This window comes from Gastrolobium bilobum, unplaced genomic scaffold (assembly GCF_033153095.1).
Source record: "Gastrolobium bilobum isolate Gb01-03AN ecotype WA unplaced genomic scaffold, APGP_CSIRO_Gbil_v1 utg13820, whole genome shotgun sequence".
In the NCBI taxonomy this organism is placed as follows: domain Eukaryota; kingdom Viridiplantae; phylum Streptophyta; class Magnoliopsida; order Fabales; family Fabaceae; genus Gastrolobium; species Gastrolobium bilobum.
In genome coordinates this window covers 132,545-196,671 of record NW_026897426.1, presented here as the reverse complement: position 1 = coordinate 196,671, position 64,127 = coordinate 132,545, and the positions used below count along the sequence as shown (strand labels likewise).

The following is a 64,127-nucleotide window of genomic DNA, read 5'->3' as shown; positions in this document are numbered from 1 at the left end:
TTTTCCCGTATGTATATGATGACACAAAAAAGTTTTAAAGAAGAATTTTGATTTGGATTGTGATAGAAAATAGTCAAAATACACTATGAACTCTTTTATATTATTATGATTTTAGCTTTGTTAAGTTAAAATAATGGCTAAAATTTTCATACTAAGTTATGACGAGAGATATTGAACTTATATGAAATCCTTTTTTAATTATATTTTTAGTGGGATGAATATCTCATTAAATATATATTTTTATATGCCGAGGATATAGCGAAGAGTAGGGGTGCTAAACGAATCAGGAGCCTTTCAAGGACTTTTGACTCGGCTCGTGAAAGTTTGAGCTTACATGTCTAAAATTGGTTGTTGGCACCAGGCTTGAATTTGTAAAAGCTCGTTTAATAAAAGGCCCCAGGCTCCAATTCAAAAGATCGGCCTTAGAGTCTCTCAGGCTGGCCTAATATATTATTATTATTATTATTATTTTATTTTTTATACTACTTGTAATAGCCCATTTTTTCTCCTCAATCCATTTCACTCCATTTTATTGGTTAAACAAACTTTTTGAATGATTTTATTCTATATTATGTTGTTTGGATATACATTGAATTTATGAATATTTATGAAATTGCTAGTGTTGTTGATTGTATATTCTGTTTGAATAAATTTTTGTTGTTTTATTTTTTTTAAACAGGCTAAACCAGACTTTTATTTTTTGTAAATAAGACAGGCCATATGCCGATAATTATATTTATAACAGATAACAGGCTTGGCCAAACTGACACATTTAAACACAGACTTAGCCTTTTAAGATCAAAACTCGGCTCGAGTCAGCCCGTTAATACACCCAGCGAAGAGTAGATGCTCTCTTAGGCATGAATATTATTTTCAATAAAACCTATATACCTATATTTATATTTAATTATAAAATTCTATACTAAAACATTATTATATTTCCATAGTAATATTTATATCTTGTAATGATTACTTAAATATTTTATGTGAATCTTTCTTACCCAATCATAAACAAGGAAGACTAATGCAAGAGCATTTCAAGACTATAGAAAATAATTTATATACCAAAATTACCCTTGCCCGTGATGTCAATTCATAAGAATGGAAGGAATTATAAGTGTCCAACGAGATCCTGTCACAATCTTGAATAAGATGGAACATGTTTTAGCGGCATGTTTGGATGAGTTTTTTTTTTTCTTCAAAAGTTGTTTTTTTTTCAAAAAAAAAAAAAGTGCTTTTTCATTTTTAGTTCATTTGGATGTCTGCTTTTAAAAAAAGGAGAAGTCACAAAAAAGTCAAAAACTTACTTTTTTCAGAAATTAAAAATTTTAACTTATAAGAAAAGCAGAAGTCAAAAGCTAAATATTTTTTTTCAAAAACTAAATATTTTTATAAAAATATAAATAACTTTAACTTTTGTAAAAAATACTTTTAAAATAAGAAAGTAATAAAATGTACTTTTTCTAAAAGCTGAAACCAACTATCTCTGATGAAGCCAAACTATGAAAAATTTCATTGGACATGGCAGTGAAGATGATGGTGCTAAGTATCTAGGCATTCATTAGAAAAATAAAATAAAAAATTGGAACATTTCTCTCTCTCTATATTCTGGTCACGAGGTGTGCCTAAAACTTGTATTTGACATTTCCCCCCCTTTTATATGGTGAATTAAATCTTTTATAAATATCTAATTTTATTTCACTAATTATTAATTTATTATAATGACATTGCGTTCAGAATATAAAATAAATTAAACATTTACGTTGTTTATTTATATTTTAATTTTTTTAAAAATGTACAATGAAATATTAAGTAATTTTAAAATTTATTACTAGTACTTTTTTTTTTGGAAAGTCTCTTACCCACGTATATTAGTAAAGGAAAAAAAATATGGCCTATTTAAATTCTGTTCTAAAAAATGGTTTGTTGATTTTCAAAATAAAAAACTTATTTAATAGTGTTTGTTTTGTAAAAATAGTTCTAAAAATTATAATTACTTTTTAATTTTTAGAATCAAATTTAGAGAACATATTTAAATTGTTTTTATCTTGTATTTTGACTTTTAACTTAAAAAAATACACAAATTCCATTAACTATTTTGTAAAATAATTTTAAGAATAGAAAAATCAAAACACAATCAAACATACCAATCTCTAGTTTTAGAATAACATATTTTAATTACATTAGAAGTGAAAGAATATAATTAAGGGAGAAAAAAGAGTTAAAATTGGAAGATTAAAAATATCAAAGATCAACATCACACTTATGAGTTCAGTCAAGTTCAATGGTTTAACATCAGTGTCTCTTTAAAGTTAATTAGATATTGTTGTTTAAAGTATGTATACATGTCTCTTTCTCAGTCATGTAAAAATAAAAAATAAAAAATAGCAAACAGAAAATGTGATTAGATGGGAAAGTAACGAAATCACGTGCATAGTGTTTGTTAGAGCTACCGCACTAACAAACAGTCAAACAATAACAGAATGTATTACACAACCTGGCAGCAGCATACTATACACGACTTGACTATACTAATTTGAATCTTCTCCGGTCGAGTTCGTTTTTTTTTTTTTAAATAAAGAGGGGCTAAGCCCTAGAAACAGAAAGAAATTACAGATCAGAAACTAACAAGCTAGACATATTTCTAGCATCAGCAACTATAAGTTCCATCAACTGAGGATGAGGATCTTTAAAAATCTTGAAATGAAGATTATTAGTCTGCCCAGCTTTAGCTAACCAATGAACACATTTGTTGTTTTCTCTCTTGGTATGAACAAGATGAATAGTCCAATCTGCTTTTAACCATAATCTCGATCTGCTAGTGACTTGAGAGTCTCTAGGATCTTCATGCTGCTCCAATAACATCTGGATGGCTTGGCTAGAATCACATTCTAGCTCTATTCTTTTTAATCCTGTACCCCAAAGCAGTTCTAAACCTTTCAGTAATCCCCATAATTCTGCATCAAGAGGATTGCAGGAACCTAAATTACAATAGAAACTTCCCAAAAAAGATCTATTGTGATCTCTTAATATACCACCACAACTAGCTTTTTTTTCGGTGCATCTTAACCAAGTTTGGTTTTCGATGCATCTTAACCAAATTTGGTTTTTTTTTTTCAGATTCAAAAAATAAAATATTCATTTTCGTAATTTTAATCCATTTTCTCATCAATATATTATTTTTAATCAAACATAGACTCAAGAAATTTAATCTAATTTTTTCGATAAAATTTTAGCCTATCAAATACTTTTTTAACTTTCCTACCAAACTCAATTTCTCACCATATATTTAATAATTGTATTTCTCTGGTAAAATTTTTTTATCCTTTACAAAACCCCACCTTAAGATAAAAATGTTACTTTTTGCCATATTTAATAAATGATGCATCAAGTACTCGGTAAGACGAGAGTACTAAAAATATTTTCCTCTCGGTCAATCTTTTTATTCTACATTTCTACACTTAATAATTTTTTTTAGATAAACATTAATTTTAATTAATCCAATAATATTAATAATTATCAAAGTAATTAAGTTTATTAAATTTATATTGTTTAAAAATTATTTAATACTTAATTAAAAATTTTAGTTGGACATATAATATGTTTTTGAAATATAAATAAATATTAACTATAAAAGACATGAATTTCAATTTATTTTAAATTTAATACGCATATTATTAAGATAATATCACATAATTTGATAATTATGCTTGTTAAATTTAAATTCTATTAAAAGTTATTAAATGAAATAAGCATTTAAGACTAACTCATTAAGTAAGTAAATCACCTGCATGTATGCATATTTATTGAGGTATATTTAATTTAGAATATTTATAAGCTAAATTATATATTTTAATACTCTTAATCCAAGTTTCTCTTTTTCACTAAAGCATATAACTTTTATTATTAATTACATCTACAAACTATCAATATACCTACATAAAATAACTATGTTATATGTTGAAAATAAAAATATAATTGAAAAGGTTTACATTTCAAACAAGGTTTACTATAGTCTATACTTCTGATACATAAACGGCAATAAATTCCTTAAAATTATTTAAATTTTATTTGAGCCCATTTGCATGGTAACAAGAAAAAAGGAAAAATGTTTGATGAGTTAGTAAACTAAATAATCTATAAAATACATAGGAGCTAGTTATAAATTAGTCCAAGAATTATATATTTAAAATGAAAAACTATTACATGTAATTAGTAAGAAATTAAAAGGGGGTATCTTCTTGCACCCTCTAAATCTGTTGTCAACCATCTTAAATTTCATAAGCCATCGTATATATTAATCATTTCTTTTCACGATTTGTTAGTAGTATTTTTATTTTGAGTGTTAGAGCTTATTGTGTGGAATACAGCTAGTATTCTTTTTTATTTGTTCATATTTAAATCAGTTTAATTAATTCGATTCTAACAACGGATTCATATTAGGGCAACTCTTCCAACTTCATTTTCTTCATTCTTAATATTTAAAATTGACATCTCTGGTTAAGAGAAAGGCGTATAATATTCTTAGTTTAGTGAAAGAATACCAAGACATTGAGTATTTTGATTTTTTGGGGAGTAATTTTAAAATGTTGGTTAACTGAAATATTTAAAAAGGTGATGACGAGTTTATCTTTTGAAAGTTTGTGCATTAGATGATTCATGCTGTGACTTTAGAAATATTGGTGATTATGATTTTAAATTTGATTTTTCTATATGTATAAATTATAAATATGTATAAGCGTGAATGAGTCCTGGTAAGTTAGTATCACAAATTGGGAAATGATTCCACGCAATCAAGCATGCGTATAGGTAGTTTTCCGATCATAAAGTATGATATTATTAAAGCGAGAAAATTTTGTGAGAGAAAAAAAAAAATTATATTAATTTAGAAGCCTAATATGATATGGTGGGTGTATACATATTGCCAGATTAGAAGAATTCTTTATTTTTATTTTTATTTTTTTTACAGGAGGAATAATAAAAATGAGGGATGACGAACTTATACTATATTATTTTTCTTTAAATATGAATATAGTTTAAAATAAATATTTATATGAACATGAACGCATCGGTAGCTTCATAAACAGGATATTTTACTGACAATTAAATAAGAATTCGGGGAAGTTTATCCAAAAAAAAAAACAGAATTTGGGGAAGACTTCACTAGCCACTAGGTAAAAAGCGACACGGTGGAAAACGTGAAAGCAGCTTTTGATGTGAATTTCTAACCAAATTCTAATTAATCATCATAGGACTAATGATTTATGTACTGAAGAGGCCATGAATTTCCCATAAGTTAGCTCCAAATCAATTCACACTTTTTTTTTTTTTTGAACTGAGATGTGTTCCTCGTTGAGCATGCATAATATTTATTGGTGTATGATTCAATGTCTGAACAACCACATCGATAAAAGTCATTCTACCTAATCATTTGAGAAAATTCCAGAAGAAGGTTAAGGATTTTAACCTATCTATATAAAGAGAAGAAAACCCCTGTAAAAGGGTTATCCTAGCTTTGTATATTCTGAAGAGAAGTTTAAGTGGAACCTTTTAAAGAAGAACTAGTAACAACTATTGTTGGTGAAGCTTAATTGAAAACCTCTAGTGTGGGTAGGAAAACTTGACTCTTTGTAATCCTAATATCTCATAGTAAAAAAAAAAAATTGGACTAGGTCCCATGTTTTTACTCCTCTACCTTAAGGGAGTTTTTCCATATTAAAATCTACTATGTTTTTCTTTCCATCATTTTAATTTTGCACTTTTCTAGTTTCTGTGATTAATCCGACCTCATGACTTCAGATCGACCTCCAAGTGTCGCGCTGTGAGCTCAACTTGACTTTTTTGACCGCTTCCGTGTTGATTGAGGGACCCCCAACATTTGATTGGGAAATTTTATTTTTAATTTCTTTTCTCCTTATAAACAGAAGTATAGCCAAATATATTTTTGCAAAAGCTCTTATTATAAGAATAGCTTTTTGTTATAATGAATAAAATAAGTAAAAGCTAAAAGCTCACAAGAGAATTTTTTTTTTAAGATATATATTACCTTTTTAGAGTTCTCATTTATTTTTCAATTTCATCCTTATTCTAAATTTGTATTTACCAATCTTACTATTTACCCTAATAATTCATCTTCATATCAAATTATTTCATCTTTCCTCCTTCAAAACTCCCTAAACAACTTTATATAATCACCAAATAACTGTTACCTTTATTTTCTAAGCTTTTTTTTTATTTTAACTTAAAAGTAACTTTTAGCATATAAAAATGTGACAAACGTGCTCTTAGAAAATAATTCACACACCCTTTACATATATATGATGAAGCAATGCTTTAGCATCAAATCAAAACCATGTTCAAATTATTTTTTGAGTAAAAATTTGTATTTATGGCAACGACAAATGGAATTGTTAGTAAATAAATATAACAGTAATATCTTGGATAATGACAACAATAATGTCTTGTGATGTTATCCAGTGGCTAAAAAATAATGACAAGCTAAGATGGTTTAGCAAATGAGAATAAAATAAATGAATTCAAAGATATAAATAAAAATAGTGTGGAAGAGGATAACGCCAAGGAAACTCTACGGTATGACTAAAGTATTACCAGAAGAGAAATATCAAGAATTGGTAAACTGTATATTGAATGAATGAAGAATAATGCAATAGCTACTTTATATATATATATATATATATATATATATATATATATATATATATATATATGATGGCAGGATCTTTTGACACCGGTGTCAAATTTTAAGTTTGACACCTCATCTGAGAGCCGTTAGATAAAAAAAGATCAACGACTCTGATTTATAAGCATGTGACACCATTGATCTTTTTTGATCTAACGGCTCTCAGATGAGGTGTCAAACTTTAAATTTGACACCGGTGTCAAAGGATCCTACCTATATATATATATATATATATATATATATATGTGGGTTTAGTGAGTGTACAATAACTGGATATAAAATTTGGTCCAGTGTACTGGACGGTTCAGTGACTGAATTTTTATTTTTCCACATACATATATATATATATATATATATATATATATATATATATATATATATATATATATATATATATATATATATATATATATATCTCAGTTGATACAAGAGAGAAATAAGGAAAACTAAGCTAAAACTAACTAACAGAAAATAAACGAGTTAACTTATCAACAACCAACTCAACAATGATACAATTGAATAACTGAATAACTATTAGTTAGCTAGCTGGTGACGTGGTAGTGGTGACCACCCCCTCAAGTTGGAAGGTGAATGTCCATGAGGCCCAACTTGGAGATGATGAAATGAAAGGGAGTTGGATGTAATGCCTTGGTGAAGACATCAGCAAGTTGTGCAGTGGTGGAGATGGGTAAAAGATAGATCAATCCAGCTTGTATCTTTTATCGTATGATATGACAATCAAGTTCAATATGTTTATTCTTTTCATTAAATGTCAACATGAATTAGTTCAAAAATATGAGTGGATTTAGTGATACTTGAAACATAAGGGAGTTTTTTTTGCTTTGCATAATGGCAGATATCACAAGGAGTTACATAAGATTGAGGAATGAAAGGAAAATTACATGACATATGTTTCAAAGTAGACTGTGATATATGGCCTAAGCGTAAATGCCATAGGATGGAAATATTGGAAGCAGTGGAGTTGTATGCAGCTTTGGCGGGTTGGAAAGCAATGTCAACCACGAACAATCCATCCTCCTCCTTAGCTATACCAATCATTTTCCTGGTATTCTAATGAAACACTTTGAGTCAAAAAATGTTATGGAACAATATAAAGTATGTAAAAGTTTACTAACAGATATTAAATTCACTTGAAAGTCAGGTGTAAATAACACATCATGAAGAACAAATGTATCTGTTAAGTAAATGATGCCAGATTGCTTGGCAAAATTTTTAGAACCATTAGGCAGTGTAATAGGGGTAGGTTTTATTGAGTGTAGGCTATGATGTTCGATTAACTCTGTTCTTGTTGCTTTTTGCAGCTAACAGGAAGGGCTACAATTGCTATTTCAGCTACTGAAGCCCAATTCGGACAGAAAGATGGTCGAAACCTGAGTCCAAGATGAACGTGTTTTGCTGGAAATTTATTTTTACGTTTGAACTTAAGTTATAATTTTGAACCCAATGTACATGAGGCCCAAAGCCAATATTTCTGTTTTGTTTCCTTTTATTTTGGGTTGGATTTGTAGAGCCCGAAGCCCAGCTTGATTAGGGGTTAAAATGGCGAGAGTAGGGACCTTGTGGATCATCTCTTTCGTTTGAATTTGAATTTTACAGTTTTGAAATTAAGAGAATTTTTGTCTTTTCTCTCTCCTCTTTTCTTTAATCAACCCAAGGGTTGAGGATTCCATGGTTGAATCCTGAGGGCCTGCGCCTCATTTTGAACCAAATTTGTTTCTCTTTCCAACTCGGTTTGACATTGCGCGATTGTGGGTGTTCAATCTGAGATATGCGATTGTGTTCTTAGGAAAGAGATTAACCATTGAATTTAATGGTTAGGTTGATTAACCCAATGAACTCAAGTCGAACGGGTTGATACTCCGCGATAGCGTGAGTAGACGCGCTGTATTGGACCAAACGCTAAGCGATCGCTTAGAGATGGTTCTCAATTGGAAATAAGGATTCTGATTCAATTGAGATCAATCACGATTTGGTAATTACTTGTCCAATGATGGATATCTTTGGAATCCTAATTCTTGGGTTGATTGCTTTTAATTTGATTATTTTATTTTTCATTTCCGTTTAAATTTACAATCATATTCAAACCCCCTATTTTAGTTTTCGTTTTTCTTTAATTTTCGTTTCTCCTTATTTTCTCTTTTTATTTAGTTTCCATTTTTATTTGGTTTCCGTTTTCATTTGGTTTCCATTTTAATTTTAATTTTTTTTATTTTATAATTGAGCAATTGAGTTCATTGCAAACTCTTTGAGAGACGACTCAGGTTGACGCTTTACTACAAAATTTTAATAAACGTGATTTAATTAATTTGTGCGAGTTCGACAGCTCGTGTCAAGGAGAAAGATCAAGAATTGGTAAATGTATAAGAATAGTACAAGAGAGTAATAACGAAAACTAAACTAAAACTAACTAACAGAAAATAAAGGAGTTAACTTATCAGTAACTAACTCAACAGTGATTCAACTGAATAACTATTAGTTAAATAATTGGTGACGTGGCAGTGGTGATTAAAGAAGGGTTATGTTTATCTCATTTTACATGAGATAAACAGTTTTTCTACACACACCAAAAAGGATCGGGTTCCACCATTCTTTTTTCTCTCTCCTCTTATCTGTGGATTCTACTTATAATTTTATTTATACAACATGAGATAATTATTTTCCTACAACTTAAGAAAAATATTTCCCTATAAACAATAATAACACCTGAAAGAGTTAATTTCGGGTAAGGTGCAATGTAGGATGACACTGAGAGGGTGTTTGGTTCAAGTTTTTGGAAAGGATTACCGGTAATCCTTCTTTGGTAAATGTAATTACCACGTTTGGTAGAAGGAATAAATTACGATTCCCGGATATCCAAGGATTACCGGTAATTTGATTTATAAAGAAAAGTCACTATTCAGATTACCAAAAATAATATGGTAATTCGGAATACCAATCAGAATACCAAGTAAAGGGAAAGCACAACAATAAATTTTGAGACAAAAATACCCCAATACACATAAAAATCTAGACCCAATCTATCAATTACAAAAGTAAAAATAGTTTGGGGTTATTTTTGTAAAATAACCTCATATTCCAAGTCATATTTCGTTCTAAACCAAATATGGAATCAGTAATTTTTACCCAGTATTCCCAGTAATATTTTGGCGAACCAAACACATCTTTCGTAAGATTCCAAGTAAACTCAATTTCTACTGAATTCCCATTAATCATGATTCCCGGTCACCAAAAAATTTCTCCTGTACCAAACACACCCTGAAGGTCCACATCTCTCTTTTAACTTTTATTCTATACTTTTTTGTAACTATCTTGGCGCTGCTATCCATCTTTTCTCATGTGGGTCATTTTATTGATAAGGTGTCGGAATTTATATGTATATAATACTTTCTTATCTTTTTGTTAACTTAAATTTTCATTCTGTCACATCTGGTCACACTAAGTTTTTTTAAAGGGTTTTATTAATCTTATGTTAAAAAAGATAAGTTATCTCATGTTATAGAGATAAACTTATGGGCTTCATCACTTGAAAAATAAAAAGAAAAGAAAAAGATGATATAGTTATCGAAGAGTATGTAGGAGAGAAATTTATCACATGTAGCATAAGAGTAATTTTTCCCTTTTTTAAATCTAAACATTTGTCAAATATATTTGATAGTTTATTTTGTATCTAACATTTTTTTTCCCGTTATTCTTAATTTTTAATAGATATAATCATGGACATACCTTCCCCCTCTTCTCTCTCTATATAACAGTTGTCATTATAATTAAATATTTTATGAAAGTTAACATATAATTATAATTAATAGTAAACAAAGGTGTGAGAGATGGACAAAGCCCCTAATTCTCTAAACCTGACTAATCTAATTTTGGATTTAAGTGTTGAGATATATAGTCCCACATTGGTTGTATGTGCAACTAATGTAAAGTTTATAAGGCCTTGGGTACTCCCACCCTTTGAGCTAGCTTTTGGGGTGGTGTATCCCAAGGTTCTTTACATGGTATCAGAGTCTCGCCGCCCTCCACTTTCTCTTGTGGACTCTCTTAGCACAGGTAGGCTGGGCCTGTTGCATCTTCCACGCTTCAAGCCTAAAGGGCTCTCGTGTGAGGGGGCGTGTTGAGATATATAGTCTCACATTGGTTGTATGTGCAACTAATGTATCTTCCACGCTTCAAGCCTAAAGGGCTCTCGTGTGAGGGGGCGTGTTGAGATATATAGTCTCACATTGGTTGTATGTGCAACTAATGTGGAGTTTATAAGGCCTTGAACACTCTCACCCTTTGAGCTAGTTTTTGGAATGGTGTATCCCAAGATTCTTTACATTAAGTCTTTCTATCTTTTTTAGGAATTATGGCTTTCAGAATTTGAATCCATAATTTTTTGGACATATCAAATTCTAAGATCTAACTAGACCCCGGACCAACAGGCAACAACTATTGTGTATGTTTGAACTTTTAATTGTTATTTTGTTACAGATGTGTTCCCAAAATCGTATTCAATTGAGTATTCAGTTGAATCACGCATTGAATTGAATATTTAATGCATTGGTCCTACCTTAACATCCTCATGGAAGGATATCTCAAAAAGAGTAACGCTATTTCTACCTACTAACACATATCATTTTATATTATTAAGATTATGTCATCTCATGTAAAATATCAAGTGATATTATACTAACATAATGTACAATAAGTATTTTTCATTATAAAAATTTGGACGTTGCATGTTGATTCGTTACCATTGTGTATTTTACACTTATCAATAAATTTCTCTTTTTTAATCAATACTTAAACTCATAATTTTTACATATTAATAAACTAATTATTTAATAAATTTTTGGGTTACAAAGGAGCTTTAGGACCTAGTGCGGGGAGGATTAATATAATAAAGTGGAGATGATAGGAATGAGTGATTGAATAAGAATATTTCAGAGGTGTGTCAGTGAGTGACTGATGAATAATGAGTTGAAAAGTAATAGAAGAGAGAGATTTAAAGGTATTACAAGCGCCACAATTTTAATTACTTGAGAATGAGATTAATCAAACTTAGGACTATGTAGCCTTCAAAGGGATTTGTTGCCACCCCTACTATAAGGCTCATGGGCCAATTTCTAAGCATGCTTTGTTTTTTCTTTACCCTTAGAAAAGTTGGCTATTGGCATTGCTTATCAAAACCAATTGTCTTATTTGTTAAAATTTAAGCATTCATGAATACCATTCGCACATTGTTTTTGATCTGTTTTTTCTCTGATAAAACAGGTCACATTCTTACGTTAGTTTTGGTTGATTCTGCTCCTCCATTGGCCCAAAAGAAGATTGGTCCATTTTACATTGCCGTCATCTCTGCAAAAAAATAGATCAGACTAAACACCTGAAAACAAAAACAGAACTCCCACAGTTCAGAACAAAATGAGACCAAACAAGGTGTTATTTGAGACCAGCCAACTCTGACTTCTCAACATTCAAATTCATGTATTTATCACATTTGACCATTGAACTCTCTCAATGGGTGAAGAAATCACGCTATTTCATTTCAATACTAAGTAATATAAAATATGTAACATATGACTATTTATTTTCATTTTATTGTGTTAATTTTAACCATGATTCCATCCCTAAAGATTGAAGATTGATGAAAGGAAGGAAACCATTTGCACCCAAAAATAAACTTCACAATTGTATTTGTTGAGTTGGTTCACCCTACACTAGTGTGGGAGTGTACGTAGGATGGTAGACACGTTGAAGGCTGCACATGGGGAGAGCAATGCATAGTGAGCAAAGAGGGGGGACAGGATATAAGAAGAGCTGATCCTTGTTGTAATTGCAACTGATATAATAGAGTATTTCTTTAAAATACAGTGTTTCTGTTGCATTTGTGTTTGCTGGGTCTCATTTACTCTTGCAGGATTCTGGTGCCAACAGATAATATTTGCACATTTTGTATTCACACATTCTCATATTATTTATTGAATAACACATTAGTCTTATTAATAACTTTTTTTCGACAGTCCAGATAATCCAGCTTAAAAAATGTAAAAAGTTGTATGCGAGAGAAGTTTTCGTAAATATTATACAACAAGTGTTGTTACTCATTTAAAAAACAGGAAATTTATATTTATTACAATCTATTATATACTACTTATCCTACGTACGGAAATTTTTATGGTACCACCCTTGCACCAAAAGGTTGCTCCCTACGTACACTCCCACCCTTCGTAACAATCTCTTGCGCAGTACATACCACTCTTGCACCAAAGTTTGCTCCCTACGTACACTCCCACCCTTCGTAACAATCTCTTGCGCAGTACATACCACCCTCACCAAAAGTTTGCTCCCTACGTACACTCCCACCCTTCGTAACAATCTCTTGCGCCGTACATACCACCCTTGCACCAAAGTTTGCTCCCTACGTACACTCCCACCCTTCGTAACAATTTTTTGCGCAGTACATACCACCCTCACCAAAAGTTTGCTCCCTACGTACACTCCCACCCTTCATAACAATTTCTTGCGCAGTACATACCACCCTCACCAAAAGTTTGCTCCCTACGTACACTCCCACCCTTCGTAACAATCTCTTGCGCAGTACATACCACCCTCACCAAAAGTTTGCTCCCTACGTACACTCCCACCCTTCGTAACAATCTCTTGCGCAGTACATACCACCCTTGCACCAAAGTTTGCTCCCTACGTACACTCCCACCCTTCGTAACAATCTCTTGCGCAATACATACCACCCTCACCAAAAGTTTGCTCCCTACGTACACTCCCACCCTTCGTAACAATCTCTTGCGCCGTACATACCACCCTTGCACCAAAGTTTGCTCCCTACGTACACTCCCACCCTTTGTAACAATCTCTTGCGCAGTACATACCACCCTCACCAAAAGTTTGCTCCCTACGTACACTCCCACCCTTCGTAACAATCTCTTGCGCAGTACATACCACCCTTGCACCAAAGTTTGCTCCCTACGTACACTCCCACCCTTCGTAACAATCTCTTGCGCAGTACATACCACCCTCACCAAAAGTTTGCTCCCTACGTACACTCCCACCCTTCGTAACAATCTCTTGCGCAGTACATACCACCCTTGCACCAAAGTTTGCTCCCTACGTACACTCCCACCCTTCGTAACAATCTCTTGCGCAGTACATACCACCCTCACCAAAAGTTTGCTCCCTACGTACACTCCCACCCTTCGTAACAATCTCTTGCGCAGTACATACCACCCTTGCACCAAAGTTTGCTCCCTACGCACCAAAGTTTGCTCCCACTCCCACCCTTCGTAACAATCTCTTGCGCAGTACATACCACCCTCACCAAAAGTTTGCTCCCTACGTACACTCCCACCCTTCGTAACAATCTCTTGCGCAGTACATACCACCCTTGCACCAAAGTTTGCTCCCTACGTACACTCCCACCCTTCGTAACAATCTCTTGCGCAGTACATACCACCCTCACCAAAAGTTTGCTCCCTACCACTTTCGTAACAATCTCTTTGTTTGCTCCCTACGCAACAATCTCTTGTACATACCACCCTCACCAAAAGTTTGCTCCCTACGTACACTCTCACCCTTCGTAACAATCTCTTGCGCAGTACATACCACCCTCACCAAAAGTTTGCTCCCTACGTACACTCCCACCCTTCGTAACAATCTCTTGCGCAGTACATACCACCCTTGCACCATAGTTTGCTCCCTACGTACACTCCCACCCTTCGTAACAATCTCTTCTGCAATCTACAGAAGGTGCCGCATCATATATCCATCCTCTTAAAAACAAATAACGAATAAGATTGTTATGAATACATAGCCGTGTAAGCAATTTAATCAGTAATTCATTAATACATGTTCAACAATGATCATTCAAGAACATGATACGGGATCTTTAGAATTCATGATTTCATACTCTTCATAGCATCACAGTCATGGTAATTGAAATAAAATTCATGATATTTGAAATTAAAATAACTCTTCAAGATTTGGCTACTTTGGTGACTAACAAATCTACCATAATTAATTTCAAAACTTTGATATTTCATAAACAATAATAGGATTAAATTTTCACATTTAATTTTAATCCAATCACATCACAAAATCATTCAATTTAAAACTGTGAATATTACATAATCATTCAATTTTCACATTCAATATCAGAATATATATTTACATACAGTACCTTTATCCATTAAATCGAATGGCATTAAAAATTGAATGGCATTGAATTGGAACGGAAAACGACACAGAATCGAATTGAATTGAATTGAATGGCATTAAAAATATTCACATTGAATTGAATTGAAAACCGACGTAATTGTATTGCAAAACCAAATCAAAATTTTGCTTCAAAACTCGAAAACCGAGAATGGCAAATGCTTTAATTCAACCAATTTTTCAAATGAAATTCCATTCATCGCCCAAATGCATACGTTTCCGAGAATGGCAAATGACACGAAAACCATCAAATTCATATTAACGTAAAGGGACTTCATGTTTTCGTTTTCGTCCTTTTGTGAAATACAAAATCAATTCGAAATTGTTTTCTTCAGAACTCGCGACATCATAAAATGCAGTATTTGACATATGCATTTCAAATCAATATGCAAACCGTAATATGAACGCAAAATTCAAATGATGATCGTGAATTTTATTTTTCAAAAACCCTAACTTTTCATGAATCAGAAATTCATTCATAATTATTTATGGAAAAACACAAATTCTTAAACACTGGCTCTGATACCACATGTAAGCAATTTAATCAGTAATTCATTAATACATGTTCAACAATGATCATTCAAGAACATGATACAGGATCTTTAGAATTCATGATTTTCACATAAGAGCGTACCTTTCTCCATTAGTGCGGAAGAACTCTGATGAAGAACTTTGATGATGGAAGATTGTTTCTCAGAGTCTTTACCCTCTGCTTTCCTTGTATCGTCTATGACAGGGATCTGATACAACTATTATGGGCAGACCATGAAGGAGAGAATTCTGAGAGATAAAAATCCCAGAGACTCACCATTTTTCTCTTTATATAACTGAACCATGTCACCAGTTACGGAGTTTCAAATAACTCCCTGTAACTTCCCATTAATGCGAAACGTCAAAACGTCAATTACCATTAATGTAAAACGTTACCATAATGCAAAACGTCAAAACGTCAATTACCATTAATGCGAAACGTCAATTACCATAAAGCCTCTTTTATTATTTAATTAAACCGATTGACACACGTTACACATGAGACACACAGATAGTTTTACAAGCAGTACCAAGTTGAGTGTCACTCACTCACTCACTCGTCTGAGATTAAATAACGAATAAGATTGTTATGAATACATAGCAGTACCAAGTTTTCTTCTTTCTTTCTTTCTTCTTGGTTTAGATGACATGAACCACCACGACGAAGTTGTGAACGCTGGATCAAGCAGAGCCAACATTGCATTTACAGGGTAATATTCGCAAACTCAAAGTGTCACTCACTCACTCACTCGTCTGAGATTAAATAACGAATAAGATTGTTATGAATACATAGCAGTACCAAGTTTTCATTTTTCTTTCTTTCTTCTTGGTTTAGATGACATGAACCACCGCGACGAAGTTGTGAATTCTGGATCAAGCAGAGCCAACATTGACACTGCTGCATCTACAGGGTAATATTCGCAAATTCAAAGTGTCACTCACTCACTCACTCACTCGTCTATGTGATTTTTTATATTCAAAGGTTTCTTCTTTTCTTGTTGGGTCTCTTTCTTTTTAACTCTCAAAACTCTTTTCTTCTTTCTTTCTTTCTTCTTGGTAAGTATGTATATAGTCACTGTGAATTTTTCAGCTGATTAATAATAAAACATTTTTTTTTCTCTCCCTAACCCTCTCTTGTGATAGTGATTAGTAAATGCTAGTAGAATGTTAGTTCAGATATTATAAAATTGTTTTCATGGGTTATACACTGGGTATCCTCGGGTTAGCTTTTTCGATAACTGAGATTAAGTCATTACAAAATTGTTTAAATTAGATCAAACGTCAAAGAAAATTTTTCTCATTCCTTGAATCGAACCATTCTGCTAAACTGGATATATTTCTTTGCATATCACTTAAGTGTAAAATTTTAACGGATGATAGTTTGGTAAAGCAATTATAATGAGTAGACACTTATATATCTACAGGAAAAGAAGCATCTTTAGTTTTTCTGTCTTCATATTTGTTTGATAACTGATACCCTAGTAAAGTCTTTGTTCAATAACCTGATACATCCCTAATAATAAAAGGTGTTGAGTCATTAGGTGGTCAGTTAAATAGTTATGTGAATAATATTCCTTCTTTCTGTTAGGTGGTAAGTTATGGGAATAATATTCCTTTTCCTAGTTAGGGTGTATTTTGCTGAAGTGTCTATATAATGGATAGGGAATCATTGTATAGGCATCTTGGGAATTTGGGACTAAACTTGGGAGAGATTTCAGAGCCTTTCGAATTGCTCTGAGTCTATGTTACTTTCTGTATTTTTTCTTTGCTTTCATTATACCTTTTGTAAGCTTCCATAGTTGATTTAATTTTAGATCAGCTTTCATTAATACAACCGACCATATTCGACTTCTGTTTTCTTTTATCAGTTGTTGGATCCTATCATAACCACACTGCATAAATTCTCCCAACTACCCTTATTTTGGAAAAAATACCAGTGTCAAGCACGGTGGGAAATATCTGTCATCAAATTCAAAATCTAATTGAGAACTGTCCAACACTCCAAGGAAATTGCATGTGGTGCTAGTTGTAATATATGAAATAACTCAAATTTATTTTTGACATAACACTTAGAATTTCCATTTTACTGATGCCTCATTGGTTGAGAGGCTGTTGACAATTTTTTTACATGATACTTGGTTGAGAGGCTGTCCAGTACCAAGTTGAGTGTCACTCACTTGTCTATGTGATTTTGTGGGCCAGGTCCAATATCAATGCATGCACTTGTTTGAGATTAAATAAATGGTGGTTGTGATATTCACAGGTTTGAAGCATAATTCTCCTGCATGTAAGTATGTATATTCAAAGGTTTCTTGTTTTCTTGTTGGTCTCTTTCTTTTTTATTCTCAAAACTCTTTTCTTCTTTCTTTCTTTCTTCTTGGTTTAGATGACAAGCATGAACCACCACGACAAAGTTGTGAATGACTCCCAAGTCATGCTGGGTCAAGCAGAGCCAACATTGACTAGCGACTGCTGCATCTACAAGGTACCCTTTAATATTCGCAAACTCAACGAAGATGCCTATACCCCTACGGTTGTTTCTGTTGGCCCTTTACACCACCAATGTCATCCACACCTCCAAAATATGGAAAGACACAAGCTCAATCTTTGCAAATCATTTCTTCAACGAGCAAATGTAAGTTTGGATGTGCATTGATTGCCTATATAGAAGAGGTTAACCGAAATTTTGTTCTTTTTATTCTGTTACCATTAATCTTAGTAAGGAGAGACTTGTGAAGATGATCTTAATGGATTGTGGTTTCATAATTGAGCTGTTTCGGAAAACCTACAATGGTGATTGGTCAGCTGATAAGAACCTTTTTACGAATCGTAAGTTGGCCAATGATATAAAGAGAGATTTGTTTTTACTTGAGAACCAGGTTCCCTTTGTTGTTCTTGAGGACCTGTTCAATATGTCCTTTAGCTCTGGATCTAACCCTTCATTTCTTACGCTGACATTTGCCTATTTTGCCGATTTTAATATGACCAATTTGGCTTGTGGTAATGTAACCGCAAGACACTTCACAGATCTTATTAGGCTGTTTCACTTACATAGTTCTCAACCTCAACTTCAACCGGCTAGGATAGATACTGAAGAAATGGTACAGCTTCCTAGTGCAACTAAGTTGTTAGAAGCAGGGGTGAAGTTTGAACTAGACCTGAAATTTTCAGGAAGGATTCTTGAAATCCCACAGCTAGAAGTAACTGATATGACAGAGACTTTGTACCGGAATTTGTTGGCTTTAGAACAATGCCTCTGCCCTAAAGAGTCCTACATTACCGACTACATTGTTATTTTGGACTTCCTTATAAATACCAGCAGAGATGTGGATATACTGATTCAAAAGAAAACACTCATTAACTGGTTGGGGGATAATGATTCTGTGGCTAACATGTTTAACAGTCTATTTAAAAATGGTAGACTTACAGATTTCAATTCTCATTATGTTCAAATCTGCGAGAATTTGAATGCTTTTTGTGCAGATACTTGTCATGGATTGAAGGCCACTTTGAAGCATGATTATTGCAAAACTCCTTGGCAAACCATGGCTTCCATCACTGGAATCGTACTTCTTGTTCTTTCTTTAATTCAAACAATTTGTTCTATTTTACAAGTAGTTTAACAATGTAATTTCATTAGTTTTGTTGAATTTTGGATTATTTGAATCAATTCTTTCAGTTTTCTACTGTCTATTGATTGATGTTAATTTTGTCAAACATAATTGAATGGAGAACATGAATTTATACCTCGCCATCAAATGTAATTGCATCTGCCTGTTCTGTGAACCTTGATCTGTTCATCAGATTGTCATAGTAATCAAGGGTCTCCAATCCCTCAATACGCACCTCACTGTAGATTCATTCAACCTCTCTTAAAGACATAATTAATTAGCGAGATCTTTCAAACTTATCTGTTTGAGTCATAGCAAGCAACCATAGGGTCCAAAAAAGACTATTATGGCATGATGGTCTGATTATAAAAGTAAAAATGTGAAAATCTAATGGAAATTAAAAACTTCTGCAACACAAAACAATTGCAAGAAAACAACAATGATAATTTGAAAGTGAAATAAAATAAGCTGTTAATCTATATATACTCTGCTTTGCAAATATGCATGTGAGTGAAGTGAGAAGTCTCACGTTAGAGAAATTGAATGAGATTTTGAATGTTTTATAAGCTTGGAAAGAACCAACTCCATTATAAGGTTATCCTTTTGGTCATGTGGTTCTAACATGATGTGCCCCATGTGTTGATAAATTAATATTATAAATTATTTTAATTTGTCTCAGAATTTTTTAAATATTTTTGCAAATTCAAAAACTTCAAATTTATTTTCAATAATAATAGTTTAATGATTTTTTTTTATTTTTCTTTTTGTATAAAGAATTCAAATATTTACAAATGAAGATTTATCTTATGTGACATAAGAAAAATAAAATTCTAATTTTATTCTTTTTTTTTTTTTAAAAATACGACTAATTGCCGATAAAACCAAGAAAGCTCCGATAAATTCACCTACTTGAAATGAAATCTCTTGGCGGGCCCCACTAGAGTATATGTAATATGTGTATATATATATATTCTTGCTCCAATTTAATTTTTTTTCCTATTATTAAAGGAAAAAATGTAAAAAACTTTTGGTCAAAGTAAGTAAATTTCAGTATAAATAGAAAAAAAAGAAAAAGAATTAGTGGAAATCATTTATTTTTATGGGAACGTAACTGATAAATTTTTTGTAACTCCTTATTAAAAACTGAAATAAAAATTATTATTCGTGAGACAAAGAAAAAAAAAGAAAAAGATCAGAACTAATATCGCTTTAAATAATTTATTTTTTCTGATTCTCATTTTAATTAAAAAAAAAACAATAAAAAAAGGCCAGTGAGATTCAATCAGGGTTGAAGTGTTTACTGTTTAACACAGAAACAAAAGCTCAGAAAAAGAGAGAGAGAGAGAGAGTTTTGAAGGAAGCGATTGAAGAGTGAAAGTTCACAATCCATCGTGTTGGTTTGGTTGATGAGAAGCAATTGTTCCACTCAAACGCCAGCTGAATCGGCGTCGTTTTGATTTCTCAGTGACTTTCTCTGACCAGGTCAGATTCAAGTAAACAATTGTTCTTCCCTAACCCTAGGTTCCTATATTTCTTCAATTCGCTCTTTTCTATTCTCAATCTCTCTAATTCCGCTGTTGCCCACTTCTTCTTTATTGTTTTTTTTTTTTTTTTGCTTCTTTTTTTGTGATGTGAGTGACTTTGCTTTATCAATTCATTGCTCTTTTGGGTTTGTTTGATCAAATGTGTATTGAATTTATTGGGGCTATTATAAAACGTGTATTTATGATGCTGAAGCAAAGAGATGTTGCAGTTAAAGCGCTGATAAACGTGGAATTTTTTTTTTAAAGATGCGATTTTTTTCTCTTCATAGAAGGTTTCCTAGATACCCTTCGAATTTTTGGTTTAAATTAATCTAGCAGGCATCCATTATTAACACTGCCAGTCAGAGAATAGAGGAAATAATTTTGCATGAAAAAAATTATATTCTTTTTGTGGTTTAATTTAGTGTGCTTTATTGTTAGTGCAAAGATAATAGCCAGCCATTTTAAGTAAATGATGAAAATCAATGAAAGAGGATGGATTATTTCTCCGCTTAAGTTTATTTTATACATATGACTTGCAGGGATGAAGGTATACTTAGATTTATTATTAGATCTCTTGCAGTTTATGGGATCTAAAGACTTATCTTTTCAAGGCTTGGTTGTTTAACATGCTGAGATTCTGTTTGTACTGGGAAGAAGTCTTTTGATAGTAAATTTGATACGCTGTTTGGAAATCCATTGCAGCACAAGAGGATGTATAAAAAAATTGTACTTTATATTTGGACTGTACAAATTCCATTAGGAAAAGTTATGATAAAGCTTGTGTTGGAGGTTTTAATTGGCAATGACGTATTGTGGATATTTTGTTTTTTTGGCAATTGGAGATGTAATGAAGCAACTAGTGAAATTGATGTGTTGGTGAAGGTTTATTTCTAGTGAGACAGACTTCACGAAAAAAGGATTAAACAAATTACATTTTTTGTTGCCAAGGAGTCGTGGATGAATCTTACTATGTATTTTATTTGCTTAATCATGGGAAAATGCCTGGGCTAGGAGCTCTCATATTTCAAGGATTTTTTTTTTTATTTAATAAAAGAAGAAACACACTGAGATGGAGAGAAATAAAATTAGAGTTTGGAGCATAAGGAGTCCTCCTTAACATAAGAGTAAAACACAAAGCTACAAACAAAAAAAGAAAACATCAATGGGGCAAAGCTGTCCAATTTCTCAGCATCTGTTAGGTGAAAGACCTTAAAAGGGCCATGTGCTTTACACCAAATAGAATCCAACTGCCGTCGGTTTATCCTAAATCAACTATTGTCTCATATAAACCACCTGAAAATTTTAGAGATAAGGTTCCATCCAAATGCTTCAAATGGGAGCATAGATTTATTGCCTAAACAATTTAGCCCCTCTTAACTGCTACCAAACCAATGAAAGCTGATTATCAAAAAATTAGTCCAAGGACTTAGGATACACCCAAAATTCATAAAATGGTAAAACAAGGAATTCCATAGAGAAATAGCAGTGGAACAGTGTAAGAACAAGTGTGAAACCTATTCTATGCTGGCAGGGCACATAATGCACATATCAGGAGAAAGACCCTTATTTGGCCTACGAACTTGCAACATGTCATTTGAATTTATTCTGTTAAGCACAGCAGTCCAAATAAAAGACTTGAGCTAAGAGGGAGCTTTGAACTTCCAAAGGGGTGATTCAAAAAGGAAAGTAGCTCTATTCAAATGAGTTAGAATGATTTTCAAAAACACCCTAGAAGAGTCCCGGGACAATTATTTTTATGCAGGTCAAAAGACAAATAAATGGAGCCAAAGAGATCTAAAATAAACTACAATGTAGAAATTTCCGTATCATGTTACAAAGAAAGTGGACTTTTCAGGAAATAACAGAATCTTGAAATGGTATAAATTGTGGATAGGAGAGTTGTATAAGGAAGAAGGACAATAGACTTGTGGGAAAGCATATCTAAAATGCAAATCTCCTACCCAAAGGTCCTCCCAGAAGTGGACATGAGAGCCATTACCCACCTTCAAGGAATTCTGAGACTTAAAGCATAGAAAAACCATGTGAGATAAATTTCTATGGACTAAAATGTGATGCTTGGATTGTTGTGTTGGCAACCCACCCATTTTGATCCAAGCCATGCCTACCCAATTGTTGTTTTGACTTTTGTCAGCTTAGGTTTTTAAAATACATGCATGGAATCTCATTTCCTAATTATTGAGGGATAAATGATATTCTTTTTTTAAGGAAATTCTCTCTATATATACCTCAACTTCCCTATGTTGTTATCCCTAAGTTCCTCATTAATTTATTTTCTGCTTTCAAATTTGTCAGGGTGTTCATTGATGAGTTCCTAGGAATGTGAGCACTCAAATGAACCATATGGAGCATTGGATGACTAGCTTGGAATTTCCTTCCATTAGCTGATTGTGCATTCAATTAGTAGAGAAGAAAAAATTATATGTGATCCAAAAGTTAGATTGCATTTAGCTTAGAGAATGTTTCAACTTCCGATTTCTATTTCTTATTGCTTTTTACCATTTAGGTAACATGTTTGGACTTTAAACAGTTGAAATCTATTTTCTTGATTTTTATAATCTTGTTTCACCATGCAGAACAACTATGACTCTCACAACCTCATGCACATACAAAAGTCAATTCATTACAGAATATATCTCTCTCAAAATTATCTCTCACTATATAGATCTAATTCAGAACATTGTATTGAGAACCTCTTCATAAAATTGAAGCTTCCTTTGGTTTTTCCCTCCACCTTATCATCTCAGCGAAAGCTGTGTTAAAATATCTGCATCTTCATCCCAGTGAAGAAGGCACAATTATACATAAGGAAAGGGAAGACAGTGAATGAGGGAAATAATGGGGGAAGCATGGTATGGTGTTGTTCAGAGTGACATACAGCTGTTAGGAGCATTGGGTGTATATGTGTTGGATAAAAGGATGAGGAAAATTTTAAAAAATACTATTATGACTTTCATTAAAATGCAAAAAAGGCTTTATATGGTATTTTAAAATTTTAAATTTTTTTTGAGGAAACAGGAACAGTGAATAACTTACCAAACTCATTTTCTGATATGATTACTTTTTTTTCATCCTGACAAGGAAAGCAGAAAATAGGTAAATCAAACGCATCCCTAGGGTTGTATCATCGTATGATTTGGAATATGTAGATGATAGTTTTCTAATTTTTTGGGGGATTTAATTTGATGCTTATTTGAGGGATGGAATCTCTACTTACAGGTAGTGTTGACAAGTTGTTTTCAAGGTCTAAAGTATGAATGGATCCTCTATGGTCCATGGTTTTAACTCAAAAACAAAAATTGGCTAATATTTCCTCATTTTTTCTTAATTTTGAAATTTAAGTGATCATATATTTTTCTTGGAAAAAAAAAAAACTAGAATAATGACATGGACTGTTGGATGTGGGTTTTGATAAACATCATGGTAACTTGGATTTAGTTACCAGCCTCCTAGTTTAGAAGTGTTGAAAAAAAAAAAAAGAGGAACAAGATGATAGGATGCATGGAAAGGTCCAAAAAAGTAAGGAATAATGCATTCTTAAGGGATCTAAATAGTTGTACTAATATGCTACTCTCAACCTTTATTTATACTAATACTACAACTACATTAATAATCATATTTTGGTGTACAGTGTACTACAAGAAAGTACTCTCTGAATGCTTAAGACTTTCCTAAATACTTAGTACTCCATAAGAAAAAGTGAGAGGCATAGACTGGTTTATTGTTTTTTTGCATGTTGTTAACTTTCTGTATGTGTGTGTCTGTATTTATATATGTATGTAATGGGTATCATTCTTTGTGTTATTATAGCATTAATTTATGGTTTTCTCTCCTAATTCTGTTCTGTAATATTTTTTTTTAATTTGTAGGGACGATTGATTAATTTTCTTGACTAGTGAGTCTGTCTTTTGTCAACTTTGCTGCAGATATTGGAGATTGATATGATTTTTTAACCTACCTGCCTACGTACGGTGCTGAATAGATACCTCTGGTTCTTACCTCATGCTATTTTAGTTGTGTAACATGTAATGGTGCCTGTTTAGTTTTCTAGTCCAAGCTGGCTAATTAGTCTATGGGTATACTCAAAATTCAAGCTTGGCAATAGTAATTAGCATTGAATGAGGGCATTTGTAACTTAACTATCATTGGAGTTGAAAGGAAAATTTTGGTTCGGGAAAATAAAAAAAGCATCTTCGTAAAGATTTTGGATGCATTTTCTAATTTGGTTTGAGGAAAAGGTAAATGATACGAACATGGAAGAATTATAACATTGATTTGGCCTCTTCAGAAGGTGTGGATATTATGGTATAAGAAGAAAAATGGAGCATATTTCGGAAAAAAGGTTTCCTCTCAATGCAGAAGATTACAAGTTATATGAAGAAGTTGGTGAAGGTGTTAGTGCCTCGGTATACAGGGCTCTCTGCATTCCACTCAATGAGATAGTCGCCATCAAGGTTCTTGATCTAGAGAAATGCAATAATGATTTGGTATGTAGTCTAATGTCTTATACAGTATGTAATGTTTATTGTTTTCAGTTTCCTCTGCGTGTGATAATTTTTATTGCCTATTTGGTTACTATTTGTAAAATAATTGAACACTTGATTTTCTAAGGGTGTGAAAAAAATTATGCTTGTAATTAAGGGCCCTCTGGTTGAATTCGATCATTCTATTTAATCTTCACATGTATATAGATCCACTATATTGTTTTCATATTTTACTGTACCTTTCTTTTCTCTTAAATTGTGTTGCTAGCTACTTGCTACTTGAAGTCATCATTATGACATTACATTGTTTGGTGGTAAATTATCCATTTGTGTCTGTTCAATTGTTCATTCTTTAAGTCTGTTGAATTAATATGTGCAGTTGCATAGTTGACTTTATTTACTTTAATACAATGATATTTTCAATCATTTGTCCCTTGTTTGATAATAATTTGTGTGTTCATGGGTGCGAGTGTGTATTCGGTTGCTGTCATATTGGGAACATTCTTAATGATAGATGTGCAAATTGTCCAGGATGGCATTCGGAGAGAAGTACAGACCATGAGCTTGATTGATCATCCAAATGTTTTGCGGGCTTATTGCTCTTTTACTGCTGGACACAATCTTTGGGTTGTGATGCCATACATGGCCGGGGGTTCTTGCCTTCATATTATGAAATCTGGCTATCCTGAGGGTTTTGAAGAGCCTGTTATTGCTACTTTATTGCGTGAGGTTCTCAAAGCTCTTGTCTATCTTCATGCCCATGGTCACATACATAGAGATGTTAAGGTATTGTGCTACACCTTGACAAATATCTGTCCTCATGTTTTTTAAAAGATATGCACCCTTAATATTGAATATTGAGAATCTGACCGTTAGAACTCTTAATCATAAACTAAGTGGAATTGTGTGATTGAACCTGAGATTTTGAAATAACTCAGTGTTCTGCTTTTTTTGTGCTTGTAAAGCTGTATCTGAACCCATGAATTAATTTATTTTTATATGAATGACTTTTTCTGTCCTTCCTCCACATGTTTGGATTTCTGGTCTTCTCTTTTCTCCTCTTTTAAACATTTTTAACTATGCAGGCTGGGAATATTTTGCTTGATTCTAATGGTGCAGTCAAACTAGCTGATTTTGGAGTGTCAGCGTGTATGTTTGATGCTGGAGATAGGCAACGCTCAAGAAATACTTTTGTTGGAACACCTTGCTGGTATCATTTACTTTCTATTGATCCTCCTTTGTTTTACTTTTTTTAATGAAATCTGGCTACCATCATGAGCATAAAATGAGAGTAGCGGAAATGAGGATGTTAAGATGTGTGGTTATACGAGATTGGATAAGATAAGAAATGAAGATATTCGACGAAAGGTAGGAGTAATACCTGTGGCGGAAAAAATGAGAGAGCATATATTGAGGTGGTTTTGGCACATAATAAAAAGGCCGTTGGATGCTCCTATAAGAAAAAAAGTTTGTTACTAAGAGCTTGACATAAAGAGAGGTAGAGGTAGACCGAAACTTATTTGGGGGAAGGTAGTAAAACAAGGCTTAATAGAATGGGATATAGATTTGCAGATGATGTGTCTTAGGACGGAGTGAAGAAAAGCTATAAGCATGGTGGATGGTTAGATTCGTTTTTTATTCCTACCTTTTTCTCTTTATCTCACTCCCTCTCTTTCTTCTTCCTTCTTCTCTTTTATTCCACTTTTCCTTTCAATCTTTTTCTCCTACCTATTTATTTATGTGTTTTTGTTTTCCTTTTTCCCTATATCCTTTTTTATGTCTTTTATTTTAGGGAAAAATATTTGTCCTTTTAAAAGACATAGAGTTGTGTCATTTTAAGTGAGAAAGATACAAATTAATATTTTTTTATTTTAAAATTTAAATTAAAAAAAAACACCCACTTTTTCCTTCAATGATTTCCATCGCTTGTGTCTTTCTTTCATTCAAAATGACACAACTCTGTCCTTTAAAAGGACAAACATCAAACCCTTTATTTTATTTATTTATTTATATTTTTTTTTATTTCTTACCTTCTTATTCTCTTCTATCCTCCTATATATTCTTATTTGTATTTTATTTTAATTTATTTTTCCTTATAATTGTGTAATGCTTTTCTGTGTATAATATTTTATATATATATAAGTTTTTTTTTTTTTCACAATCTTTTCGTACTATTTTTTGGGTTCATCTACCACTGACCCCAACTAGTTCGGGATAAAGGTGTTGTTGATGTTGATGTTGATGTTGGCTACCATCATATGAATATGACTGTTGAAGTTGTGAATTGTGTTTATTTTCCACAGGATGGCTCCTGAAGTTATGCAGCAATTACATGGATATGATTTTAAGTGAGTGCCTTCTATTCTTCTCCTCCCCCTTATGCTTGGTTTTCTTTTTATTTTATTTTTGCTATCTTGCTCCCTGTTATCTTAGTCTTTGCTGAGCTTTTATATTTGTATTATCTTTATAAACAGAGCAGATATATGGTCATTTGGTATAACAGCACTTGAACTTGCTCATGGACATGCCCCTTTTTCCAAGTATCCACCGATGAAAGTAATTTACTTGTCTTCTAAAATAACTCGCATGTGCTTACTGATAGCACTTCTCTGCTTGTTACTGTGAGTTCAGAGTTGATTTCTTTTCCTTATTTTTCTGGATGCAGGTTTTGCTTATGACTTTGCAAAATGCCCCTCCAGGTCTTGATTATGAAAGAGACAAGAGATTTTCGAAGGTTTGTGGAGTACACTCAACACTTTGTAGTATCTGCTACTAATAAAGGTTGCTTTATATATAAATTGTTCCTCCTTCCTTCCCAGACTTTCAAAGAGTTGGTTGCAACCTGCTTAGTGAAAGACCCAAAGAAACGTCCAAGTTCAGAAAAGCTTTTAAAGCACCACTTCTTTAAACATGCACGTGCCACTGAATATCTAGCTCGCACCATTCTTGATGGCCTTGCTCCATTAGGAGATCGTTTTAGAATGCTGAAGGTTTGCTTTGCTTTGTTTTTCCAAATTCTTCTATTCTATGTAAAAATTGTTTGGGTTTTGCTATCGTTCCTCTGACTTGCTTGTTTTCTAGGCTAAAGAGGCAGATTTATTGGTGCAGAACAAGGCTCTTTACGAGGACAAGGAGCAATTATCTCAGGTAGGTTCCTTTTAAATTTTGTGTAGTAAATATGCTTGCTTCTGGCATGGTCTATGCAAGGTGGTGAATTTTATGAATACAGTCTCTCATTATGTCACATTAAATACATCTCATTGTGCCGTATCCTCTTTCCATGCTGTATCCTTACTTCCTTTTTTAGTTAGACCTTGAGGATTTAAGAATATACTATATATTTGATTGTTCAAATATTTCATGTACAGAAAGAATATATTCGTGGAATTAGTGCCTGGAATTTTAACCTGGATGATTTAAAAAGTCAAGCTGCTCTTGTAAGTATTTTAACCTTCCTACTTTGTCTTATTTATTTATTCAATTAGGTGGAAAAGTTAGGCACTGCTGGGCATTAGTATCTTTCTCCTTGTAACATTTTTTTGTGCCAACAGATTCAAGAAGATGACATGCCAAATGCAGAAGAGCCAGATATGGATAAGAAGCCAAAGGATATATCTGATGGCTTCAGGGTTCCAACAGAGGGGCTATCTGCCGTAGCAGCTAATCATTCAGATGGTGCACCCATGCTGGACAAGGAGGTACTGTTATTTTCCAAAAGTGATCGAATACTTTCTTGGAATCTTCACTTTACTTTTTGACTCTAAACCTTTTGTTAAGTATACTGGCTATGCCTTGATTTATAGCATTTACATTCCATCTTATTTCAGGATGGATTCAATAATCTTCAGGATTTGGAGAGTTCACTTGCTTCATTTCCTATTAAACCTCTTGAAGCACTTAAGTATGGTTATTTCTTCCATTTCTTGCTTTTCTACCTCTTTATTTCTATCTTAAGTGTTTGGCATTGTATTTGGGTTGTGATATCATTTATGTTTCCAGCTATGTGGAAGCTTATATTTCAAGCTGACACTGGATTGTAACTAGTTAAAAATTGGGTTATTTTATTTTATTTTATTTTGTTATTATAGTAAAGTACTTATAAAATACAAACTGGGACCTCTGTTTATCTCTTGTATCAATTCTTCATTAAATCTTTATTATGTATGTCAGTATGTGTCATTTTTTTTTTCACTTTTATGATCTATATAAAAATCCCCTTTAAAGTTTATGCAAATATTCTTTCAGATCCATTTCTTCATTCATTTATAGAAACATATTATGCTATACTATATTTTTATTTTGCATGATAAAGAATTATTTAATAGAAATTTTAGATGTGGCAAATGGGATTTTTACGCATTTGAATTATCAATTGAAAAGTTGTTTTTGGGCTACTAATTTAAATTCTTCCTTGTATTTTCTAAAATTATGTACGAGTTTAGCAATGCAGTTTCCATTAGAGAATATCTTTTAATGTGTAATTTATGCAGAGATTGTTTTGATATCTGTGAGGACGATGTCAATGATGCTAGTCCGAGAGATATGGATCATGATTATGGAAGAATTGACAATGAAAGTTCTGGGCCAAGCAGTTCGTTGCCACAAAATGCTACAAATCAGCAGAAAAAGTTTTTGAGTGGTTCCTTGCTACCTGATAATTTTCTGTCTCCCAAAAAGGTTGTTACCGATGGGGACAGGTAAGTTTTCTTGTTTATATATGTTTTTGGTAGCTTCAATTTTCTTTCCTATTTTCCTCGGGACTTGTTACTAGAACTTCTACACTGATACTTACTTTCTTGGAAATGGATTCTTTTGTTTAAAGGATTTAAGCTGGCCGAAGTAAATGTCTGAGATTTGTAACTTAGCATGCAGTGCAATATCTGTGAGATATATAAATTTTTGTTGTGCCTGTCTTTATCTTTTACTCTCTTTTTTTCCTTCTTGGTTTTGCTTTTTTTTTTTTTTTCCTTCCTTCTTGCTTTTATTCTGACCCCAGCTAGTTTGAGATAAAGGTGAAATGGATGTTGTCTTTATCACTCTTATTATGAAAATTTGTTATCCGTTGAGAGCTTAACTTTGTAGTGATCCGGGACTGCGAGAATTGGGATAACTTCTTTTATCTAATACATGTTCTCGCTGCTTTACTACTGCTGCATATTTTCCTTGCGGTAATAGTTTGCTATAATATGTTTTATGTATCTTTAAAGGGATTTTCTTCAAACAAAATATTCTTCTGAGCGGAATCATAGTGGTCCATTGTTGTATCGGCAGAAGAGAGATACCAACAACCTTCCAGTGGGTATGTTCTTTTTTCTTGTTAATGCAATTAGTATTTTGATCATCTTTATCATTTTCTTTCTCTTGTATCAACTAGATTTTTACTTGTTTTATCTGAATAAACACGTTGGGAAATGGTTCTTACACATTCTTTTAATGCTTTTTTTTTTTTTTTTTTTTATGCAGTTGATGACACATCAGAAGGAGCAGTTGTCCAGCGTAGGGGGCGGTTTAAGGTTACATCAGCCGATCCCAGTCCAATGGTATGTTTAACTATTAAATGGCAGATCTTTTTTACTTTCAACAACTCTTGTATCCTTGAACGTGCTTATTTTGTGTGCTGAATCATCACAGAGTACGGTCATATGTCTGAGCCCTGAATTCTCGTATTAATTTCTGTTTAGCTCTTGCAAGTCTCATAATGTGTAGAGTGTAGACTATTCTATTTATTAAATTTTTTACCCCCTTTTTCTTTGTTATCTTGAGACGATGTAAAAATTATGTATGCTTGAATGTTTGACTTCATGAATATTGAGGATGGAACGGTGATTTATGTTTTAGGCAATGGCTTTGTAACCATTGCCATTTCATTTACTCATTCAGGGTCCTTCAAACTGCACTTCTGGCTCAGTTGGTGGAGGTACTGGCAGTCCACCAAACCAGAACATCATGGCTGCCACAATTCTTCCATCACTGCAGTACATCTTGCAACAGAACAGCTTGCAGAGGGTATGTTTGTGTTGTATTTGTTTCTCTCTTTTTTCTTTTTTTTTTTAAATGACCAGTTTAAGGCATAATTTTTGTTTTCCTAATGGGTTTTGGCAGGAAGAAATTATTAAATTAATAAAGTATGCAGAGCAATCTTGTGGTAATGCCTCGTCTTTTTTTAGCATGCATTTTGCCCCTGAAAACTGGAAAATCCAGTTTGTTCAATCTGAATTTCTTCACTTGTTACAGGCAAGAATACAGAATCAGCAGAGGCAGGAACAGTTGATCTTGTGCAGGTAAATTACCGGCCTTACTTTATGCTTAGCAGCTTTAAAAATCTCTTATATCATGCTATGCTACAAAAAATGTTTCTCTAATCATAATTTTTCTTCAATGATGAGATGCACTGATTGTTGTAATTTGTAAATGTCTCGGATCATTCCTATGGATGTAGTAACATAATAATGTTATTGTTGCTTGATGTTAATGATATGATAATAACAAACATGTAAGCACATCCTATATCTGGTTATTGTCCTTGAGTTTGGATGCAATTTCTTACAACCATAGTTCAAGTGGCACCAAGTCCCTTTGGGGACTGCTTGATTTCTGGATTAAATTTCAGCCAGGTTGCTTTACATGAAACTTTAGGCTGCCACCGCCTTCCTTAAACCAGGTCATAGACCTCCTTTGTAACCACACAATATAAAAAGGAAAAAAATTATGTTGATTTATCATTCACTTAAGTGAGTAGACAAGTAAGAAAATAAAAAATTTACTGGCGATCAATAAAACTCAGATATGCATGCTTGACATGAGATTCTCAGAGAGAAAAAGCGGTGAAAATATTGCCTTTTTTGTGCATACCATGACTTACCTCCTTGAGAAGCTGCATCTTCGATTCCCATCCATCCCTATGTAAATGCCCCCTCTTCTTTCTTTCGCTGTATTAAAATGATAATTTTTTTGTCAAACTCATGATGGATGAGTGTTATATAATTTTTGGATTTGTAATCTATATCCTATATTACATAGGGAATGTCTAAAGAGAAAGAATAACTTTCTTTCGGTCGTTTACTTTTTTTTGTTTTTGTTTTTGGGCCTGTCTTATGTTTTTTGTATATTTAAATTTTACTTGTCCAGCAGTAAAGTTATTGCTTGACAAAGCTAAAAGGGAAAAGAACTTGATATTTCGGATTTTGGAACAATGTTGGCACTATTTGGGCTAGTTTAAATAATAAGTTGAAGCTTAGTTGCAAAACAGTCATTTAATTTAATTTAATTTTTAATTTTTAATTTTTAATTTTTTCGATGGAGGAGGGGATTAAGAAATATTTTGATTACTCATACTGGAATTTGCTACTATACTTGCTGTTTTGTTAAATGTCCTCGTATTTGTGCACCTTGCAGGTATCACCTGCGACAATGAGGGAGAGAGAGTTGCATTTTCAGGTGAATCAACTACAACAGAGGTACACAGATGTAGCTTAATTTATGATTTTTGATATGTAAGTTTAAATTCTACATACATCTTATTTTAAACTCTTATGTCAGCATTGGGAGCCTTGTTGAGGAATTGCAAAGACAAAAGATGAAAAATGTTCAGGTATGTTAATCTTGGTCTGTCTTGTCTAACCTTTTTTCGTTAGAGCAGTGATGCTTTTGCATGGTTTTCATGCTTGCTTCAGTCACAGATGAATGTAGATGGCTTTCTGAAATTTTTCTTCTTTTTGAACTTTTTCCCTGTTTTTTATTTTGCAGTTAGAGAAACAGTTGAGCTGTATGGTTAACAAAGTTGATAAATGATGAACGTTATCATGGTTTGACTGATATTGAACAACACCCGGCTTCAGTGATAACTCTCGATGATGGTTTGCCACATACTTGAGGGATGGGGGCACGACTCAGTTGTATTACAATGTGTGAACTTTTGTTTTCTGCTGACACCAATTTTTGAGACTCTATTCCTTGAGTCACCTGTAAAATGTAATTTATTGACGATATAATGAGATCATGTAATTAAAACACCTCTCTGTATGTCTCTCCACCCACCAAAATATTACTCTTAAGATTATAGCATATAACTACTTAGCTCACCAATGTAGCAATCTGTGCCTCTTTCAATAAATTCATATCACTGGGTGTGCATGGAGCGGTTCGGTTCGGTTATTGTCAAAAATCAAACCAAACCAGTTTTAAACGGTTTGGATTTTAAACTAAATCAATTTTTTAAAAAAAAAATCGGTTTTTAATTTGTTCAAATTGGTTTAAAATCGGTTTTAAAACCCGTTTGTGAATTATAACCGGTTTTAATTCAAAACCCGTTTGTGAATTATAACCGGTTTTAATTCAAAACCAGTTTTAAATCGAAATCGTTTATGAACCATAAACTGGTTATCAAGTTCAAAACCGGTTTTTTAACAAATTCAAAATCAATTTTTGATGGATTGTGCTGTTTTTATAAGTAGTAGTTTGTTTCTCCCGGTTATAGGTAGTTAACCAACTATTTCTTGCAAGAATCTTTATTGTTTTGGAACTCTCAGACGAAATGATTTTTATAGAAATTGTTTAAGTTTTTAAGAAAAAAATTTCCGTCAAAATTTTCTGCAAATTTTTTTGACGAAAAATATTTCCATCAAAATTTGTAACTACAACATATCTGTAAAAAAGTTTGACGGAAAATTTTTTTTGTCGAATTTTTTTACGGAATATAAATTTCGTCAAAATATTTAACAAAAAAACATATTCATCGAAATTTTTGACGAAAAAATATTTCTATCAAAATATTTAACGAAACACGTTTCCTTAAAAAACTTTTGACGAAAAAAAGTTTCATCAAAATATTTTACAAAATTCAAATTCCGTCGAAAGTTTTCGACCGAAATATTTTCGTTAAACTTTTTGACAAAAAAATTTTCGACGAAATTTTTAACGAAACACATTTTCATCCAAAATTTTCGACGAAAAATATTTCTGTCAAGTTTTTTGATAAAAAATATTTCCATAAAAATTTTCAATGAGCACATTTCTATGAAAAATTTTCGTAAAAATTGTATGACGAACAATATTTCGATAAAAATTTTTGACAAATGTTTTTCTTCAAAATGTTTTATAAAAATATTTTTCGTCAAAAAATTTGAGGGAAATGATTGGAGGGAGGGAATTTAGATTTCGTAAAGAACTTTGACAAAAAAAACTCCCGTCGAAATTTTTTATAGAAATATTTTCCATCAAAAAAATTTTCTGAAATATTTTTCGTCAAATTTTTTTATGTAAATGTGTTTGATTGAAAATTTTGTTGGAAATATTTTTCGTCGAAAATTTGGACGAAAATATTTTCCGTAAAAAAATTTGATGAAATTATTTTCTGTCAATTTTTTTTATGAAAATGTGTTTCGTCAATTTTTTTTACAGAATTATTTTCCGTTGAAAAGTTTGACAGAATTGTTTTTGTCGAAAGTTTCTACGGAATTTAGATTCTATCCAGAATTTTGACATATAGATCTGACTAGATGAAATGGAAGCAGTGTATAAATTGTAACTTTAAGTAGTTAGGATGTAACATATATGTACTATTTTGATGTAACGTAGTTTAGGAAGTAGACTTTGATGTAAAATATTTAGAATGTAAAATATATGTACTTGACCAGGAATCATGTATCAGGTAACTAAGTAAAGTGTGTTGTATCAATGAATATTAAAAAGTTTACACTACTCTATATTTTATTTATTTATTATTTATACATAATGTGATATTCCTTAGAATAATTAAAATAGGGGATGTTACATTTTATGGTATCAGAGCAGCGGTTCAGGTAAATAAAAGACATAAACTATTCTAGTTGCTTGGTTTTTTTTTTTGTCATAGATCATGCATATTTTGAGTTATTTTAATGAGCCTGATCAACTCACTATCATAAAACAATATATGTAGATCTATGGCAGATACAAGACAAACATCTTCAACTTCTGAACCAGAAGTTAACCCAGTAACTGATGCATTTACTCGGGTGGTCGAAGCTCTTAGAGAACAGACTTTAACTAATCAGCAAATTATTCAGGAGTTGAGGGAGGACCGTGCAACCAGAAATTACACCCATAATTTTGAAAGTGAAAGTGGACCTAGAACTGTAAATACTCAGGGAGGACCTAATACTGATTATAAAGGACTTAATGAATTTCGTAAGCATAAGCCTTCCACTTTTCGTGGAGATTATAATCCTGAGGCAGCTATGGAAAGGGTCAAAGAACTTGAGAAAATATTCCTAGTAATGGATTGTCCTAATACTCATTGTGTAAACTTTGCCACATACTTGTTGATTGGAGAAGCAGAGCATTGGTGGACAAATACCAAAAGATATTTCCAAAGGCAAGGAACAAAGATTACTTGGACAATCTTTAAAGATGCCTTTTTGGAAAAATACTTTCCTCAAAGTGTAAGAAGCAGAAAAGAAATAGAATTCCTTGAACTGAAACAAGGAAACATGACTGTTGGAGAATATGTGACAAAATTTGAGGAATTATCCAGATATTCTAATTACATACAAAATCAACCTAATGAGGAATGACTGACAACTAAATTTGAATCTGGATTAAAACCTGAACTAAAAAGTATGATAGTAGGACATCAAATTAGGAACTTTGCATCATTAATAAACAGGTGCAGAGATATTGAAGCAAGCATGAAGGAGGCCGAGGAAGCAAGGGAGAAAGATAGAACTTCAAATCGGAGAAAGAATGATGATGACAACAAAGGAAGATTTCCACGAGCACAAAACTCAGGAAATAATTTTGCTAGCGATGGAGGGAGAAAAAATGCGGGTCGGATGAATTCTCAAATTCAGGTATGTCCGAGATGTAAGAAGAATCATGCTGGAGAATGCTTAGCAGGAAAAGGAGTATGCTTTAAATGTGGAAAGCCTGGACATATGTTGAAGCAATGCCCGCAGAATCGAAGTCATAATTCATCTAACCAACCTACAGCAAGAGGAAGAGTTTTCACTCTTAATGGTCAGGAAGCAGCTCAATCTTCAGATTTGGTTCAAGGTACGGGCCTAATACAAGATTCTCTTATGACTATATTGTTCGATTCTGGAGCTACTCATTCTTTCATCTCTCTATCTTCTGTTTAAAAGTTAAAATTACCAATTTTTATTTTACCTTCTCATCTTGAAATCCTTCTTCCTACTGGAGACAGAATAACCACATCTCAAATTTGTAGAAATTGTCCTCTTCAAATTGAAGGAAGATTGTTCGAAATAGATTTAGTTTGTTTGCCTATGACTGACATAGATGTTATTCTTGGTATGAATTGGTTATCTGCCAATTGTGTGGTTATTGATTGTCAGAATAAAAAGATAATTTTCACAAAAGAGTCAGAGTTCCTCAATGAGTCTTTATTTTCGTCAACTTCTCAACTTAGGAAAAGTCCAGTAGAGGGAGCACAAGGATATGTTCTCTTTAATATTTCAGAAGAAAAGGTTAAACCTGATACAACTAATATTCCTGTTGTCTCTGAATACTTAGAGGTTTTTCCGGACGATATTCCAGGTTTACCCCCAAACAGAGAAATTGAATTCTCTATTGATTTGATACTTGGAGTAAGGCCAATTTCTATTGCACCCTATAGGATGTCACCCATAGAGCTAGTTGAATTAAAGAAACAAATAGAAGAACTTTTATCAAAGCAGTTCATTAGGCCAAGTGTGTCACCTTGGGGAGCACCAGTACTTTTTGTCAAGAAAAAGGATGGAAGTATGAGATTGTGTTTGGATTACAGACAATTAAATAAAGTCACTATTAAAAATAAATATCCTTTGCCTAGGATAGATGATATTTTAGATCAGTTGAGAGGAGCCACAATATTTTCTAAAATATATTTGAGGTCGGGATACAACCAGATTAGAATTAAGACTGAAGATATTCCAAAGACAACCTTTAGAACTAGGTATGGACACTATGAGTATCTAGTAATGTCTTTTGGGTTGACAAATGCTCTAGCTGTATTTATGGATTACATGAATAGGATTTTTAGGCCTTATTTGGATCAGTTTGTAGTGGTGTTTATAGATGATATTTTAATATACTCCAGAAATGAAGAGGAACATAAGGAGCATTTAAGGATAGTTTTACAAATTTTAAAAGATAAGCAATTATATGCCAAACTTTCAAAATGTGAATTCTGGATGGAAGAAGTTAAATTCTTAGGGCATGTGATATCAAAGGAAGGAGTATCAGTTGATCCTAGTAAAATTGAGGCCGTAATGCACTGGGAGAGACCCAAGACTATCACTGAAATCAGGAGTTTCATAGGATTGACAGGATATTAGAGAAGATTTATTAAAGGATTTTCACAATTTGTATTACCTTTAACTAGGTTAACTAGGAAAGGAATTCCTTTTGTATTGACACAAGAGTGTGAGAATTGTTTCCAGGACTTGAAAAATAAGTTGACTTCTGCACCAATTTTAATAATCCTTGATCCATTAGGAAAATTCGAGGTTTACAGTGATGCATCTAGAAAGGGATTAGGATGTGTTTTAATGCAAGAAAGAAAAGTTGTAGCTTATGCATCAAGACAGTTGAGACCTTATGAGGAAAATTATCCCATTCATGATTTAGAATTGGCTGCAGTAGATTTTGCACTTAAAATTTGGAGACACTATTTGTATGGGGTCAAATTTGAGGTTTTTAGTGATCATAAAAGACTTAAATATTTATTTGACTAAAAAGAGTTAAATATGAGGCAAAGGAGATGGATGAAATTTATGAAAGATTATGATTTTGAACTTAAATACCATCCAAGAAAAGCAAATGTGGTGGCTGATGCTTTAAGCAGAAAATCTTTACACATGTCACATTTAATGATCAAAGAAATAGAGTTATTAGAAAAATTTAGGGACATGAGATTATCTGTAATTGTATTGCCTCAAAGTTTGGGTATTAGTGAAATAAGAGTAGATAATGAGCTAATAGAGAAAATTAGAAAAGCTCAGCAGGAGGACCCCAGTTTAGAAAAATTTCTGAAGCAAAAAGGATTTATCAGAGAAGAAAATGGTTTGGTAAAATTTCAAGGAAGAATTGTTGTACCTAGGAATGAATGAGTTTTGTCTTTAATCACTAAGAAAAAGAATATCTAAAAACGGACAGGGATTTTCCGCAGTTAGTGAATTGCCATTCTGCTACTGCTATGTTGGCATCTCATTAGACTTGTATTTTTCAGTCAAATTTAATCTCATTGAGAAATACATACCTGAAGCTTCAGTTATGGCTGCCTCAATTATAGACCATGGAAGATTATGTACACCGAATTGGAAGGACAGGGCGTGCGGGATCAACCGGCCTATCTAATTCCTTTTACAATGATCGTGACATGGTACTTGCCATCCTCCTTTTCTTTAAAAAAAATAATGAAAAATTTGAACTTGGCTTTTTTCTCTTGACTTTGATATTAATTGATTCTGCTCTTTAGTTCCTTGTGGAAAATATAAGGAAAGCAATAGCTGATGCTGAATCTGGGAACAGTCCGGCGTTTTCAACTGGCAAGGTACTATATTTGTCCTGCTACAATGAGTTAGGACTCTTGTGGTCCAGTTGGAATTTGATTTTGTTGATTATGACATCATTGAGTTAGAAACATCTGACTCTTCTTATTTAGTGAGTAATATATTTTTTCCTTACTGTTGTTCATTTTTTAATTGTTGCATTTTTTTTACGAGCTCTTTGTTGCCCCTTTTTGTTTTGTAGACGTCATTGGTTTAATCTCAGGAATTGGGAAATTTTGTGATCGTGTGATTTCTGGTAGGAAGACGAAAATGGTTGTGTTGGAGCTTGACAACCTGAGGTATTTTAAATGTCAGAGTTAAAGAAAATAATTTGGTTGCCACTCTGTTATCTTATATGTTTCTTGTATGACATTGTTCCTCCTGCAACTCATATGTAGGGGTGACAAGCTGGAGTGCACTTTGTGGGAGCATTATGTGGATGAGGTGCAGTCTTTTTTGGCAAACAGTGAGACTCCTCATAACGTCATGGTAGATCACCTCCATGGCAAGAAGCTTAAACAGATCCTCAATATTGCTCTACAAATGGCGTTGGCAATGGAGTACTTTCACTTCTCAACGATAGTTCTAAGAGACATAATTTCATTAAAAAAGAGTCTTTGATTTATTTTTTTTGGTGGGGGCAGCCTTGATGCCACCAGATCCTTTTTTTGAAAATTAAATATATGTTTTTCATTCGATTTTCTCGTTATTTTTGGTCGTAGTCACAGAGGAAGAGAGAAAGGGGAGGAGAGAGAGGATGTGGGAGGAAGTGAGGAAAAAGAAAGGGAAAAAAGAATTTATTTTATATCGTAAATATTCAACCGTTAGATGAGATTATAATCGAACGATATTGAAAGGGGTAGGCAAATGTAGGTAAAATAAGAGTAGGTAGAATAACATATCCTATTTAATATATAACAAACAAATTAAACGTTCATTTTTTTTATATAAGAGTATAAATAACACAATTTCATATGTCGTAAATGAAAACTAGAAACTATTATTTGGAGGATGAGCACATTCTTCTATCCATGTTTCCCACTACTTTCTATATGGAAAATTATCTTAAACTTATTAATAATTGTAAAGAACGTTAAGATACACCACCCCAAAAGCTAGCTCAAAGGGTGAGAGTGCTCAAGGCCTTATAAACACCACATTAGTTGCACATACAACCAATGTGTGACTATATATCTCAACACGCCCCCTCACACGAGAGCCCATTGAGCTTGAAGAGTGGAAGATGCAACAGGCCCAGCCTACCTGTGCTAAGAAAGTCCACAAGAGAAAGTGGGGGGCGGCGATGCTCTGATACCATGTAAAGAACCTTGGGATACACCACCCCAAAAGCTAGCTCAAAGGGTGGGAGTGTCCAAGGCCTTATAAACTCCACATTAGTTGCACATACAACCAATGTGGGACTATATATCTCAACAATAATATTAATTATTATGTCTATTGGGTGGAAAGATATTTAATATTGAAAATTTAAATTTTTAAATTTGAATTTTGAACTTGAAAAGTGAAAAAAGAGTTCAGCATTTAATATTTCTGTAATGGGAAAAAGATGTCTATATAAGAAATTTGAATTTAATATAAAATCATAGATTAAATAAAAAATATTTAAAATTATAAAATATATGTGTAGTTGATAAAAAAATTTAAATTTAAATTTTAAATAAAAAATAAGAAATGACGAATTTATACTTTAAACGAATATTTATTAAAATTTTAACTAAAAAAAGTAATACAAAAAGAGAAAAAAAATTCATACAAATATTTTTCAAAAAAATAATTAACATAAACATTTAGAATATACATGTATAACCAATTTAAAAGAACATTTAAAAATGATTACAAAAAAAACATATAACAATCATAAATTAATACAAAAGAATTTAAATTTTAAATTTAAATAAAATATAAAACGTCTTCTATCATTCTGTAAAAAAAAATTATAAAAATTTATTAACTATAAAAATAAAAAATTTTAATTTAGTATAAGAAAGAAATTAAACATTCATTTTTTTATTGCAAGAGTATAATTAACACAATTTTTTATGTCGCTTTCTCCTTCACTTTCAACTTTGTGTTCACAGTTCAAAATATTTAAAACCTTTTCTTCTTTGGTATAAAAGAATAAAAAGAAAAATATTAAATAAAATTGAATTTGTAATTAAATTCAATTGAGAAAATATGTTAACAATTGTTGGTGGCTAACAACTCATTTTAATTTTTAATTTTTAATTTGAATTTGAATTTGAATTTGAATTTTAAATGGTGGAAAAATATTTGAACAATTGTTGGTGGCAGATACCTCATTTACTATCTCATTACTTTCTTTTTTGTAGACATAAAATATCATATATTATAATAATTAAACTTCAACTATATATAATAATAAATTTTAATTTTAATTTAATGTTTAACATTTATTCAACATTTAATGTTTCTGAAGTGCAAAGATATATATATATATATATATATATATATATATATAAATAAATTTAAATTTAATATAAAATTATAGATCAAATGAAAAAATATTTAAAATCATAAAAATATATGCATAATTGTTAAAAAATAAGAAATGACATATTTATACTATAAAAGATAATAAATAAATAAATTAACTTAAAAAATTAATACCAAAAGAGGAAAAAATTCGTAATATCGACACAAAATCCTTGCAAAAAAATAATTATTTCTTATTATTTTGAAAATCCAACTGTAATACATGAAAGTTGATCTCTAAGATAAAATATAAAAATCTAGAGGTAACTATCAGAGCCTTTTTTGGACTATTTGACCATTTTGCCCTTTATTAATTAATTAATAATCATTTTGCCTCTTATCCAAAACTATCTACCAATCTGCCCTTATTTAATCGATTAACTTGAAGATTTAATCGATTAAATGGTTAAAACTGAAAAAAATGATTGACTTGAAGATTTAATCGATTAATCTTCAACTTAATCGATTAAATCTCCCTCTTACTTGATTTAATCGATTAAAACATATTTAATCGATTAAATATCCCAAATGAGCGTGAAAGCATTGATTGAATGAGACAAATACGGTATTGGAGGTTATTTGAATTTAATGTAATAGGAGTTAATTGCAATTTGTATTTAATAGGAGCTGATTGCGTCCTATTTAATACAAAACACAATCAGCTTCTATTAAATATAAAACGGAATCAGCTTCTATTAAATACAAAACGCAATCAGCTCCTATTAAATACAAATCACAATCAACTCCTATCACATATTCATCATAAAAGTACTTAGCAGTATTTTTATGATGAATATTATGATAATTTTTTGAAAAAATTATGGCTTGTTTTTTTTAAATTTTTTTAAAAGTTAAAGTTATTTTACATTTGGTGAAATACATAAAAAGTACTTTTAAATAAAAAATTTATTTTAATGTTACAATTAATAAGCACTTTTTTTTATATAAAATTACTAAAAATAGTATGTGATAGTGGGGTGGATTTGAAATGTAAGAGAGTAGACGCCTTATCAGAATATTGATAATTATATGAGTTAAACGATTTATTTAAAGTTGCTATATAAACACGTAAAATGATTCAAAAGAATATTATTTTTAAAAAATATTAATTTTTTTGAAAAAAAAAAAAAAACTCATCCAATTGCTCGCCTAAAAATAAAAAGAATGTAATTTGAGAAAGAAAAAGGAAAAAAAATAGGGTGATTGAACGAGTGGGTTATAAAAGGGAAATCATCCAAAATCTTCGGACAATATTTGTCCCGGAAACTTCCTCATAGTATTCGGAACCTTCCTCTTTTCTTTGTCTTTTCTTTCTTTCTTTTTTTGTTGTCTTTTGTATATCAATGGATTCTTCCTATGAAGCAAACACTCTGTAAAAAAGCTGAACATACGAAAGGGAAAAGTTGAGATCAAGAAAGTGGAGGAAAAAAAGCAAGCGCTGCGTGACCTTTTCCAACCGCAATCAACTCTTATTAATTGCGAAGCAATGAACCGATTGAAATATTTTCAAAAAAAAAAAAAATGTGTGAGTTTCTTCCACAAGAGGTAGTGGAGGAAATCCTCCATCGTTTACCAGTCAAAAGCATTGGTAAATGCATGTCAGTGTGCAAATCATGGAATATTATGATAAAAAGTCATTCCTTTATATTCTCACACCTCTCTAGACCCTCCCTTCCTCTCTTCCATGTCTCTGATTTGTCCCTCTCAGATCTTGATCTTTGTACGGTGCATTATTCTCTTTACTCCCCAAAAAGAATTAGAGTATTCTTATCTGTTGCTCCTAATAGTAACGAACATGTTTCGTTCATAGGCTCCTCCAACGGCCTCGTTTGTCTGTCTGTGTCCTACATTTACTATAATATCAGCCTATGGAACCCTGTCACACGTAAACACCTCCAACTCCCAAACCCACCTAATCCACCATATTATTATGATAGTTTAACGTTCTCTTACGGATTTGGATTTGATTCCAAGAACAATGATTTTAAGGTTGTGCGACTCTATTATCCCGAAGGAAGATTCAGTTATCCTCCTAAGGTTGAGTTATATTCCCTCAATGAAGGTGCATGGAGGGACATTAATGCCTCACACATCAAATTAACTGTCAAAAAACTTCATCAACACTCATTTCTTAATGGGAACGTGCATTGGCTTGCCACGCGCGGGACTGATCCTTTTCCGCGGCGTAATGATTGCATATTGATGTTCGATATGGTGGAGGAGAAGTTCAACACTATGGAGCTTCCGGAGCAGCTGAATAATACTATGAATGCTATGCCTTATGGAATTTGTTACAACATTACTGTGATTGATGGTTGTTTTCTCTCTTATACAGTACTCATTTCCTTTATCTGATAGCAATGTCATTAACATATGGATGAGGACTCATGACTCTTGGAGTAAGATTCACACTTTTTGCTTAAAGGAAAAGTTTTGCACGCTATGGGGAGTGAGCACAAGGAGTGAGATTTTAGTGTTCCCATCAAAAACATATGATGGACTGCGTTCCTTTGATCTCAAGAGCCAAGAGATTAGGGATATTGGGATCAAACTTAAAATAACAGATGTATGTTCTAGTGATTTCAAGCCAAGCATGGTTTTACTAGACAAAGATAGCTATGATGGTCATTCGGGTACTTTTACTAATGTTTTATGTGTCGTAGTTTTATATTTATTTGGGGGAACTGATATTAATGTTTTGTTCTTTATATATGGAAAAAACCAATTCAACCTAAAAGTTTAAGCTTTTGGGTGATGGCCTTTTTAATTGTTTATATTAGACTGTAACAATATATATATAACCCTTGTAGTGAGGGTCCGAGATAATGAATCGTCTGCAAGGTGCAAGTGTTGGGGGCCAAACAGCAAGTTGAAAGATGTTCAACATGTCAGCGGCAGAGGGACTTTGCAGAGAGCTTGGTTTTACTTGACAAAGAAAGCAATGTCGCTGTGTCATGTACTCTACCAATCTTTTGTGTATTTTTCTTATAGTTTTATATTTATTTGCTGGACTAATATTAATGATTTGTTGTTTAATTTGCTTTGTAGTGTGAGGCCAAGAGGATGAATCGCCTTGAAGGTGGAAGTTGAAAGATGATGGACATGAACCCATGCTGAAATCCAGTACTATGTTTTACTCTTGGATTCTCACAAGGATAGTTTCTCAAGACTTTTAAGCATAAACATTGAATATGAATTTACTCCTAGTTTTTGGAGCTGTATTGTTGCTAGTTTGATTTTATCTTTTAATCTCTACTTCTTTTTCTTTTTCTTTTTTTATTTCTCTTTGACATTTGATGCTTTTCTTATTTCACACCAAGGTAATTGGATCAGTAAAAGACTTTTGGGTTTTGATATGTTGAACATTTGCTAAATGATAAGGTGAAACATGTAACAATTGCTATAGTTACTCTAAACTTGTGCGGGATGCTACATGTTCTTTTTCGGTTATACTCTCAACAAAGATGGCAAATGTTGGTGTTGATGGGTCAGAATTCCAATTGCTAGGGTATAGATCACTCATAGGAGCAGATGAATTTCCCTCATAGTCTTCCTCTACTCTTTGCTGTTTCTAGACCAGCAAAAGATTTTCTAAGGTAGTAGTGATCTTTATGGTTTTGTTTGAAAAGTTTGATCCCAAGGTTTGGTTTGTGATGGTTTTTGTTAGAATATTAGATATGATATGATTAGATATGATTAGATTCTGTCTTATCCGTAAATAGTCTGACTGTATTCTGACTGTATTAGGATTAGGTTTGGGTCTTACACTTAAGCTCATTAGGGTCTCTATATATTGTAACTCCCTGACACAGATCAATACACAACGTATTCTTTTACATTTAACTTGGTACCAGAACTCTTTCGTTTTAGGAACCCTCGCTTCCGCTCAGAAACCTTGTTTTTTTGCTTTAAAAACCTAAGCCCACTGCTTAGGAGTCCTCTTTCTTGCCGTGCGTCCTTCCGGCAAGCCTTCTGGGGCTGTAAACAGCCTCTGAGTGATTTTTTCCAAACGCGTCAGCACCTCCGACGGCCACCGGAACCACCGCCCGCCGTCAGAATCACTGTTCAGGTAACCAGAGACTTTTTCCGGCAACTTTTCCGACCAAACTTCACGCGATCAGGACCCTCTCTTCCCGGCGACCAGGTCTGTGGTGGTCCGGTCAGCAACGCATCTCCCACGCGCCGTCACGCGCCACCTGTCTTCACTGCGCGTGGGCTTCACGCGCCACCTTCTGCCGGCGCGTGAGCACTATTCCGGCGGCTTTTTCCGGCCGGTCTTGGACAGAGAAACTCGCCTTCTCCTCCCCTTTCTGGATCTGTGATTGTTTCTCCGTGGGTCTGACCTTAGACGCGTGGTTCTTCTTGATTGGATATCGTTTGCCTTCGTTTACGGCTTTTATATTTTATCTTTAAATGGCAGCAGCATCTCCTGATCTCTCGGAGGTTAACTCTCCTTCTATTGTTGCAAATATAGCTCAGTCAGACAATGCATCATTTGGTTCAGGTTCGAACTATGCTGCACTCCAAACCCCTCTCAGGAAGGCTTCTCCTCAGTCTCAGCCTTATACTGGTAATCCCGTTGCTTGTGTTTCTCATTCTACATCACTTGGCACTTGGATATTTGACTCCGGTGCTACCGATCATCTCTGTGGTAATAAGGAACTCTTTACATCTCTTACTTATTCTGATCATTTACCGTCTTTTACCCTTGCGGATGGAACCAAAGCCCCAGTTCGTGGGATTGGACAAGCTCGTCCGACCTCTACCTTGGCCCTGACATATGTCTATTACATTCCTGGCATCTCTTATAACTTAATTTCTATTAGTAAGTTGATCCACTCCCTCACTTGCACCATTACTTTCTCTAACCATTCTGTTTCTGTGCAGGATCCGGGTACGGGGAAAATGATTGGAGTGGTCGTGAGTCACGGGGGCTTTATTATCTGGATGTGCCTCGTCCTTCAGTAGCATGCTCTCTCACAGAATCTCCACAACTTATCCACATTCGCCTTGGTCATCCAAGTCTTTCAAAGTTGCAGAAAATGGTTCCTCTTTTGTCCGGTCTTCAGTCTTTAGACTGTGTGTCATGTCAACAAGGGAAGCATACACGCTCCTCTTTTGCCAGTCGAGTCAATAAACGAGCTGATGCCCCTTTCTCTCTTGTTCATTCAGATATCTGGGGTCCAAGTCGTACCTCGTCTGTCTTAGGTTTTCGGTATTTCGTTACCTTTATTGATGATTTTTCCCGTTGCACTTGGACCTATTTAATGAAAAATCGTTCTGAGTTATTTTTCATTTATAAAAAGTTTTCTACTGAGATCCATACTCAATTTGGTGTTTCTATTCGTATTCTACGTAGTGATAATGCTAAGGAATATGTTTCTATTGATTTTTCTAATTTCTTGGCCACACAAGGTACTTTACATCAAACTACTTGTCCTCATACTCCACAACAAAATGGGGTGGCTGAACGAAAAAACAGACATCTCCTTGAAACTGCCCGTACCCTTCTTATTCATATGCAGGTTCCCCTTCACTTCTGGGCAGATGTTGTACTCATCTCTTGTTTTCTCATCAATCGCATGCCTTCATCTGTGCTCCACAATGACATTCCTCATAATCTATTGCTTCCAGATGTTCCTCTTTATCCTCTAACTCTGCATGTCTTTGGTTATACTTGTTTTGTTCATGATCTCACTCCTGGTAAGGATAAGTTAACATCCAAAGCCTTTCAGTGTATCTTTCTTGGTTATTCTCGTCTTCATAAGGGTTATCGTTGTTATTCTCCCGACCTTAAGCGTTACTTAGTTTCCGCTGATGTCACTTTTCTTGATCAACAACCCTTTAATTCTATCCCATGTCAGATGTCACAGGTTGATCATGTACTTCCGGTCCCTTTTCTTGACTTGTCTTTGCCAGCTGCAGGTGCTTCTATTCCAGATGAGCAACCTATTGCTTCTATACCTGAGGACCGTCCACTTCTCACTTATCAGCGTCGCAAAACTATGCCTCCTGTCGACTCGACTCTGGCTGACTCATCGCCCACTGCTGTTGCTTCTTCCCCTCCGGATCCTTCATCAGAGACTCTTCCCATTGCTCAAAGAAAAGGTACACGTACTACTCGTAACCCTTATCCTCTTTATACCTTTTTGAGTTATGACCGTCTTTCTTCACCTCATTTCACCTTTGTTTCTAGTCTTTCTTCTATTTCTATTCCTAAGACCGCAGGTGAAGCACTTTCCCATCCAGGGTGGCGCCAAGCAATGCTTGATGAGATGACTGCACTTCATTCCAATGGCACTTGGGACCTTTTTTCTGCTCCTCCAGAGAAGTCTATAGTTGGTTGTCGCTGGGTATTTACTGTGAAAGTTGGACCTGATGGCCATATTGATCGTCTCAAGGCACGTTTAGTTGCCAAGGGTTTTACTCAAATCTTTGGCCTTGATTATAGCGATACATTTTCTCTGGTCTCTAAGATGGCGTCAGTCCGCCTCTTTCTTGCCCTTGCTGCTGTTCGTCACTGGCCACTCCTTCAACTTGACATCAAAAATGCCTTTCGACATGGTGATTTACAAGAAGAAGTTTACATGGAGCAACCACCTGGTTTTGTTGCTCAGGGGGAGTCTGGAAAGGTGTGTCGTCTTCGGAAATCCTTATATGGTCTCAAGCAGTCTCCTCGAGCATGGTTCAGTCGCTTCAGTTCTGTTGTTCAGGCGTTTGGCTTAATCCGCAGTAAAGTTGACCATTCTGTGTTTTATAGGATTACATCTCCTGATAAGTGTATCTATTTGTTAGTCTATGTTGACGACATCATTCTCACCGGAAGTGATCAAGACGGAATTCGTCAGTTAAAACAGCATTTGTTTAGTACATTTCAAACAAAGGACCTTGGGAAGCTGCGTTACTTCTTGGGAATTGAGGTGGCGCAATCCAGACAGGACATTTCTATCTGTCAAAGGAAATATGCCTTGGATATCCTAGAAGAAACTGGTATGTTGGGGAGTAAACCAGTTGATACACCTATGGATCCTAATGTCAAGTTATTACCCGGACAGGGGGAGCCGTTATCTGATCCTGGACGTTATCGGAGGCTAATTGGGAAGCTCAACTATCTTACTGTGACTAGGCCAGATATTTCTTTCGCTGTTAGTACGGCTAGTCAGTTTCTTGATTCCCCTTGTGATTCACATTGGGATGCTGTTGTGAGGATCCTCCGATACATCAAAGGAGCACCAGGAAAAGGTTTGTTGCATTCAGATCAGGGAAATACAGAAATTTGTGGATATTCAGATGCTGATTGGGCAGGATCACCCTCGGACAGGCGCTCTACTTCTGGCTATTGTGTCTTCTTTGGAGGAAACTTAATTTCGTGGAAGAGCAAGAAACAACCTGTTGTTGCTCGATCTAGTACAGAAGCTGAGTATCGTGCAATGACAAATGCTACCTGTGAGTTAGTCTGGTTAAAGCAGTTGATTCAGGAGCTTCATCTTTGTGAACAGAAACAACCCATGACACTCATCTGTGATAATCAAGCTGCGCTACATATATCCTCTAATCCTGTCTTTCATGAGAGGACCAAACATATAGAGATTGATTGTCACTTCATTCGAGAAAAGATTCAGTCAGGAGAAATCAAGACTGCTTTCGTAAACTCCTCTGATCAACTAGCGGATGTTTTCACTAAAGCTCTTAGAGGTCCTCGGGTTGAATACATTTGTAACAAGCTTGGTGCTCATAATATATACGCACCAGCTTGAGGGGGAGTGTTAGAATATTAGATATGATATGATTAGATATGATTGGATTCTGTCTTATCCGTAAATAGTCTGACTGTATTCTGACTGTATTAGGATTATGTTTGGGCCTTACACTTAAGCCCATTAGGGTCTCTATATATTGTAACTCCCTGACACAGATCAATACACAACGTATTCTTTTACATTTAACTGTTTTGTTTATCATCATCATGTGATGGCTATCCTCAAAGACAAATTGCAAAAAATGCATGACACAAAAAAATATAGGAAAAACTAGCATAAATGTGACTTGTGAGGCAAAACATGAAGCGGAATTCCTTAATAGCATTCAGCAAAACTCGATGTCTAATTTTGATCTAATCCTTGTATTTTGCAATGAAAAAGTCTCATTTTGATCAACTGAGCAATCAAAGAGATTTTATGGGACTAATTATTCTCAATAACATTTGAAACAATCTACTTTTTTATGTTCCAATTCTAGTCAGTCATTTAATTTTATTTTAACAGTACTTTAAATTTGGTTTCATAGTCTTTCATACATATTTGAACTTCTAAACTCCCCCAAACTATTTAAGCCACTTATTAGTTATTACTATCTGTGGTTTTGTGTTGTATTTTAACTGTGGTTAGCAATGTTGTGATATGGTTTTTCAGATTCAATCCTCTTATTCTATCGGGAAATTCAACGTTGACTTAAATTGGAATCCCCATCTTTGATGACACGTTCTGTCAAGTTTCAACATGGTTATAATCAATTAATAACCAGCATATCTTTTGTTATCAGAAACAGGGCTATTGCCTTTGCAATTGTTGTAATTGGAAATACAAACTATGAAAATCAAGTAAAATATGAAAATCTAAAAAACAAATTTTTTTTTTTTGGGGGAGAGACATCGATGAGTTTAGGTTATCAGAAAGGGAAAGGATATTGTGACAACTAGGGGTGAAACTGGGTCGGGTCGGCCTACAGGGGCCTACGGCTCGGCCTACATCAGACTAGATCTGACCTAGTATATTTTGTATAATAGACCGGGCTCGGGACTTAAAAAAGCCTGTTTAATAAAAAGACCGTAGGCCCACTTTCAAAAGGCCAGGCCTATAAGCCTACAGGCCGGCCTATATTGTACTATTTATTTTAAATAAAATAAAATAAAATAGAGTAAGTATGCCTTGAAAAAAAAAAGATATAAATTTAATCAATTGCAATTATTTATAACTTAATCATATTCGATTATATTTTAATAGAAATCTTACTCTATTTCTTATGTAGGAGGAACCAACATCTCAACATGTTAGATTGTGTATATGAATATATTAAAAGATTTTTGGCAGAGGTTATACTTACTACAAGCATCATGATGTGTTTGTTGGATTCGTGTAGTTATTTTAATTTACATAGTATGCATTTGTTTGTTGGATCTGATGAAATATATGTTATTTAATTTGAGCATTTTGCTTTTGAAAATGACTTAAATGCATATTGTATTAGTTTTGTTATGATTCATGATTCTGTTTGGACGTTGAAATTATGATTTTTGGTGTAGCAACAGAATTTGAGTACTTTGTAAAGTTGATTCATGGTTCTGCTTGGAAGTTAAAAATTAATAGGCTAATGGGTCAAGCCAGGCCATTTGTTTTTTTTTCATAAACGGGCCAAACCAAGCTAACAGTTAGACTCATACTAGGCTTGGGCCGGGCCAAATTAAAATTTTTTGACGTAGGCTTGGGCTTTTCGGGGCAAAGCTCGGCCCAACCCAGCCCACTTTCACCCCTAGTGACAACCAAGTTGAGTTACTACCAAGTGACTACCAATTAATCTCACCGTTAGAACGATTATGTTGATCCAACGGTTATATTTATTTCCATCTTTGTATGGTTATGATTTCTCATATTTAAAAGGAAAGCATTAAATATGGGAAATCATGACCATCAAAGATGGAAATAAATATAACCGTTGGATCAACATAATCGTTCTAACGGTGAGATTAATTGGTAGTCACTTGGTAGTAACACAACTTGGTTGTCACAATATCCTTCCCCTATCAGAAAACTATCACATAGTTTAAAACCTTAACTAAAGAAAAAGCGAGAGTTGAAGGGGTCACAAGTGTGTACACAAATGTGAACAATGGAACAAAGATTACATATTAGGTAATGCAACTTAACCGTAAGCAAGCCTCCTTGTGTGTGTGTATATATATATATATATATATACATCACTATCCATAAGAAGAGAAAGAGAACAGCGAGAAGAGAGAAAAATAAAAAAGAGAGAGAGAAAGAGAGAAATCAAAAGAAAAAGAAAGAAGGAAAGCGACGAGACAGAAGGCAATATTGGGTGATGAAAACATTCTCTCATTTTTTTTAGGAAGATTTATTTACAAGCTTGTGTCGTTTTGCCAAACTCTTCTCTCTATTTATTCTTTTGTTCAAGTTTATTTCATTACCATAGTTGATTTTGTTCAGTGATTTCATTTCTTACAATACCTTTAGCTTCTTATAAATTTTATTTCTTTTCACCTACTGATTATATAGTGGAGTAATTAATTGGTACCAAATAATTATGAAGAGAATGTGTAAATTTAACTGATGAAGACTGCTATGAACTGAACCACAGAGTTTGGGTTCAGACGATTATAGGGTAATGGACTCCTTATCGTGGTTTGAGCTCCTCCACAATAAATCTTTCATATGCAGAGAACCACAAAGTTGGAAAATTATATAGCTTCAGTTAAATATTACACAATGTATTCTTTATTATATTATTTCATTTTATTAAATTATCTGAGAAAATGGTATTTTCCGTTATTAAGGATGGAAATGGTTATAGTTAGAAAACTTCAATATTACTGAAAATTTTCTCACGTGTGTTTGTTTTGTGCTAACCTTTCCAGAAAATCATAATGTCTAGTCTAAGCTTAGCAGGTGAAGGATGGAGTATCAATGTTTACTCTTATGAGGACCGCATTAAATTTTATATTGTAGTAGGAAATCAAGGAGCTGCTTTCATATTCTATGCTGATAGTGTGGAGACCTACACCTATAGACTAGATTAGGATAAGACTTTTATATTGTATAATTATGTGATGCCAGTATGTAAAATATAAACTGAAGTGATGTAATATTTAGTAGACTGTAGGACCTATGTAAAATAACTTCCTTTTGTACATGACGTAACATTATCTATAAAGTAATGTTGGTAGATGTTTATGTAATTTTCTTTACTGTTATTATCATCAATATGTATTAATTAATAACATTAACTCATTTCCATCTTATTTCTCACCGATTATGCGAGAACGTGAATATAAATGTAAATAAAAGAAATCATGTAATATTCCTCATAAACGTTTGAAGCAAGGGATGTTACATTTTATGGTATCAGAGCAGCGGTTCAGGTGAATAAAGTACCTAAACTATTATAGTTGTTGGATATTTTGTCACAGATTATGCATATTTTGAATTATTTTATTGAGCCAGATCAACTCACTATCATAAAACAATATATGTAGATCTATGGCAGATACAAGGCAGATATCTTCTTCAACTTCTGGACCAGAAGTTTACCCAGTAACTGATGCATCTAACCGTGTAGCAAAAGCTCTTAGAGAACAAGCTTTAACTAATCAGCAAATTATTCAAGAATTGAGGGAGGAACATGCTACTAGAAATCATACCCATAATAATGAAAGTGAAAGTGGACCCAGAATTGTCAATACTCTTGAAGGACCTAATTCTGACTACAAAGGACTTACAGAATTTCGTAAGCATAAACCTTCCACTTTTCATGGAGACTATAACCCTGAGGCAGCAATGGAATGCATAAAAGAATATGAAAAAATATTCCTGGTAATGATCTGTCCTAATACTCATCGTGTAAACTTTTCCATATACTTATTGATTAGAGAAGCGGAGCATTGGTGGACAAATACCAAAAGATATTTTCAAAGCCAAGGAACAGAGATTACTTGGACAATCTTTAAAGATGCATTTTTGAAAAAAATACTTTCCTCAAAGTATAAGAAACAGAAAAGAAATAGAATTCCTTGGACTAAAACAAGGAAACGTGACTGTTGGAGAATATGTGGCAAAATTTGAAGAATTATCCAGATATTCTAATTATATACAGAATCAACCTAATAAGGAATGACTGACAACTAAATTTGAATCTGGGTTAAAACATGAACTAAAAAGCATGATAATAAGACATCAAATCAGGAATTTTTCATCTTTAATAAATATGTGCAGAGACATTGAAGCAAGTATGAAGGAGGCTGAAGATGCACGAGAGAAGGAGTGATGACAATAACAAAGGGAGGTTTGATTGGTCTGCCTCTGCTCTCCACATGGCATCTGTATGCATAATTTTCCTTTGTCGCGTGGATTCTAATATTAGTTTTCAATCAAATTAATAGAGGTATATAAATGATAAATAATATACAGTGACTAAAAAAATTGTGTTACAATAAAAAGTTTGTCTATCTTAAAGTTAAAACATCTTACTTTTTAAATTCAGTTCATTTCGTATAAAGTGGGAAAAATTATTAATATGAAATTTATTTACTAAGAATATCACGTGGGAGATAAATTTAAAAATGGAAATATTCATTATAGTATAAAACATTTATTTGCAATTATACCAACAAATTGATATTTTTTAAATTATTAAGTAGGAACTGAAATAACATAACAATATATAAATGACCATTGAAGTTCAAAACTAAATGACCAGGTACTAGGTCTAGAAGGATATACAGTATGGTTTCATTTCTGAGGGTAAGTTTAGAGTAACTTATAATTGGAGCAAAAAATTGAAGAATGAATTTTATATGAAAAACCCAATTCCGAAATATTCACACCCCAAATTTGCTGAACAATCAGTTAGAATAACTGTGGTTAAACTTAAAGTTTAGCCTTCAAGTTATAAACCAGTAACACTCAAACACCCTTTCAATATCATGCGATGTCCAATAATTGAGATAATTGTTGCAAACTCAATCTCCATATCATGTACACGGGTTAAAATATTAGTGCTGCAAATTATAACCGAAGGAAAGCATACATACAAAAGTTCATTAATTAAGAGAGTAATCCCAGTTCTAAATATAAAGTCAAAATTTATTCATGGGATCAAATTCATCATTGATTCAGCCGGTTACTGAAAGTACATACTACTTTCATTCAAACTCTAGCTAACACATGTATTTATGACCTCGATCACTTTTCTTTATTACATGTCAACATAACTTTGGTGTTTGGTGTTTGATTTAGATTGGTGGGATATATAGAAAAATGGGTGCATATGTAGTATTGTAGAAATTTCTCTAATTACATGAAAGTCTTAGAAATATTGAAAATGGGCCCAAGTAAACAAAAGAGGAATGCGCAATAGCAAAGGTGTGAGCCTTTGCACGATGCTCCAAGAACAATGGATACACTCAAGTTCAAATCAAATAACAGGACGCGATGAGATAAGTGCACTACATTGTCACACCAAAGCATTGTTTGATAGATCAACTTAATGCTTACCTCAAATAAAGACATCAAACGTTCTACTATAGGCTGGATTGAAAAAGGCATTGTATAAAATCGCCTTACACTCAATAAAGCCCAACACAGTTGGTAGATAGTTAAATTTTTTAAATATATTGATAGGGGTTCGATTATTGGCTATGTGTATGAAAAAAATTTTGCTGGAAGAGATTTACTCACTTAATGTGATCTCCCGCCTCGAAATGATTATTCTTCGACTGTAAGATGAAAGATACCTTAGAAAAACAAATAAAAAAATGGCCTTACAACCAAAGGGTAACTATGAAGGATATAAAAGATCGTGTCAAGTCTATAAATTCAATTAAAGCCGAATTTTTTTAAAAAAATATAGCACAAAATATTTAGTGGTAAAAAATTGAGAAAAAGAAACACTTCTCTGGCCTAGTGTCCTTTCTGTCTGAGTGTATTTGTTAGAGAATAATATAAAATCATTAAAAATGCCCTCACCCAACACCGGGGTTGGAGTGGTTCTTTATATGATATCAGAGCTTCATGTATCATGAGGTCATGAGTTCGATTCTCACTTCCCCCACTTTTAGGTGGAATTAATAAAAAGCACAAAAAGATAAACTAAAAATTGAGCCTGTGGAATATCCACACTTCAAGTCCAAAGAGCTCTTGCGTGAGGGTCTCACCCAACATGCCTACACCTTAAGATTTTGGTTTGGAGTGGTTCTTTACGGTATTCAAGCCACCAAAAGGTTCAATTTCTATTCCAACATCTTGCAAAGTGAAATCGTTACTGCTGGTACTGCAAGACGTGCATCAATGTAAATTCCTACTATCCTATAGTTATAGCAAGTTTAAGTCCTAAATCCTATGTTGAGTCTTGAGGTCAATAATTCAATAGAATAATTTGAGTCTTCTCAATCGATTCATCATTCGGATTAGTTCGATTCGAGTATAATTGGATTCTATAAAGGGAGAAGGTCTTCCAAGACCATTTTTTTATGGGGTTGAACTCGAGACTAGGGCTGTGCATGGGTCAGGTCGGGTCATGTTTTTGTCCGACTTGACCCGACTTGGTTTTTATAGGTCAGGTATTTTGACCCGACTCGCGTTAATATGATCTAAGCCAGGTCCGACTTGGTTTGAATTTTGTTGAACTAGTTCAGAACCGGGTCGGATATGACCTGACTTGGTTTCTGAAGTGGGTCTGACTTAGTTTCTGAAGTGGGTCAAATCTGACCTGACCCGTTTTTGACTTGGATTCCTCACAAAATTTGGTCGAAATTTTTACATTGCAAATAACGAAAATTTCGTCACAAAATTATTTTTTTGTCGGAATACTTTTTGTCGAATAGCGACGCAATTTTTTCTCTAATTTTTCTATTGAAATTTAGTTTCCGTCATAAGTTTTGACGAAAATGATTTCTTTCATCAAATGTTTTAAACGAAAAAAGAATCCTGTCAAAAAATTTGACAGAATATTTTTCGTTCAAAATTTCGATGGAAATGTGTTCTGACTAAAATTTCAACGAAAATTGTTTCGAGGGAAATGTTTCATTTGAAACTTTCGACGAAATTTAGATTCTCTAAAGAATGGTGACAAAATATTTTTTTCGTCAAAATTTTTTATCAAAAAATTTTTTGTCCAAAATTTTTACGAATTTTTTTACAGAAACGTGTTCCGTAGAAAATTTTGATGGAAATATTTTTTATCGAAAAACTTGACGAAAATATTTAGTTGAAAATTTTCGATGGAAATTTGTTTCGCTAAAAATTTCGACGAAATTTTTTTTTTGTCAAAAAGTTTAACGAAAACTTTTCCGTCGAAAACTATCGCCAAAATTTGAAATCTGTAAAGAATTTTGATGAAATTTTTTTTCGTCAAATTTTTTGATGGAAATGTGTTTCGTCAAAATTTTCGATGGAAATTGTTTTGAGGGAAATGTTTCATTCGAAACTTTCGACGAAATTTAGATTCTCTAAAGAATTTTGACAGAATATTTTTTCCGTCAAAATTTTTTATCGAAATATTTTTTGTCAAAAATTTTTACGAAATTATTTTACAGAAATGTGTCCCGTTGAAAATTTTGATGGAAATATTTTTTATCAAAAAACTGGACGAAAATATTTAGTCGAAATTTTTTTATAGAAATGTGTTTCGCTAAAAATTTTGACGAAATTTTTTTTTGTCAAAAAGTTTAACGAAAATGTTTCCGTCGAAAACTTTGGCCGAAATTTGAAATCTGTAAAGAATTTTGATGAAATTTTTTTCCGTAAAAAAATTTCGATGGAAATGTGTTTCGTCGAAATTTTTGATGAATATATTTTTTGGTGAAATATTTTGACGAAATTTAGATTCAATAAAAGAATTTGACAAAAAAAAATATTTTGTCAAAATTTTTTACAGAAATATTTTTATTCACAAATTTTGATGAAAATATTTTTCGTCAAATTTTTTTGCGAAATTTTTTTCTGGAAATACTTTCCGTAAAATATTTTGACGTATTGATTTACGTTAAAACTTTTCTTTTAATGTAATTGTGATTTTCTTTTTCTTTTTTTTCACATAATGGGTATAGGTCAAGTTTTGGGTCAATGGGTCAATATTAAAACAAGTCAGGTCTAAAACTGACCTAAATAAAAGTGGGTCAGTATTTAAACTAGTTCAAAAAATATAAGTATTTATGGGTCAGGTCAAGGTCAAATCAAGGGCAGTGCAAGTGAACTAGTTTTTTTGCACACCCCTACTCGAGACCTCTGGTTAAGGGATACAAACTCCTTACCACTTATGCCAACGATGTTTGGTAATTCGATATCATAATTAACTACCACAACCATCTATAACAGGAAAAATAGACAGAAAGGTCTTGAAGCATCAGTTCTCCCACCCCTTGGAACAGAACATTTGGAACCTAAAATGAAAGAGTTTTTCATTGTTGCCGAGCTTAGCTTTTATAAAGAGAAAAGACCTTCCGACCATCCAATAAGTACAATAGAAAGGTTGTAATTTTTTCATGAAAGTTTTGTCAATGGGTTATTATATAGAATTTTTTCATGAAAGTTTTGTCAATGGGTTATTATATAGAATTATGAAGTGCAATTTTTTAAAGATGTATGATATTGGATCAAATAAAACTTCAATAAGTAATGAGTTAATAAGACCAAAGCCAACGATTCAAGTACTGGGCTGAACTTGCTATCCAGGAAACAAAAGAGAAATAAAGAGAATGAATTAAAAAAAAAAAAAAAAAAAAAAGGTACCAAACTACCAACATTATAAAACTAACCTAACTAGGATGGATGGATCTACTCTTCCTTAAATGGCATAGGCCTCCTCATTTTGTTATTGGGCCCAATACACTGAATGGCTAAGCCCACGGTTATCTAATTCTAAACATTGGAGCCCAATACTTCTCACGCTGAAACCAAAAACAACAATTTTTGCGCTTGAGCAAACTAAAAGTGTTTCCGCTCTATCAAGGTTGAAAGAAAATTTCCAATAATAATTGCAACATCATCATCTTATTTAGTAGCGTGCTTAGCTTAATAGTTTAAAGTGATTAGTGTTTTTCATGTTACAAGGGATAATTTCATCTCTTACGTTTTCTTTTTCACTCTCTTTTTTTTATATGAGTCCCACATATTTTTATGTATATATAAAAAAAAATTTATTTCCTATAACATGAGAAATATTAATCCGTTGAAACATCATCAACTTATGAACATGCAAAATATGGTAAAAGGAAAAACTAAAAAATAAAAATGATTCCAAAACTTCCAAAAATAAGACACATTGCTTTTACATATGAACTTTTATCAATTTCAAAAAAAAAAATTGAACTCTCAATAATTAATTTCTACTTCTGTCATGACCAAACCATCCAAACATTTAAATATGACAAAAACATATCGAACTTGCCAATTGACTTCGATTTACCGGGAAAAAAATGAATAGATGTAAAAGGAAAAATGAAGATACAACAAGGAAAAGAGATGTGGCAGCTGCAGTGTCATTCTTCTATAACTAAATTTTTAAAATTTTATGAAATAAGATCTCCTATTGTTGAGAAGTTAGAAGTGGGGTCTTTTTTTTATTGAGGATGATATTCTCACTACCAAAATTTTTCACTACCTATCTAATCACCATTAGATTAACATTCTCTCTCTCTTCAAAAACTTTTTAACATTCTCTCTCTTTGATCCAATGGTGATGTGATGGGTAGTAAGTTACTAGTGTAAAGAACCTTGGGATAAATCACTCCAAAAGTTTGCTCAAAGGGTGGAAATGCCTAAGACCTTATAAACTCCACATTAGTTGCACATACAACCAATGTGGGACTATATATCTCAACACGCCCCCTCACACGAGAGCCCATTGGGCTTGAAGAATGGACAATGCAACAGGCCCAGCCTACCTGTGCTAAGAAACGCCACAAGAGAAAGTGGGGGGCGGCAAGGCTCTGATACCATGTAAAGAACCTTGAGATACACCACTCCAAAAACTAGCTCAAAGGGTGACAGTGCCCAAGACCTTATAAACTCCACATTAGTTGCACATACAACCAATGTGGGACTATATATCTCAACAACTAGTAAGAATTTTTGGTAGTTAGAATATCCTCACTCCTTTTTATTAGGTTAAGACAAAAAGCTTGCCAAGACCAATATCAATGATTGAACAACTTTTAGCAGAATAAAATTTAATATGCAGAAATTTATTTTTCTCTTTTCTCTCAATTAATTATGATAATATAATTTCTTATGTTGCATGAAATAAATTATCTCATACAATACATAAAAATACATCAACTCCTTATCACGCCTAATCCAATCCCTTAGACCTGATTAAATTATACATCATTTTGATGTATTAAGATGTTCTGCTGTAAAAACTTATACTATACGATGGTCATACCAAACAACTGAAAATGTTATAACTTATAATATAAGTTTATAATGTCAAGCCTTATACATCACACCAAACAGGCAAGTGAAAAGTGTGATTTTACCAAAAGGGTGCCACTTACCGTGATTAAAAGTGGTCGTTTAAATCTTAATACTGAAAGTTCGATTTTTGTAGAAAACCTTTTAGTCTTCGCCACACTCTAATATCAAATTTTCAGCCATTAAAAGCTTTTTCTATAAGTAAAGCCGTAAAATATACGCTTTAAATCGAGACAAATGAATGCACATCCATATATGCCGCAATCAATCTTGTTGGTCGAAAATCTTGTCATTCTAATTTCTTCCAATGATCCAAAAATTTTATGGTTGGAACCGTTTGAAAGCCACTGCAGAAGACTTTTCCACCTAGATCAAATAGAAAAGTTAAGTTTCCATATAAGTAGAGTGTAGTATACGTTTGGAATGCATCTAAAATTTGTTGCATTTTGTCACAATCAACAAACTGATAGGAAGAAACAAGACATGGTCTATATGATAATGGTATTTAATAATTACTTTGCAATTACCACCAAAAGAGAAACTTAATTCAATATTATAAGGTTTCAATTTCCTCCCTGAAAAATTTAAATGTTTGCTCTTTATTAATAACTGAGTATAATTTATATTCGCATTTAGATGATAATTTTTTTTTACGGAACACTAAGAAAGCCAATGGAAGTGGAACCATGGAGGCCTAAGTAACACTATTACGAGCCTCTGATTTATTTTATTTTTTATTTTTGTAATATTTTTGGACTGGACCTATAAATAGCTGTTGTTGTTTAGTATTTTTAAGTCTATTTATATATATTTTTTTTAATAACAAGTCTATTTATATTTTTCTTATAACCAGATGTTGAAATAAGTTCGGTAAAGAGAATATAGTGAATACTAATTGGATGAATTAAGATAAAATTTGGATGAATTAATTCATTCAATGTACATAACTCACATCGGATGAATTAAGATAAATTTTGGATCTTTATTTTTTTCGTTTCTCTCTTTACTATTTTGCATTTACATGTGTGTTTGCGTTGGATCCACATGTCCTAATGTCTAAACAGTTGATATATTTTTCTTGGACAATTAATGTTTTTTTAATTTAAATTTATTGAGAATTATTATTATATTTTTTTTTTCTTTTTTCATCAACTGTTTTCCTCATCAGATACTTTCGTATCTTAAAGGAACACTGATCAAAATGTCACTGTTCACCAACTTTTTTATCTAAATGTCATGCTCAATATGCCACGGGGGCAAGTTCGCTACCCTGTGTAGCGAACTCAATTTGCTGACGTTTCATATTTTTAATGGATAACAAGTATCAAATTTTAAAAAAAATAATAATAAAAAATGAAGGTGGCCTACCATGTAGGCAAACTTGGTTAAAATCAAGTTGATGTTTACTAGAAACGTGACACGTCAGCAAATCGAGTTCGCTACACCGGATAACGAATTTGCCCCCGTAACAGATTAGAAAATAATACTATTCACGTGACGTTTAAATAAAAAACTAATAAACAATGACATTTTAGTCACTGTTCTTATCTGAATGGGTACGCAAATGGGAACAAAAAACAAAGGAAATTTCCAAGACTACAGAGATAGGGATGGTGTGCGTTAGAGTCGTATTTGACATCAACGACTTCGTGCATTGTCTGTCACATTGGACACACGTTTTACTATTTCTCCGTTTTCTTATGACGTGGCACAAAAGGATAAGCGGGCCCTTTTACACGTGGTTTCCTTCAGAGTTCAGACCGTACTGTCTACTGTAACATCCTCGTCCTCGTTAAATCCTATGGCCCCAATCAACGTCGTTTATTGTACAAAGTGCAAACTACAAAGCTGAAGCTGACACCGTACAAGAGTAAATCATCCACTTACGGTTTAAGGAACACTGATCATACAAAAAAATTTATCAAATTATGAACACTAAATTTTGTCAAAATACTATGCGGTATATTTTGCTACACTATGTAACGAAATATGATTGCATATAATTCGCTACATAGTGTAGCGAAATATGCCATGTCAGGCTGCAGAGTCAGCAAAAATAACATGTGTCAAGCAGGCAGAAATCAAGCATAATTCGCTACACAGTGTAGCGAATTTATGCCTGCTTGACACGTGTCATTTTTCCTGACTGTGCAGTCTGACATGACATATTTCGCTACACTGTGTAGCGAATTATATGCAAACATATTTCGCTACACAGTGTAGCGAAATATGCCGCGTGGAATTTTGGCAAAATTTACTCTTGACGTGGCAGTCTGGTAAAATTTTTTGTCAGGCGTGACAAAATGGTCACTCTCCCACAGTTTAAATAAATCTTCTTTAAAATAATGTTATACCACCGTATAAGCTTAAGGGAATATTAATATTATGTTAAATATGAGAGAATTTTTTTTGAAACAATTCACAAATTAGATGAGAGAGGAGAAAGAAAGAAAATATAAAATGAGCCTCACATTTCATTTACGAGTGCTTAAAAAAAAATTATTTCATATAACATAAAAGTAATATTCTCGTAAGTGTATAACATTTATACACTTTTTATATACTTTTATGGAACTCAAAATTTTATGTATTTTGAAAATGTCAAACCACTTTATTAAAAGGCAACATTATATAATCACACCATTGTCTTGTCTCAATGTATATCAATATATTTTCATATATGTCACCATAAACATTTTGATAATTCTTTAATGAAAAATAGAAGTATAATGTTGTGAGAAATTTGTTATAAAGATAGAGATTGTGAGATCTATACTTTTTTTGTTTTTTTGTTTTTTGAAAATAAGTGTGGGTCCTATAATCTCTATCTCTATAACATAACCTAACAAATTTTTTTTTTTTGGTTTGCATATGACCTAATTTTTTTTCTATATATAACATTATACTTCTTTTTTCCTTCTTTAATGCATATACCTCATGTAATTTATTTAAATATTTTTTTCTAATCAGTATTTGGTACAAAAGTCTTACAAAATTTATTTTGCTTATAATATTAACTAATTATGATCAAATAGAAACAATAAAAATTAAAAAGTTCAAGGATAATTTCATTAGTTTGGAAAGAAAAAATAAAATTCAAAAGTAAAAGAATGATAAAAAGGATTTTTGTTTTACTTCTCTCTATTTTAAGTCTTCTTAATAAAATACATTATTACATTTTTATTTATGGTTTATGGATAAAGCATCGAGAATTCAAGTGTGGGTTGTGGATGAGAGAGAAGAGAGAGAAAAGAAAAGGGAGAGAAAAACAAAGAAAGGGAAGATGATTTTATCTGACGAATCCAACGATGAAATGAGATCAAATTTTATGAGAATATTTGTCACATTTAATACTTCATATCAAACTGTCATTTTGTGATTTGAAGATTTATAGAGGGGCAAATATATTTTTCCCATTTGGAGCATGGTAACTTTTGTCTATGTACACATTATTATTATTTAATGATAGTGAATATTTGGGTAATCTTTAATAGAGATCCCGTTATTTTTAACTCACATTAAAAATCTTTTTTGCTAATTATTATTACTGATATTCTTAATATCATTATTCTAAACTATTTACTTCAATTTGCGGATATTGGGTTGGTTGTATGTGGGTCATGCGAAATAAATTCCTTATGTAGAAGGTTAACAAATAGTTAAAGTCCAACAGATTTCATCAGAAAATACAAAAAATAAAAAGAAATTAAAAATAAAAACTTATTGAAAAATACAAAACGATATAGTCGCACGAACTTCGCTTGAAAGTTCAATTAATTTTTTATGTATACCAAACTCCTATAATGTAGAGAGAGAAAATCATTTCTAAAAAGTATAATCAAATGATAAAATTCTGCCACAAAATCACCGAAAAGTTAAAGATAAATAACGCCTTTTCACCAAAAAATAAATAAATAATAATAATAATAACAATAATGCTATGTGACATTAACATCATGTTTTTAAAAACAAAAAAATAAATAAATTCAACTTTAAAAATAACAATATTCTTATGGTAGTTTAGAGGAAAGCTATGTAAGAAGCAGCAATGACATGGATCTTCCCCTACACATAAATCCAAGCATATGCATGGGCACATGCCCGATACTTGTGCTGTTGTGCACGAAAATACATGGTCACATGCTTATACTTAGCATGGTAATATGTGAAACTTTCTATCCGCATTTAAACCTTATCATCTTTTATATCTGTTTCAAGATTTTTGTGAGTAGGATGTGACTTCTGTACCTGTTTCTCAAGGTCTGCATCAACATGTATCTACCTTCAAATTACTCCATTTTAATCGAAATATCTCTATTATATATCATGAGTGAATTATATATATATATATATATATATATATATATATATATATATATATATATATATATGAGGTAGGATCCTTTGACACCGGTGTCAAATTTAAAGATTGACACTTCATCTGAGAGCCGTTAGATCAAAAAAGATCAATGGTGTCACATGCTTACAAATTAGAGTCGTTGATCTTTTTAGATCTAACGGCCTTCAGACGAGGTGTCAAACTTAAAATTTGACACCAGTGTCAAAGGATCCTGCCTCTATATATATATATATATATATATATATATATATATATATATATATATAGTAGATGAAATTTAATTTTTTGCTTTTTTTTATACGTCTCATCCACTCTTTTGTATATTACATGATATAAAATTATTTCATATAATATGATAAATATATCTTCTACTAATAAACTCCTTTTAAGGTAAAACTTAACAAAAACAAAAAATTAAT

At 32.8% G+C, this 64,127-nt stretch overlaps 3 protein-coding genes and 1 pseudogene across 5 annotated transcripts; all 4 read left to right on the top strand.

Moving 5' to 3' along the window:
• The first annotated feature begins 17,695 nt into the window (after window positions 1–17,695).
• On the top strand, window positions 17,696–19,086 carry LOC133306825 (UPF0481 protein At3g47200-like; annotated as a pseudogene).
• A 1,289-nt stretch (window positions 19,087–20,375) lies between these two features.
• LOC133306832 (serine/threonine-protein kinase BLUS1) lies at window positions 20,376–33,195 on the top strand. 3 transcript variants are annotated; one of them, XM_061507215.1, is made up of 22 exons: window positions 20,376–20,556; window positions 24,488–24,584; window positions 24,907–25,105; window positions 25,634–25,888; window positions 26,188–26,312; window positions 27,406–27,450; window positions 27,577–27,658; window positions 27,768–27,836; window positions 27,922–28,092; window positions 28,184–28,249; window positions 28,471–28,539; window positions 28,654–28,800; window positions 28,930–29,003; window positions 29,593–29,799; window positions 30,310–30,401; window positions 30,566–30,642; window positions 30,983–31,108; window positions 31,205–31,247; window positions 31,337–31,383; window positions 32,498–32,559; window positions 32,642–32,693; window positions 32,849–33,195. In XM_061507215.1, the coding sequence occupies exons 3-22, from the start codon at window positions 24,938–24,940 to the stop codon at window positions 32,891–32,893; spliced, it is 2,022 nt and encodes a 673-aa protein (XP_061363199.1). In that variant the 5' UTR covers window positions 20,376–20,556; window positions 24,488–24,584; window positions 24,907–24,937; the 3' UTR covers window positions 32,894–33,195. The 3 variants fall into 3 exon arrangements, with proteins under 3 accessions (XP_061363199.1, XP_061363197.1, XP_061363198.1); XM_061507213.1 differs by having other exon boundaries at window positions 24,545–25,105; XM_061507214.1 differs by lacking the exon at window positions 20,376–20,556 and adding an exon at window positions 20,577–20,595 and having other exon boundaries at window positions 24,488–25,105.
• Window positions 33,196–35,769: 2,574 nt separating this feature from the next.
• On the top strand, window positions 35,770–36,219 carry LOC133306829 (uncharacterized). The gene has a single exon (XM_061507210.1). The coding sequence runs from the start codon at window positions 35,770–35,772 to the stop codon at window positions 36,217–36,219; it is 450 nt and encodes a 149-aa protein (XP_061363194.1).
• A 6,447-nt stretch (window positions 36,220–42,666) lies between these two features.
• On the top strand, window positions 42,667–44,235 carry LOC133306827 (F-box/kelch-repeat protein At3g23880-like). Its single transcript, XM_061507209.1, has 4 exons — window positions 42,667–43,479; window positions 43,571–43,778; window positions 43,956–44,101; window positions 44,194–44,235. The coding sequence occupies exons 1-4, from the start codon at window positions 42,667–42,669 to the stop codon at window positions 44,233–44,235; spliced, it is 1,209 nt and encodes a 402-aa protein (XP_061363193.1).
• Window positions 44,236–64,127: the final 19,892 nt, after the last annotated feature.

Excerpts from the sequence above, each read along its gene's own strand:
- LOC133306832 (XM_061507213.1), top strand. The coding sequence starts at position 24,938 with ATGGAGCATATTTCGGAAAAAAGGTTTCCTCTCAATGCAGAAGATTAC. Across the intron at positions 28,093-28,183 it reads ATCGTTTTAGAATGCTGAAG|GCTAAAGAGGCAGATTTATT; the intron begins GTTTGCTTTGCT and ends CTTGTTTTCTAG. Across the intron at positions 31,109-31,204 it reads AACAGAACAGCTTGCAGAGG|GAAGAAATTATTAAATTAAT; the intron begins GTATGTTTGTGT and ends GGGTTTTGGCAG.
- LOC133306829 (XM_061507210.1), top strand. The coding sequence starts at position 35,770 with ATGAAGGAGGCCGAGGAAGCAAGGGAGAAAGATAGAACTTCAAATCGG.
- LOC133306827 (XM_061507209.1), top strand. The coding sequence starts at position 42,667 with ATGTGTGAGTTTCTTCCACAAGAGGTAGTGGAGGAAATCCTCCATCGT. Across the intron at positions 43,779-43,955 it reads TAGCTATGATGGTCATTCGG|TGAGGGTCCGAGATAATGAA; the intron begins GTACTTTTACTA and ends TAACCCTTGTAG. Across the intron at positions 44,102-44,193 it reads AAGCAATGTCGCTGTGTCAT|TGTGAGGCCAAGAGGATGAA; the intron begins GTACTCTACCAA and ends TTTGCTTTGTAG.